This window comes from Lactuca serriola, chromosome 7, assembly GCF_051521515.1.
Source record: "Lactuca serriola cultivar US96UC23 chromosome 7, Lser_US96UC23_V15, whole genome shotgun sequence".
In the NCBI taxonomy this organism is placed as follows: Eukaryota; Viridiplantae; Streptophyta; class Magnoliopsida; order Asterales; family Asteraceae; genus Lactuca; species Lactuca serriola.
In genome coordinates, this window is record NC_136414.1 from 167898598 (window position 1) to 167970686 (window position 72089).

Here is a 72089-nt window from a genome sequence, read left to right on the forward strand (position 1 = left end):
ACGAAAGTTGTAGAGCGTAGTCTCACCTTCGCGTGGATATAAAGAATGTCGAAAACGGAGTTCGTATGAAGAAGATATGAATTTCCGAAGTTTATTAAATATTTTGTATTTAATTTTAATTGAAAAATCCGGTATTATCCGAAGGGGAGTCAGCGATCCGATCTGAAGTACGCCTCGTGTACTCGTGTACGCCCCGCGTACACCGAAGATGTCGACACTCGCAGCAAGTGGCTTCGGATGACGAACGCAGTGACGAATTCGGACCAGTACGCCCCGCGTACTCCGAGGCTCCAGCCTCCTATAAATAGGATGCGAGGGCAGCTGGTTCTTTTGTTCATTTTCTCTCTTCTCTCTCCCGTTTTGCATCGTTTTGCGTGCCAGAAATACCCCGAAGCCCCGGTATTATTCTCGAGCCCCGAGGCAAGTCCCGAGATCCCGAGAAGTGTGGTTCCCGAGCCGAAGCTCTGTCTGCGAGAAGTTCGATTTTTGTGAAGATCTTCCAAATCTGCTGAGGATTACTACTTCTACAAGTCGTAGTGCTGTCTGATCATCTTCTGATCAAGTGAGTGTATACTACCTTTCATAAACACGATAATAATACAAGTATGGTTTGAGTGTATTAAGTATATTGTTGTTTATATGTGTGAATGTGTATTCACTTTCTTCTATCTCATAGATATGATTTATTCTCTATGAAATACGTGTTATGTGTGTGTGTGCCTCATCTGTTATGTGGAATATGTATTGATTAAAGCATGCTATACAGGTTTTTAAACTATGTATAAAAATGTATATTTTTATCTACTAATATGTTGGGTAGAACATGGGTAGATGGTTGGTGTGTAATAAACAGATGAGAGGCCTCGTTGTTGTTTGATTTAGTCATCTAGCGGAGTTTAGATGACGACCATAGACTTTTCTAGACAGTCTTGTGGAAACATTAGCAGGTTCGCCACCTGTAGGTGTTAATGAACTTGGGTGTTCATTTGTTGTATTCCATCCCCCTCATGGTTGCCTTATTTGACTTATATTGTTGAGGAACCCCCGAAGCATGTGTTGTCGCCCCGATGAAATATTCTTAGACTAGGTCCCTTATGTTAGTTGTTTTAGGGACATAAAGTGAGAATAACGGGAATGGGTAATTGGGTTATTGTTGGTTGGTGAAAATTAAATATGATTATTTATTGTGGGTTGAAAACCCTATATGCTCACCAGGCTCCCAAGCCTGACCCACTCAGTTTTATTTGTATTACAGGAAGTGGCGCGAGGGCATAAGATGGATGAACCATCAAGTTGTTTTGTTTACAAGTCTGTATATGTATATATTTGTTGAATGACTTGTAATGTTATCGTTTATGCTTATTGGTCTGTATCGGAACATGACACCCCGAGTTTTGATTATATAATGAAAAATACATTTCTTTTATGAAATGCTTTGGTAAACATTGTTTTATCATGTTTTGTTTTTGGGAACAAATTCCGCAACTCTTTCAAATCAAAAGGATTTACTCTGAAAATATTTTAAAAGCATAAATGAAAATCGGTCTTTTCTGGCCGAGATTTTGGGGATGTCACAAGTTGTATTTATGAGAGTATTTGCTTTATGTGATTAGGCGGAGGCTAGATCACATTTCTACCGAGTCAGATATTTACCGAGACACCGAGGTGAGTCTTCTCACTATACGTTACCTAGAGTGGTATATTGTGTGGACCAGAGGGTCTTATGTGTTATGTATGAGATTATGTGCTATGTGTTATATGTATGTTGTATGATGTTATAGACCGGACCGAAGGGTCCAAAGATACAGACCGGGCCGTAGGGCCCAACGAGGTATGACCGGACCAGAGGGTCCAACGAGCTACGGGACTGGAGGGTCCCGTTGAGACACATCGACCGGAAGGTCGTATTATAGCTTCGAGTGGCGTATTTGTTGTATGCGGTATTTTGGGGAACTCACTAAGCATTTATACTTACAGTTGTTGTGTTATGTGTTTCAAGTACTAGTGATGAGCGCAGGAAGGCGCCGACATGATTCGTACACACACACGCATTGGAGTTTATGTTTGAGATTCTGGGGATATGTTTTGTGATGATAACATTTGATAAAATATGTTTTGACATGATTTTATGAGTAAATGAATGTTTTAAAAATGAAAAATTGTTTTAAAATTTACGTTGTTACAAGTTGGTATCAGAGCCTTGGTTTGAGGGATTCGGATGCATCTTCGGGCGTATCTGAACTCAAACTGAGGATTTGAGGAAAATTTTGATGATGAAGTAAAATTTTTGAAAAGAGTAAAAAGATTTGTGAGACAAAAAGAGCAGAGCCGTGTGTACGATCAGCCAGCGCTCGAACGGTGAATCCCCAAAAGTACCCTTACATTATGTGTTATGAGATATGTTATGTTACATTATGCATGCTAGAGTAGGCTAGGTATACATATTAGGACTAGAGTCGCCTGATTTGTGATGCCTTAGCCTAGGAGATTTCTGCTGCTGAGATGCTTTAAGAGCGAGTAGATAGCAGATAGGAGCTCATGAGAATAGAGTACTTGTAATCCAAGATCCAAGGAGGAGGACTTGGAGTGAATGTTGATACGGTGTGGTCAGTAGTATTGGGCCCGTACTACTGAAGACACTGGATCAGTGGGCATTCCATGTAAGAATATTTTGGACAACGGAGGACAAGTAGGGTTGCGTCATCGAGCATGAGTATGCTCGATCGAGTCTCTGATAATTTTTGTTGTATTTCAGAGGCATCATGGTTGGGACTCGACACACACCTGAGAGTAGTGGTGTCAGCGACGAGGAGATCCGTCGATTGATTCACGAGGAGGTGGATTCTGCCATCCGGGCTGAGATTCCTGAGATGTTTAGGGACATCAAGACAACTTTGATTGGGACTTTTGATGAGCGGTATGCAGCGCTGACTGAGGCTGCTGCAACTGCAGCTACTGCTGCTGTTGCTGCTGCCAGACCTCAGGGAGGTGACTCGTTGTTCTTCCGGGAGTTCAGCAACACGAAGCCACCAGAGTTCGACGATATGCAGGACCCGATTGCCGCTATGAGATGGATCTCTGACATCAAGCAAGGTTTCTATACATGTTCTTGTCCAGAGCACTTGAGGGTTCGGTTCGCCCTGAACCAGCTCCGCCTGGGAGCGAAGGATTGGTGGAAGTTCATGACAGCGAACTTCACCTTGGTTGAGATTTCCGAGGTGACCTGGGAGAGGTTCACCGCTATGTTCAAAGAGGAGTATGTTCCCCCGGTGGAGAGGGAACGGTTGATTCAGGAGTTCTTGACCCTCAAGCAGGGTACTGATTCTGTGGCAGTGATCACCAAGAAGTTTCATGAGAGGGCGATGTTTTGCCTTGAGCAGGTGTCTTCTGAGCAGGCTCGTATGAGCCGTTATCTAAGTGTGCTGAGGAGAGATATTCGGGAGTTCGTAGCAAACTCGACTTACCGGACATTTTCTGAGCTCCAGGAAAATGCCCAGAATAGGGAGATTGAGTTGGAAACTCAGGCCAGGGAGGAGGCCGAGTCACAGAGGGTGGATCGGCGGCCGGCTCAGTCTCAGCCGGCGGCCAAGCAAGCTAGACCCGCTGATTCGAGATCTGGGGGTGCGAAGGGCCGCACTTGTGGGAAGTGCGGTAAGAGTCACGAGGGCTCGTGCAGGGTTAGGGTATGCTACAAGTGTGGGAAGGAGGGGCATATCGCGAGGGATTTCCCCAAGCGATTTTCGGTTTGCTTTCAATGCAACCAGACCGGCCATCGGAAGGCCGAGTGCCCTCAAGTTCTTCAGGGGTCAGTGCAGGGGTCTGCGCCTGCTTCTAAGGCTACCGAGGTTCGGCCGGTGAAGGCCAAGGCCCCGAAGGCTCGTGGGAGAGCATTTCAGTTGACTGCAGAGGAGTTCCGCGCGGCGCCCGATGTTGTGGCTGGTATGTATTCTCTATTCATCTTTTATTTGAGATGAATTTTTATGCTTATATGATGACATCCGTGTTGGATAAGGTGTCTAAGTCCATAACTTATTTGGTATATACTTGACCCGACCCGGCATGGTCCATTTGGGTTGCATTTCACCCGAACAAGTTATGGATAATTTATGAGAGTTATACACATATGTTTATTAATATATTATAAGTTATAATATATTAATATGAGGTTATGTTATTTAATTAGTCTTAGTCTTAAATTAATTATGAATTAATTTAGAGATTAAAAGGAAGACTAATTAGATTATGGGCTATTGGTTTTATATGGTGTGGGCTAACACTCATTTGTTAATGGGCTAGGCTTGGATGGAAGTCCATGGATGATCCATGGATCTTTTAACCCATGGGTCCTTGGAAAAGGAAAGGTCATGGGTTATTAGGGTTTCACCCTAACCATGTACACTATATAAGCATGCTTATGGTGCATGAAATGGAACTAGTGAACTAGTGTGTGTGCTTGTGTGTGGCCGAAATTAGTGTGTGTATACACTTTCTCAAAGTTTTCCAAGTGTTTGTGGTGATTTGTGATTCCATTTGAGGCATTCACACTATTGGTTCTTGGCCCTCAAACTCCTTAAGAATCAAACTCATCAAAAAGGTATGTAATCTCTTCTAACTCTTTTATGTTGAAATGCTCCCCATGCCATGTTAGATAGGTTATGAACCTTGGAAAATTATTATTTTGCATGTATTTAGACAAACATAGATCCAAGGTTTATTAGGGTTGCATGCACACTTAGGAAGTGTTAGATTGCTTAAAACCCAACAGTGGTATGAGAGCCTAGGCTTGCTTGTTTGATACTTGATGCAAAATAGTTGAAAAAGTCGAAAAACTTGCTGTCTGCCTGATGAACTCGCCGAGTCCATGGGGGGACTCACCGAGTTCATGTGTATCTTCAACCTACTTGCCGAGTAGGTTCATGCACTCAACGAGTATGAGCCACAGAGTGCAGATTTTCGACTTTTGCTGCTGGAAATGGACTAGAAACATTACCCTAAACTGTTTTGGTGTTTTAAAACTTGTTTTAGTTGGTGTAATGGTTGTTCTAATCCATTTACAATAGCATATATCAAAATTCCATGATTTTTATGTGTTCATATAATTCTTGAAATTTTGATGATCATGTTCATGTTCTTATGAATTTAGAAGATGATAGGAATTATTTGCTGACTTGTTTAGAATTAATTCTTGATCATTTATGTGTTTTAATGGAGTCCATAATTTGTCCTCAAGTTATGGATATCCAAAGGTCACTTTCTTTAACACAAACATTTAAACACATAAGTTACATGAAAATGAAGAGTCTTCATTTTTATGAACCTTTAATTCATAAGTTATGAAATGAAAAGTTTTGGATAGTTACAAAACTTGCCCTCAAGTTTTGGAATTTGTAAAGTTTCACACACTTTAATAAACTTTAATTCCAACCCTTAGAATTTTAATAGTTAAACTTCAACCCTTATACTATTTATAACATTAATGGTTAATTAGTATATATATGTATAAGAATAATTCGTTCTACCGTTAGTAGGCCTCATTCACGAAGCCGGTCTATAAGGTGGGTATAAGGTTGTTGCCTATAAAATGGCGACTTAATGGGAGTCCACTCTCACCCACCGCTTGCTTGACTGGTGGAGGGTCGTTAGCCGAACGGGTAGGACAATGACTTTAAATCCTCATTAAAAGTATAATGATTATTATAAAGTAACTAAAACTTTTAATTCCCAATCTTAGTTATTTTAGGAAAAATGTGAACATGGTGCTAGTCCATGGAATTCACACTTTGTACCTTACCAAGTCGTTGGTGGAGCATGTGTGGTTAACCGGCACACTAACTTGGACTAGTAAGGATCACGAAGGGTGACTTAATGTTTGTCATGGATCAATGGAGTGTGTGTGGTTAACCGGCACATTGGTTAGGTGATAATATTAAGGGTACCAAGTGAATTAGCATGGTTATTCACACCTTGTTTTGTGATCCTCGGCATCCCAGTCACAAAACTTGAAGGGCACAATCGAGATTGAAACATGCCATTGAAAAGTTCAATGAATCTCAAAAGAATCTAGGAATTTCAAATCCAATTAAAACCTAATAATTCATTTTGTTTTTCATGGTGGAAATTGGTGAATCGTCATTCACCTACCTTTCAAATATATTATTACTTAGATTACGGCATCCCTCTTCTAAGTATAATATATTGTGATTGGTTCCTACCCTTAATATTACATTTGGGTGTCTTATTAAGGATTCTATATATCTAATCTAAACTTGCCTTCTTCTTTCAGATGTCTTCCAACACTAATGCTTCGGGCTCTAACCCAACTGGTTCTTTCTCTCTCATGAATCTTTGTGGGAGGGTCATCTTTGATGGTTCCAACTTCATGGATTGGATTAGGAACATCAGGATGGTTACTCGTTATGAGGACAAGGAATATGTTCTCGATAAGGAGTTAAAAGAGCTTGATGAGTCTACTGCTACTCCTGAGGAGATCGCTGAATTCAGGACACATGAGAGAGATGCTACTAAGGTGGCATGTATCATGATGGCCACGATGACAGCCGAGCTCCAAAAGTCATATGAATATTTCTACCCTTTTGAGATGCACCAAGACCTAATGGAAAGGTACCATCAGAGTGCTCGTCAGGAGCGGTATGAAATAATCTCCTCCATAATAACTACACGCATGAAGGACGGTGATTCCGTCACGGCTCACATGCAAAAGATGCAAAGGTATGTGGACCGTTTGCTGAAGCTGAATGTGAACATCCCTGAGGAGTTGGCAATTGACATCATTTTGCACTCCTTACCTTCTTGTTATGACCAATTTCGTATGACATATCATATGAACAAGGAAGAAGTTACCCTCAGCAAGCTTCAAGGACTCTTGAAGACCGCGGAAACCGGTCTTAAGGGCAAGGCGGTTGTTACCTCTACTACTCCTACTCCAACATCTACCCCTGGTTTGGCTATCGGGCAAGGCAAAGGGAAAAAGAGGAAGCACCCTTCGAAGGGTACCAAGGGAAAGTCTCTTGAAGGCTCCTCATCGAAGACCAAGAGCGGTTCTGTCACTCCTTCTGCCATTCCCAAGGATGCTGAATGCTTTTATTGCCATGAAAAGGCACACTGGAAGCGAAACTGCCCTAAGTACTTGCAGGATCTAAAGGATGGGAAAGTGAAACCCACCCATGCAGGTATTTACACTATATTGTCTAATTACTCAACATATTCTAACTCTTGGGTGCTTGATACAGGATGTGTGTTGGAATAGTGTCTAAGCCCGTAACTATATTTGGTATGTACTTGACCCGGTTGTGCATGGTCCTTTTGGGTTGCCTTCTCCATAGCAACTTGACAAGGTAATTTAAGGAGAAAGAGAGAGTATTATGATTTATTAATATATTATAAGAATAATATATTAAAGGAGAAATCATATTTATTTAATTAGTATTGGTCATAAATTAATTAAGAATTAATTTAGTGGTCAAAAGAGATTAATTGAATAAAGGGGTATAAACTGTCAAATGTGTGATAGTTGAGTTTTAGGTTAAGGAAACCTAATGGGCTTAAGGGGGAACGAAATTATGATGGGTAACCATCATATTTTCGTCCAAGGGCCTTATTCCAGAAGGTTCCATGGGAAGCTTTGTGGTTAAGCTGTCCATTAGGGTTTAGAGTGAAACCCTAGTAGTCTGTAACTATAAATATGACCCCTAGGGCATGAATTCGGCTACCACTTGATTCCAAGAGTACCCTAGGCCGAATTCTAGCCTCCCTCTCCCTCTCTCATATTTCCTTCTTGCTTGTGGGGTTTGTGAACCATTAGAGGAGTTGCATTTGTGACTCTAGGCTCAAAAGAAGAAGATATACAAGATCTAAGCCAACAATCGAAGAGGTAAACATCTAGATCTGATTCTATATGTTAGTTATGTTGTTTATATGCTAGATTAGGGTTTGTAAGTCTTGGAATCAAAGCATGTTCAATAGTGAAACCTAGATCCAAGCATTAGGGTTTGTATGAGCACATAGGAATGTTTCTTATGCATAAAACCCATCAGTGGTATCAGAGCTTTGATTGGTTTCAGTTGTATGTGATGCTTAACTGCTTTATTTGCTGAGAAAATGATTTTTGGTCCCTGCCCAACTCAAACTCGGCGACTCACTACCTGGACTCGGCGAGTTGGCCCCTACTCGGCGAGTCCAGTCCTGACTCGGCGAGTCAGTTCGTCAGAATTAGGGTTTTTCGGGTTTTTGGCTGCTGTTTTGACTTGGACTTGATGCTTAATTGTTTTATGAAGTTAAAATCCGAATTTTATCTATATTAAGTGTTTATCCTTGCCAAAAGAATAGATAATTTCAAATCTTTTTAAATATTAGTTATTCATATGATAAATATGGATTATTTAAAAAATTATTTGGTAATTATCTATTGACTAAAATTAAGATTAGGTCAAATATATATAATTATGAAATTAATTGGTTAATTTGAATTATTTGTTATTTGATCCCTTATGTTTTGAAAAGTTCAAAACTTGCCCTCAAGTTTTGAAATTTAAATTTTGTAATTAAAAGTTTAATTTTGAATAATTTGAATTTCAAACCCTTAGAATTTTACAAGTTTAAAATTCAACCCTATACTATTATATATTACAAGCTTAATTAATATATATTTATAACTTAAATGCTAGTCTTACCGTTAGTAGGCCTCATTCACGAAGCCGGTCTATAAGGTGGGTATAAGGTTGCTGCCTATAAAATGGCGCTTAATGGGTGTATACTCACACCTACCGCTTGCTTGACTGGTGGAGGGTCATTAGCCGAACGGGTAGGATAGGGCAACCCTCTACTCATTAAAAGTATAATGTTGAATACAAAGTAACTACATGCTTTTTGCAAATTCCCATTCCTAGTTACTTTAGGGTAAAATGTGAAAATGATGCTAATCCATGGAATTACACTTCGTACCCTTGTCAAACGTTGATGGAGCGCGTGTGGTTAACCGGCACATCAATTTGGGGATGACATAGGTAGCGAAGGGTGACTCATTGTTTGTCATAGATCAATGGAGCGTGTGTGGTTTACCGGCACATTGATTGGGTGATAGTGACATTGGGTGCACCACGTTAATTCGCATGGTTATTCACAAATTTGTTTGCGATCCTCGGCATCCCAGTCGCAAATTTGAAATGCATATCGAGATTTAAACATGCCATTGAAAAGTTCAATGAATCTCAAAGATCTAGGAATTTTCAATACATTTAAAACCTAAATTGCTTTTTCGTTTTTCATGGTGAGAATTAGTGAATCGTCATTCACTTACCTTCAAATTATTTACTTTTAGAGTACGGCATCCCTTTCTAAGTTGTAAATAATGTTGTTGGATCCTAGCCCTAATTTCTCATTTGGGTGTTTAATTAGGGATTCAATTCTAATCAAACTTTGTTCCTTTCTTTTTCAGATGTCTGCTAACAACAACAACAACAACGCTTCTGGGTCATTCTCGTTGATGAACTTGTGTCAGAAAGTGACATTTGATGGTTCAAACTTCAACGAGTGGATGAGGTACATTCGCATGATCACACGCTACGAGGACAAAGAATATGTCCTCGATGAGAAGCTTGAGAAGATCATCCCAGATGTTGCTACTCCTGAGGAATTGGCTGCCTTTGAGGCCCACGAGCGTGATGCCACGAAAGTTCACTGCATCATGCTGGCCACCATGAACCTCGAACTCCAAAAGTCCTATGAGGACATGTATCCATATGAAATGCATCAGGATTTGCTGGACAGGTATCACCAGAGCGCGAGGCAAGAGCGCTATGAGATCATCACTAACATGATCACCGCTAAGATGGGGAGTGGAGAATCCCTAACCTCTTATTTGCAGAAAATGCAGAGGTATGTTGATCGTCTTCTCAAACTTAATGTTAAGTTTGATGAGGATTTGGCTATCGACATAATCCTCCACTCCTTGCCCTCCTGCTACAATCAGTTTAGGATGACCTACCATATGAACAAAGAGGAGGTCTCCTTGAGCAAGCTCCAAGGACTTTTGAGGACTGCTGAGAGCAACCTCAAAGACAAATCTGTTGCACCGTCCCCTGATGTGGCCGCTCATGTGATGGCAATAGGTCAAGGAAAGGGCAAAAAGAGGAAGGCTCCATGTAAGAGCCACCATAAAGGGAAACCCCGTGATGGTTCGTCCTCAAGTGGGACCAAATCTGGCTCCGTTAAACCCTCTTCCGATCCTAAAGAAGCAGAGTGCTTCTATTGCCACCAAAAGGGCCACTGGAAGCGAAGCTGCCCCCAATATCTGCAGGACATAAGAGATGGGAAGATCAAGCCCACATTTGCAGGTATGTATTCTATTAAATCTAATAACTCATCATTTGCTACTTCATGGGTTCTTGATACAGGATGTGGTTACCACATTTGTTCTGATTTGCAGGGCCTAAAAAGAAGTAGGGAGATGGAGCATGGGAAGATGAACCTGATTATGGGAAACAGAAGATCTTCGCCTGTGACCAAAGTCGGTGTTTATTTTTTAGTGTTGAGTAATGGGTTAGGAATAGATTTAGAGAATTGCTGTTATTCGCCAGATATAGCAAGAAACATTATTTCTTTTCACGGGTTGTTTAGACAAGGTTTCAGATATTCGTTTGATAATAATAATGGTTCTATTAATGTTTATTTGAATGGTGTCTTTTATTTCAATGCATTACCTTGTAATGGGATTTATGAATCTGTGATGATTGTTGATAATTTTGGAAATAATGTTTTGAATATTGATTCGTCTACTAGTCTAGACAAAGCATGCTTGTGGCATTGTCGCCTTGGCCATGTCAACAAGAAACGCATAGCCCAACTCCAAAAGGATGGGGTGTTGGAGTCATTCGACCTTAGGGACGATGACACGTGTGAGTCTTGTTTACTTGGGAAGATGACCAAGTCACCCTTTACTGGCACTTGTGAAAGGGGTGAGGGTTTATTGGATCTCATACACACCGATGTGTGTGGACCCTTTAGATCCACCACAAGGGATGCTTGCCGCTTCTACGTGACTTTTACGGATGATTATAGTAGATATGGATATATCTACTTGATCAAGCAAAAGTCGGAAACCTTTGAAAAGTTCAAAGAGTTTAAGAATGAAGTGGAGAATCAGCTGGGCAGGAAAATCAAGATGCTTCGGTCAGACCGAGGAGGAGAGTACCTAAGTCTTGAGTTTCACGACTATCTAAAGGAATGCGGAATCGTTTCGCAATTGACGCCTCCAAGAACGCCACAATTGAATGGTGTGGCTGAGAGACGTAATCGGACCTTGTTGGACATGGTTCGTTCTATGATGAGTCGGACTTCATTACCAATAGCTTTCTGGGGGTATGCCTTAGAGACTGCCGCCCACATACTTAACTTAGTTCCCACCAAGAAGGTTTCCAAGACTCCTCACGAGATGTGGACAGGGAAGGCTCCCTCGTTGGCACATATCAAGGTTTGGGGTTGCGAGGCTTTCGTAAGACGAGAGACTCACGACAAACTAGAACCTCGTAGTGAGAAGTGTTATTTCATTGGCTATCCGCAGAAGTCTTTTGGCTACCTTTTCTATAGACCGAGTGACAATGTTGTCTTCGTTGCTAGAAGAGGGGTTTTCCGAGAAAGGGAATTAATAAGCCAAGAAGACAGTGGGAGGCAAATTGAACTTGAAGAGATTCAAGATCAAAGCGATGAAGGAACCTCGGACACTGGCACTCAACTTGAGGAGGAAACTCCTGTTGAACCTATTGACGAGTCCCTACCTCTTCGACGTTCCACTAGGGCTAGTTTTCCACCCCAGTTTTATGGTTTTCATATTACTACTGAAGAGGATACATTTATTAGTGATAGTACACTAGTAAATTTGGATGAACCTAGCAGCTATAAGGAAGCCATGGCAGGCCCAGAGTCTGCAAAATGGAAAGAGGCTATGGACAGCGAGATTCAGTCCATGTACGACAACCAAGTTTGGAATTTGGTTGATAATGTACCGGGTCGTAAGACAGTCGGGTGCAAGTGGATCTTCAAGAAGAAGACGTACATGGATGGGAAAGTGCATACTTATAAAGCGCGATTGGTTGCGAAGGGCTTTACTCAAACTCCCGGAGTTGACTATGATGAGACATTCTCGCCAGTTGCGAAGATAAAGTCTATTAGGGTGATGCTTGCCATAGCTGCGTTTCATGATTATGAAATATGGCAGATGGACGTGAAAACCGCTTTCCTTAATGGAAAGTTGGCTGAGGATGTCTACATGAATCAGCCAGAGGGTTTTGTCGATGGGAAACATCCAAATAGAGTATGCAAGCTTGAGAAATCCATTTATGAATTGAAACAAGCATCTCGCAGGTGGAATCTTTGTTTTGACGAGAAGGTTAAAGAGTTTGGCTTTCTGCGAAGCGAAGATGAATCTTGTGTGTATGTCAAAGCCAGTGGGAGTATAGTAAGCTTCCTCGTATTGTATGTCGACGACATACTACTCATAGGAAACGATATCCCAACCTTGCAGGAGGTCAAGTCCTGGCTTGGGAAATGTTTCGCTATGAAGGACCTCGGAGAGGCTACTTATATTCTGGGAATAAGAATAGTTAGAAACAGGGAAAAGAGACTGATAGGACTCAGTCAAGATACATACTTGGAAAAGGTACTAAAGCGTTTTAGTATGGAAAATTCCAAGAAAGGGGAGTTGCCAATCCAAAGCAATACCAAGCTGAGTAAGACTCAGAGCCCGAGTACAGAGACAGAGATAGCTGATATGAGTCGAGTACCTTACGCTTCCGCAGTAGGCTCTATCATGTACGCTATGACTTGTACTCGCCCTGATGTGGCCTTCGCCTTGAGCATGGTCAGCAGATATCAAGGGAACCCTGGTAGAGCACATTGGATTGCAGTTAAGAATATTCTTAAGTACCTTCGGAGGACCAAGGAAAGGTTTCTAGTCCTCGGTGGGAGTGATGACTTAAGGGTACGAGGGTACAGTGACGCTAGTTTTCAGATGGATCGGGATAACTTCCGATCACAGTCGGGCTGGGTCTTTACCCTAAATGGAGGAGCAGTGACTTGGAAAAGTTCCAAGCAAGAGACCGTAGCTGATTCAACGTGCGAATCAGAGTATATTGCGGCGAGCGAAGCGTCAAAGGAGGCTATATGGTTGAAGAACTTCATTGGAGACCTTGGAGTTGTGCCATCCATAAAAGAGCCGATGGAAATTTTCTGTGATAATGAAGGTGCAGTTGCCTTGACCAAGGAACCGAGAGATCATGGAAGATCTCGACATATTGATAGAAAATACCATTTTATCAGACATCGGGTAGAAGAGGGACTCCTCGTTGTGAAGAGGGTATCATCAGAAGAGAACCCAGCAGATCCCCTTACGAAGGGACTGAGTAGGGTCAAACACTTGCAACACGCTAAGAGCATTGGGCTGAAGGATGATATAAGTTTGGATTAGATAGGAAATGTGTAATAGATAGTTTGTACTTGACATTTGATGAATAAATGAAATTGTATTATTTATGAGTAAAGTTACTATCTTATGTTGGTTATTTATCTATTGTTTCCATTTTGCATGTTTTGACTTCATGAATGATATGATTGTTCAAAAGGTCCATAGTCGGTCATATTTTTTGAAGTAGATATGAATTAAGACTGTCATGAATTGTTTGTAGATTTTCTGAAAGGTTTTAGACATAGCAAAGGTTTTCTGCAAAGTTCATGAGTGCTTGTGAATATGAGTTGAGCATTGGATTAAACCCGAGTTTGTTGTATCACTTAATGGTGTCTTATCTTAAGTGATCGCAAAGTGATAACATCGTATAGTCTTAAAACTTAGAGATATGGTTGTTGTTTGCTGGTTGGTTATACATTGATAATGTGTAAACGCATCAGTAACTTGATGTTATAAAACACATTATTGTGTGTGATCCATTAGCAAATGATAGATGCATATGAGTCGAAGTTGATCTGTTCCTTTTATTCTATGAGGATAAAAGTGATATATTGGCCACTTGATGATTTGGTTTGACTTATGTGCCGGGCCCGGTCAGAATGAAGTTGATGTGTTCAACTAAATTCTATGTCAAACAAATCGGAAATCAAGGAACTACTGCTGGACAATAACCATTGTCAGCATAATATCCAGAACAGAGGATTATACGATCCCTTATCTAAAGGACAAGTTGATCAGAGTTGACAGCGAAGTATAAGAGCTACGATTGCTAATCGGATTCTGAAGTCATATGTGAGATATAGTTACTAGACTTATCCAAGTGGGAGACTGTTGGAATAGTGTCTAAGCCCATAACTATATTTGGTATGTACTTGACCCGGTTGTGCATGGTCCTTTTGGGTTGCCTTCTCCATAGCAACTTGACAAGGTAATTTAAGGAGAAAGAGAGAGTATTATGATTTATTAATATATTATAAGAATAATATATTAAAGGAGAAATCATATTTATTTAATTAGTATTGGTCATAAATTAATTAAGAATTAATTTAGTGGTCAAAAGAGATTAATTGAATAAAGGGGTATAAACTGTCAAATGTGTGATAGTTGAGTTTTAGCTTAAGGAAACCTAATGGGCTTAAGGGGGAACGAAATTATGATGGGTAACCATCATATTTTCGTCCAAGGGCCTTATTCCAGAAGGTTCCATGGGAAGCTTTGTGGTTAAGCTGTCTGTTAGGGTTTAGAGTGAAACCCTAGTAATCTGTAACTATAAATATGACCCCTAGGGCATGAATTCGGCTACCACTTGATTCCAAGAGTACCCTAGGCCGAATTCTAGCCTCCCTCTCCCTCTCTCATATTGCCTTCTTGCTTGTGGGGTTTGTGAACCATTAGAGGAGTTGCATTTGTGACTCTAGGCTCAAAAGAAGAAGATATACAAGATCTAAGCCAACAATCGAAGAGGTAAACATCTAGATCTGATTCTATATGTTAGTTATGTTGTTTATATGCTAGATTAGAGTTTGTAAGTCTTGGAATCAAAGCATGTTCAATAGTGAAACCTAGATCCAAGCATTAGGGTTTGTATGAGCACATAGGAATGTTTCTTATGCATAAAACCCATCAGTATTCACATATGTTCTGATTTGCAGGGCCTAAGAAGAAGTGAGGATGTGGAGCACGGGAAGATAAACTTGATCATGGGGAATAGGAAGGCTTCACCTGTTTCCAAGATTGGAGTTTATACTTTGTTGCTTAATAATGGGTTAAAATTAGATTTGAATCAATGTGTGTACTCGTCTGAAATGGCGAGGAATATTATTTCTTTTCATGCTTTGTACAAACAAGGTTTTACCTTTTCGTTTGATAATGAATGTGGTGGTATTAATGCTTTCTTTTAAAATGTGTTTTATTTTAAAGCGTTACCTTGTGATGGTGTGTATGAAACTGTGTCGATTGTAGACAACTTAGGAAATAATGTGTTGTATATTGATTCTTCTACTAGCCTAGATAAAGCATCATTGTGGCATTGTCGTCTTGGACATGTAAACAAGAAACGCATAGGCCAACTCCAAAAGAGTGGAGTCTTGGAGTCATTCGACCATAAATCGGATGATAGTTGTGAATCTTGTCTACTTGGAAAGATGACAAAATCACCCTTCACTGGAACTTGTGAAAGGGGTGAGGGTTTTTTGGACCTAATACATACTGATGTATGTGGGCCATTCAAAACCGCCACAAGGGATGCTAATCGGTACTATGTGACTTTTATTGATCATTTTAGTAGATATGGGTATGTCTACTTAATCAAACATAAGTCAGAAACCTTTGAGAGGTTTAAGGAATTCAAACAGGAAGTAGAAAATCAATTGGGCAGGAACATTAAGATGCTTCGATCCGATCGAGGTGGTGAGTATCTTAGTACCGAGTTCCTTAACTATCTTAAGGAGTGTGGGATTGTCTCACAATTGACTCCTCCCAGGACACCATAGCTGAATGGTGTAGCTGAGAGGCATAATCGAACCTTGTTGGACATGGTTCACTCTATGATGAGTCGAGTTTCGCTACCAATCTCTTTTTGGGGGTATGCCTTAGAGACTGTCGCCCATATCCTTAATCTAGTCCCTACAAAGAAGGTTACCAAAACACCTCATGAGATGTGGACTGGGAAGGTTCCCAACTTCAACCACATCAAGATTTGGGGTTGCGAGGCTTTCGTGAGGCGTGAGACTCATGATAAGCTCGAACCCCGAAGTGAAAGGTGTATTTTCATCGGCTACCCACAGAAATCCTTCGGTTACCTCTTCTACAGACCCAGTGAGAATGTGGTCTTTGTAGCGAGAAGAGGGGTCTTTCGTGAGAGAGAATTTATAAGCCAAGGAGACAATGGGAGGCAAATTGCTCTTGAAGAAATTCAAGAAGCAATTGGTGAAGGAACCTCAGACACTAGCAATCAACCTGAGGAGGAAACTCCTGTTGAGCAAGTTGACAAGTCTGTACCTCCGAGGCGTTCCACACGGGTTAGGAACACACCTTCGTTTTATTATGGCTTTCATATTACTACGGAAGGTGATACGTTTATCAGCGATAGTACACTGGTAAATTTGGATGAACCTAGCAGTGTTAAGGAAGCCATGGCAGGCCCGGAGTCTGCTAAATGGAAGGAGGCTATGGACAGCGAGATACAGTCCATGTATGAAAATCGAGTTTGGAACTTGGTTGACAGTGTACCAGGCCGTAAAACAGTCGGGTGCAAATGGATCTTCAAGAAGAAGACCGACATGGAAGGAAAAGTGCATACTTATAAGGCTCGATGGTTGCGAAGGGTTTTACTCCGACTCAGGGTATTGATTATGATGAAACCTTCTCGCCGGTAGCAAAGATTAAGTCTATTAGGGTTATGCTAGCCATTGCAGCATTTCATGATTATGAAATATGGCAAATGGATGTCAAAACCGCTTTCCTTAATGGAAAGTTGGCTGAGGATGTGTACATGAATCAGCCAGAGGGTTTTGTCAGTGCAGAGTACCCTAACAGAGTATGCAAGCTTGAGAAATCCATTTATGGATTAAAACAAGCATCTCGTAGCTGGAATCTTTGTTTTGATGAGAAGGTCAAAGAGTTTGGTTTCTCGAGAAGTGAAGATGAGTCTTGCGTGTATGTCAGAACTAGTGGGAGTATAGTTAGCTTCTTGGTACTATATGTGGATGACATACTACTTATAGGAAATGACATCCCAACCTTGCAGGAGGTTAAGTCCTGGCTTGGGAAGTGCTTTGCTATGAAGGACCTAGGGGAGGCTGCCTATATCCTAGGGATAAGGATATTAAGAGAAAGGAGTAAGAGACTAATTGGACTTAGTTAGAGTACCTACTTGGATAAGGTGTTGAAAAGGTTCAACATGCAGAATTCCAAGAAAGGAGATTTACCGATCCAAAGCAATGGCAAACTGAGTAAGACTCAGAGTCCGAGTACAGAGGCAGAGATAGCTGAGATGAGCCAATTACCGTATGCTTCTGCTGTTGGCTCGATCATGTATGCAATGACTTGTACCCGCCCTGATGTGGCATTTGCTTTGAGCATGGTCAGCAGGTATCAGGGGAACCCTGGCAAGGCTCATTGGACCGCGGTAAAGAACATTCTCAACTACCTGCGGAGGACTAAGGACTGGATCCTTACCCTTGGTGGGAGTGATGACTTGAGAGTATTAGGGTATAGTGATGTTGGTTTTCAGACTGATAAGGATAACTTCCGCTCTCAGTCGAGCTGGATCTTTACCTTAAATGGAGGGGAAATTTCTTGGAAGAGTTCCAAGCAGGAGACGGTGGCTGATTCGACTTGTGAATCAGAGTATATAGCAGCGAGTAAAGCAGCGAAGGAGGTGATATGGCTAAAGAACTTCATCGGAGAACTTGGAGTTGTACCAACTATTAAGGAACCTATGGAGATTTTCTGTGACAACAATAGTGCGGTTGCCTTAGCCAAGGAACCAAGAGATCATGGCAGATCCCGACACATTGACAGAAAATATCACTTCATAAGACACAAGATTGAAGAAGGACTCCTCGTGACAAGGAGAATATCGTCGGATGAGAATCCTGCAGATCCCCTTACGAAGGGACTGACGAGGGTTAAGCATTTTCAGCATGCGAGGCGCATCGGGCTGAGGGACGATATTAGTTTTTCAGATTAGATAGTTTTCCTGAAACTTGTAAAATGTAATTGACGTTTGATGATGAATAAAATTTGTGATTTATTTATGAGTAAAGTGTTACTATCATTGTCAATTATTTACTATTGTTTCAGTTTTGCATGTTTTGACTTCCAGAATAATTAATTTATTCAAACCTCCACAATCGGTCATACGTCGGAAGTAGGTATGAATCAAGATTGTCATGAATTGGGTTTGTAGATGGCAAAAGGTGTTCAGACATGGCAATGGTTGCTGCAACATTCATGAGTACTCATAAGTTATGAGTATTGGTATAAACCCACGCTCACTTGTATCACTTCATGGAATTTATCTCGAGTGATCGTGAGACGATAATATCATATAAGTCTTCAAACCTAGAGATATGAGTTGTTACCTATGAGTTGGTTGTGCATTGATTGCACGTAAACGCATCAGTAACTTGATGTTATAAAACGTGCCTTTGTGTACAATTCAACAAGTAGTAGAACAAGCATAGGAGTCGAAGTTTATCTGTTCCTTCTAGAAATAGAAGCGATATATGGGCCCCTCGATGATTTTGTGTTGACCCATGTACCGGGCCCGGTCAGGACTAAACTGATGTGTTTAGTAAATTTCTTTGTCAAACAAATCGGAAATCGAGAAACAACTGCCAGACAATAAGCAAGACATAGTTCCATGTGTTTGTCCGGCTGATATCATGAGAACAGAGGATTAAATGATCACTTGTCTTAAAATGGTGCTTCATAGTTCAACAGAGTTTTCGAGAGCTACGATTGCTGGTTGGTTCCTGAAGTTATATAGGCAAATAGAGTTATTAGACTTATCCAAGTGGGAGTCTATTGGATAAGGTGTCTAAGTCCATTACTTATTTGGTATATACTTGACCCGACCCGGCATGGTCCATTTGGGTTGCATTTCACCCGAACAAGTTATGGATAATTTATGAGAGTTATACACATATGTTTATTAATATATTATAAGTTATAATATATTAATATGAGGTTATGTTATTTAATTAGTCTTAGTCTTAAATTAATTATGAATTAATTTAGAGATTAAAAGGAAGACTAATTAGATTATGGGCTATTGGTTTTATATGGTGTGGGCTAACACTCATTTGTTAATGGGCTAGGCTTGGATGGAAGTCCATGGATGATCCATGGATCTTTTAACCCATGGGTCCTTGGAAAAGGAAAGGTCATGGGTTATTAGGGTTTCACCCTAACCATGTACACTATATAAGCATGCTTATGGTGCATGAAATGGAACTAGTGAACTAGTGTGTGTGCTTGTGTGTGGCCGAAATTAGTGTGTGTATACACTCTCTCAAAGTTTTCCAAGTGCTTGTGGTGATTTGTGATTCCATTTGAGGCATTCACACTATTGGTGCTTGGCCCTCAAACTCCTTAAGAATCAAACTCATCAAAAAGGTATGTAATCTCTTCTAACTCTTTTATGTTGAAATGCTCCCCATGCCATGTTAGATAGGTTATGAACCTTGGAAAATTATTATTTTGCATGTATTTAGACAAACATAGATCCAAGGTTTATTAGGGTTGCATGCACACTTAGGAAGTGTTAGATTGCTCAAAACCCAACAATCCGTAGGTACTTTTCTTGTGAGTTCTGTGCCTACTTTGGTATTATTTGACTCGGGTGCGAGTCGGTCGTTTGTTTCCGTAGCATTTAGTCAGCACATTAGTACCCGTCGAGAGGCATTGGATCAGCCTCTACAAGTTTCCATAGCTGATGAGCGAGCAGTGTATGCTTCGGATGTGATTCGAGGATGTGTCCTTAAGATCTTCGGTGTGGAGTTTCCGATTGATCTGGTTCCGATCGTGATGGGGGACGTGTGTGTTATAGTGGGTATGGATCGGTTGAGCCGATATGGAGCTGTGATAGACTGCGAGTGTCAATTGGTGACGATTTGAGACCCTAGTGTGGGAGTTCTTACGGTGTACGGTGAGGGTACACATACGGGGTCAGCATTTTGTTCGGCCGCCAGAGCGAGATAGGGTCTACAGCAGGGTTGTAGGGGATTTGTGGCATATGTGATGGATGTGAGGGTTGATTCAGAGAGACCGAAGTCAGTTGATGAAGTTCCGATAATGCATGAGTTTCCAGATGTGTTTCCAGAGGAGTTGTCGGGTGTGCCTCCGGAGAGGCAGGTAGAGTTCGGTATTGAATTGGTTCTGGGAGCTGCGCCTATCGCCAAGGCGCCTTATCGCCTTGCGCCTCCGGAGATGCAGGAGTTATCCTCGTAGCTCTAGGAGCTGCTGGGGAAGGGGTTTATAAGGCCGAGGAGTTTGCCATGGGGGGCACCTATTCTTTTTGTCAAGAAGAAGGATGGTTTGCACCGGATGTGCATTGATTATCGTGAGTTGAATAAGCTAACGGTCAAGAACCGTTACCCATTGCCGAGGATCGATGATTTGTTCGATCAGTTGCAGGGAGCATCTTGGTCCTCCAAGATCGATTTGAGGTTTGGTTATCATCAGGTGAGGGTGCGGGAGGAGGACATCCAGAAGACAGCATTCCAGACTTGTTATGGGCATTACGAGTTTGTGGTGATGCCTTTCGGACTCACCAACGCACCGGCGGTGTTTAGGGATCTCGAGAACAGGGTGTACAGGCCGATGTTGGATCGCTCAGTGATCATGTTCATCGACGACATTTTGGTATATTCGAGATCCAGAGAGCAGCATGAGGAGCATTTGAGGGAGATCCTTAGAGTTCTGAGATCGGAGAGGCTTTATGCCAAGTTCTCCAAATGTGAGTTCTGGCTACGAGGGGTTCAGTTTTTGGGGCATCTCATTAACCAGAATGGGATATTGGTCGATCTGACCAAGATTGAGGCGGTCATGAGGTGGGAGGTGTCGAGATCACCCACCGAGATCAGGAGTTTTCTGGGTTTGGCCGGCTATTATCGGAGATTTATTAAGGATTTCTCCAAGATCGCCGTGCCACTCACCAAGTTGACCCGGAATGGTGTTGCGTTTTCTTGGGGTCCGGAGCACCAGACCTCGTTCAAGACACTTCGCCAGAAATTATGCAAAGCCCCAGTGTTAGCCCTTCCGGAAGGGATGGAGGATTTTGTGGTATATTGTGATGCATCGATATCCGGATTAGGAGCGGTGCTTATGTAGAGGGGGCATGTGATAGCATATGCATCGAGGCAGCTTAAGCCTCATGAGTCGAGATATCTCACTCATGATTTGGAGCTGGGAGCGGTAGTGTTCGCTCTCAAGATCTGGCGACATTATCTGTATGGGGTTCGGTGTACGATATACACGGACCACAAGAGCTTGAAGTATTTTATGGACCAGCCCAACCTGAATATGCGCCAGAGGAGGTGGTTGGATGTGGTCAATGATTATGATTGTGAGATCCTGTACCACCTGGGCAAGGCTAATGTTGTAGCCGATGCACTGAGCCATAGGGCGGAGGGCGCCCCAATGCGAGATGTTTGTTTGAGATTAACAGTGATGACCCCGATGTTGGATGCTATTCGTGGGGCACAGGCTGAGGCTGTGAAACCAGAAAGCCAGAAGAGAGAACGAGTTGTCGGGCTGGTATCGGAATTCGTTACCGATAGCCGGGGGCTTATGACATTTCAGGTTCGGATATGGGTACTGTCCGTGGGCGGAACACGTACCATTTTGATGGAGGAGGCTCATCGATCAAAATTCTCGATCCATACCGGGGCCACTAATATGTATTTGGACTTGAAAAAGGAATATTGGTGGCCCTGTATGAAGAGGGATGTCGCATGGTTTGTAAAGAGATGCTTGACCTGTCACAGGGTGAAGGCCGAGCACCAGCGTCCACATGGTAAGCTGCAGCCATTAGATTTTCCCGAGTGGAAATGGGAACAGATTACCATGGATTTCATCACCAAATTGCCAAGGACCATGAGGGGTGTCGATGCAATTTGGGTGATTGTGGACAGGTTGACGAAGAGTGCTCACTTTCTGGCCATCAGTGAGAGCTCTTCTACGGAGAGGTTGGCAGAGATATACGTGAGAGAGGTGGTATTGCGGCACGGAGTGCCGATCTCAATTGTCTCAGATCGAGATGTTCGTTTCACTTCCAGATTCTGGAAGAAGTTTCATGAGGAATTGGGTACGAAACTGCATTTTAGTACCGCATACCACCCACAGACTGATGGGCAGAGTGAGCGGACGATTCAGACGCTCGAGGACATGCTCCATGCATGTGTGTTGGATTTTGGCGGGATTTGGGACATGTATTTGCCCTTGGCGTAGTTTTCTTATAACAACAGCCATCATTCGAGCATTGGCATGCCGCCCTTTGAGTTGTTGTATGGGAGGAGGTGTCGGACCCCTATTTGCTGGGGAGAGGTAGGGCATCGTGTGATGGGTAGTACCAAGATTGTGCTTCAGAAGACAGAGCAGATCCAACAGGTCAGACAGAGGTTATTGACCGCTCAGAGTCGTCAGAAGAGTTATGCAGACAGACGTCGGTCCGAGCTCGAGTTTCAGGTCGGCGACTTCGTGCTCCCGAAGGTCTCTCCTTGGAAAGGAGTGATCCGATTCAGGAAGAGGGGCAAGTTGGGGCCTCGATATATTGGTCCTTTCAGGGTGATCGCGAGGGTAGGCAGGGTAGCCTATCGTTTGGAGTTGCCGGCGGAGTTGGGTTAGATTCATGACATTTTCCACGTGTCGCAGCTGCGAAAGTGTATAGCCGACGAGTCGGCGGTGGTGCCATTAGAAGATATTCAGGTGGATGCGAGCCTGAATTATGTTGAGAGACCGGTGGCGATTAGGGATCGGAAGATCAAGGTTTTGAGGAACAAGGAGGTTCCTCTGGTGCAGGTCCAGTGGTAGCATTGGAAAGGGTCAGAGTTAACTTGGGAACCGGAGTGTGAGATGCGGGAGCAGCATCCAGAGTTGTTTGCAGAGTGAGACTTCGAGGGCGAAGTCTAATTCTAGTGGGGGAGAATTGTAACATTCGGATTCCTAGGTATTATAATCTGTTCTTTTATTTTTGGGTGTTGTTGGGAGACTCGGCGAGTTGGCGTCTAAACTTGCCGAGTATTGTCGCGGATTCGTATGCGAGTTCACAGCTGGACTCGGTGAGTTCATGAGTGGACTCGGCGAGTCCATGCTGTTTAATGACACCCTAATTTCCAGGGTTTGAGACCAATTTAAAGGGTCTTAGGGACGTCATTTGCAGCCACCAACCCCCAGAGAGAAATCCTAAGAGATCTAGAGCGCTTGTGAGGAAGGAGAGGCCATTTCTTGATCCTTTGTTGGTGTTTTTGCAAGAAGGTGGTGACCAAGGCAAGAGGCGGCTGAAGGAGGTGCGATTTTGGCGATTCCTGAGCTCATAGAGACCATATTGAGGTATTTTGCTCGGACCTTCTTCAGTTTTGGTGTTGATTCTTAGTGTTAGGGTTTTCTAACCCTTTTTGTGGTTGAATAAGTGGAGCATTGGTCCTTTATCGAGTCTATGTTTGGGATCTGGACCCAAAGAGGTCCAGAGACCTTAACCCTTGGAGCTTTATGAGTCATTTTGGGATCCATGAGCTTGGGATGTCATTTTTGGGGCTAAATCACCAATTTGGACCATTTAGATGTTATATGACTGTCAAGGTCTGAACTTTATGTGATTATCATGCTTGGGAAGGCCAGATCTATGAATGTATGGAATAGATCTGACCTCAGGAGTTGTATGGAGTTTGTGCATGACATGAACTCGCTGAGTCCGAAGAACAGACTCGACGAGTAGTATGAAGGTTTCCCGTAAATCACTCAGTGAATGGACTTGCCGAGTTGGGGAATAACTCGGTGAGTCAGGGTGAGTCAGGGGGACTAGAGTTCAAGGCGGAACTCGCCGATTTGTTCTTGAGACTCGGCGAGTTGAGTCGGGGTGGCCCCGCGATTCATGCCAGGTGGAACTCGTCGAGTTAGGGGAAGTACTCGACGTGCCAAGAGAGGGACTAAGAGAGTCAGTGGACACGTGTGGACTCACCGAGTCGCCCTAGTGCACTCGACGAGTCGGGTCAAAGTTTGACCGTTGACCTTGTTGACTTTTAGGGTTGAGTACAGTTGTATTTATGAGAGTATTTGCTTTATGTGATTAGGCGGAGGCTAGATCACATTTCTACCGAGTCAGATATTTACCGAGACACCGAGGTGAGTCTTCTCACTATACGTTACCTAGAGTGGTATATTGTGTGGACCAGAGGGTCTTATGTGTTATGTATGAGATTATGTGCTATGTGTTATATGTATGTTGTATGATGTTATAGACCGGACCGAAGGGTCCAAAGATACAGACCGGGCCGTAGGGCCCAACGAGGTATGACCGGACCAAAGGGTCCAACGAGCTACGGGACTGGAGGGTCCCGCTGAGACACATCGACCGGAAGGTCGTAAAAAAAATATTATAGCCTCGAGTGGCATATTTGTTGTATGCGGTATTTTGGGGAACTCACTAAGCATTTATACTTACAGTTGTTGTGTTATGTGTTTCAGGTACTAGTGATGAGCGCAGGAAGGCGCTGGCATGATTCGTACACACACACGCATTGGAGTTTATGTTTGAGATTCTGGGGAGATGTTTTGTGATGATAACATTTGATACAATATGTTTTGACATGATTTTATGAGTAAATGAATGTTTTAAAAATGAAAAATTGTTTTAAAAATTTACGTTGTTACACACACCCTAAAATTTAGGGTTTAGGAACTGGGCGGGTACGCCTGGCATACTCATATGTACGCCTAATGTACTCCCTCCTCCACCTTGACTCATTCGATGACTTATGTCTGGTGTACAAGGCTAGTACGCCCAACGTAAGTGGCTAAAATGCAAATTTTCTTTTAAATAAAAATATCACAAAGTGCTTAAATACCATACCTGGAAATGGGGTGTTACAAATCTCCCCCACTAGAATCAGACTTCTCCCTCGAAGTCAGCCTCTGCGAATAGATCCCGGTTAATGCTCTCGCGTCTCATCCTCGGGCTCCCAAGTCCACTTAGAGACTCTTCGATGTTTCCACTGAACTTTAACCAAGTTCACCACCTTATTCCTCAAGGTTTTCACTTTCTGATCCAGAACTGCCACCGGCCTCTCAATGTAATTCTGGTGACCATCGACCTGAATGTCCTCCAAAGGAACGATAGTTGTCTCATCAGCTATACACTTCCTCAACTGGGAAACATGGAAGGTATCATGAATCTATCTCAACTCTTTGGGTAGCTCCAAGCGGTAAGCCACCTTGCCCACACGAGCTAACACTTTGAAAGGGCCAATAAACCTAGACCCCAGCTTGCCCCGCTTCCTGAAGCGGATAACACCCTTCCAGGGTGATACTTTCAGAAGCACCAAATCTCCAACCTGAAACTCTAATTCATAGCGTCGCCGATCTGTATAACTATTCTGGAGGCTCTGGGTCATCAATAAACTCTATCTGACTTGTTGGATAAGCTTGGTCGTCTTGAGCATTATCTCAGTGCTCCCCATGATCCTCTGTCCAACCTCGCCCCAACAAATAGAAGTCTGACACCTATTCCCATATAGAAGCTCAAAGGGAGGCATGTCAATGTTGGCATGATGGTTGTTGTTGTAAGAAAACTCAGCCAAAGGAAGGTAGGAGTCCCAGCTCCCACCAAAATCAATGATCCAAGCATGCAACATATCCTCTAGTATCTGAATAGTCCGTTCACTCTGCCCGTCAGTCTGCAGATGATAGGCAATACTAAAATGCAACCGGGTGCCCAATTCTTCGGGAAACCTCTTCTAAAATCTAGAAGTAAGACGAACATCTAGATCCGACACAATAGAAGTAGGCACCCCATGCTGAGCTACCACATCTAGAACATAAATCTCAACTAGTTCTCTGCAAAAGAGCCCTCACTCATGGTTAATAAGTGAGCACTCTTCATCAAACAATCCACTATAACCTAGATAACATCAAAACCCTTTGCAGTCTTGGGCAATTTAGTAATGAAATTTATCGTGATATGCTCCAAGTTCCACAGTGGAACCTCCAAACGCTGCAACTTTTTGTGAGGGTGCTGGTGCTCGGACTTGACCTTCCGGCAGGTCAAGCACCGCTCTACAAACCAGGCCACATCCCTCTTCATACACGACCACTAATAATTATGCTTCAGGTCAAGATATTTTTGGATTAGTGTCTAAGTCCATAACTATTTTGGTATGTACTTGACCCGATGGTGCATGGTCCTTTTGGGTTGCCTTCACCAAAGCAACTTGATAGGATGAATTATGGAGAGAAAGGATTAAATATGATTTATTAATATATTATGAGAATAATATATTAAAGGAGAAATCATATTGTTTAATTAATATTAGTCAAGAATTAATAAGAATTAAGTTTGTGGCTAAAAGAGATTAATTAAACTTAAGGGACTGGAATTGTAATTATAAGATAATTGCAATTTGGGCTATGGATTGCCTTATATTAAGGAGTGGATGAATTCTATGGGGAAACCCATTAGAAATCGTCCAAGGCCTTTAAGGAAAGGAGTCCATGGGTTGCTTAGGGCTTAAGCATCCAAATTAGGGTTTCCTTGTTAGATAACCCTAATAGTCTCACTATATATAGAGCCCTTATGCCCCAAAAACGTGGACAAGCTTCCTTCTAGGGTTTCCACATGTTTTGGGCAGCCTCCTTCTCTTCTCCTCTTCATCCTCTTGCTCTTGGTGTTTGTGAACCATTAGAGGAGTGACATTTGTGACTCTAAGCTTTCTAAAGTCAATACAAGGAGGATTTGAGATTGTTATTGCTACATAACAATCAAGGTATGATCTAAACCCTAATTATATGTTATATTGATTATCATATGCTAGATCTAGGGTTTATAGTCTTGGATAAATTGCATGTACAATAAAGAAACCTAGATCCAAGCATTAGGGTTTGTATGAGCACATAGTATGTTCTTATGACTAAAACCCATCAGCTACATCTTGGTAGCCCCCATGTGAATGGAGAATCTCAACTTATGGGCCTCCTCCATCAATACCCATCAAGCCCCACCCATATATGTCACCCAAACCCATACATGAAAAGTCAAAAGCCCCCTACTGTCAATATCAAAGGCTGAAATCTGACCGAAAACCCGCTCACTCATTCGTTTCTCTTCCTTTATGGCCTCTGACTGTGCTTCCTTAATTGCTTCCAAGGTTGGGGTCATTACAGTCATCCTCAAACACACCTCCTTAACTGGGGCACTGATTGTTCTCCGACTCAAGGCATCGACCACCACATTGGCCTTTCCTAGGCGATACAGAATCTCACAGTCATTATCTTTCACTACATCCAGCCACCTTCTCTGCTTCATGTTCAAGTTAGGCTGATCCATAAGGTATCTCATGACCTGATGGTCCATGTAGATGGTACACCGAACTCCATAAAGATAGTGGTTCCAAATCGTGAGAGTGAAGACCACCGCCCCCAATTCCAAATCACGAGTGGGATACTTCGCCTCATGATGCTTCGGCTGCCTCGAAGCGTATGCAATCACATGCCCTTTCTGTGACAACACAACACCCAACCCTAAAATGGATTCATCACAGTAAACCACAAAATCCTCAACTCCCTCAGGGAGGGAAAGCACTAGTGCCTCACAAAGTCTTTGTGAAGAGTCTCGAATGACGCCTGCTGATCAGGCCCCCAATTGAACACAACATCCTTCCTCGTCAACTTAGTTAGAGGAACTGCAATATTGGAGATATCTCGAATGAATATCCGAAAATATCCTGCCATACCGAGGAAGCTCTGAGTCTCAGGTGGAGACTTCGACACTTCCCACCGCATCACTGCCTTTTTCTTGGCTGGGTCAACCAAAATACCGTTCTGGTTGACGAGGTGTCCCAGAAACTGCACCTCGTGTAACCAGAACTCACACTTGTAGAGCTTGGCGTATATCCTCTCCATCCTCAAAACCCCAAGAATATCACGTAAATGCTTCTCATGTTGCTCTCTGGTCTTCGAATAGACCAAGATGTCATTGATGAAGACGATCATTGACCAATCCAGCATAGGCCTACAAACTCGGTTCATGAGATCCATGAACGTCATCGATATGTTGGTGAGTCCAAAAGACAACACCACGAACTCGTAATTCCCATAACGAGTTCAAAATGTCGTCTTCTGAATATCCTCTTGTCACACCCTCGTCTGATGGTAGCTAGACCTCATATCAATCTTGGAAAACCAAGATGCCCCTTACAAATGATCGAAGAGATCATGAATCCTCGGCAATGGATAACGGTTCTTCACCGTCAGTTTATTCAACTCCCGGTAATCAATGCACATCCGGGGTGAACCATCCTTCTTCTTGACAAAAAGGATCGATGCTCCCCACGGTGAACTGCTCGGTCGAATAAACTCCTTTCCTAACAGCTACTGAATCTGGGAGGATAACACCTGCATCTCAGGAGATTCAAGACGATACAGTGCCTTGGCAATTAGCGCCGCACCAGTGATCAAATGGATCCGGAACTCACTTGCCTTTTAGGAGGCACATACGACAACTCTTCCAGAAAAACGTTAGGGAAATCACGCACAATAGGAACATTAGAAATGGAAACTGGTCTCTTCTCATCAACCTGGGTATCCACAACATATGCTAGATAACCCATACATCCATGATGTAAACACTGCCTCGCCTTGGTGGCAGAACAGAAAGCTAATCATGACCTAGTACCCACGTCGTAGATGGTCAGCACTCCCCCACTAGGATCTCGAACTGTTACCAATTTCCACTCACAGTCAGTCAATCAGAGTCCCAAACTGACTCCACAAATCCATACAAACGAGAACACAGACATCTCCCACCACAATAGGGATAAGAGATATTGGATACCCAAAAAAATCTCTAATATACAACCCCGATAGATGTCAGTAGCAGAGACCGGATGTTCATAAGTTATAGAAACTCTCAGTGGCCTGATCAAGGCCTCCCATGCAATACTAAAACCATGACAAAAATACGATGACACAAAAGACTGACTTGCATCTGAGTCACACAGCACTAATGCAGGTACAAAATTTACAAGGAAAGTACTTAACATGAACAATATCATGAGCAAAGATAAATAAATCAGTAGAAGTAAATAAAGAACACATACCAGCCACGACGTTTGGAGCTGCTCTGATCTCCTCTGTTGTCAACTGAAATGCTCTCCCTTGAGCCCTCAGAGTCGAGGCCTTCCCCTTCCGGACATCAGTAATACGCAGGGTCACAGGGGCTGGAGTCTGAACAGTCCTAGATGCAAGTTGCGAACGCTCGACCTTCACATGACTCATCTGGTTGAAATCAAAGCAAACCCGAAATACCTTGGGGAAATACTTAGCCATATGCCCCTCATTGCCATACATGTAGCAAATAGTCCTCGATCGACAGGGTCCCTTGTGACCCTTGTCGCACTTGCTACAAGTGCGGCCCTTCTGGCCTCCAGCTCTCGAGTCAGTGGTTTGGGCTACTTAGTCGTCGGCTGTGACTGAACCGGTCTCCTATCGTGACCCTTGTCGCACTTGCTACAAGTCCCACCTGGGTCTCCAGCTCGATCTCTCTCCTCCTAGCATTGGTTTGCAGCTCAGCTAAGGTCCGATACGAAGTGTTCACCACAAACTCACGGATATCCATCCTTATAATACTCAGATACCAACTCACACATGCATGCTCATTTGACATGTTCTTAGGGAAAACAGAGCCCTCTCATGAAACATCTTGGTGATCTCAGTCACTTTCTCTGTCTTCTGCTTGAGAGACATGAACTCCTGGGCCAACCTCTCTCCCTCAACCACTGACACAACGTCATCTTTGAACATCTCAGTAAATCTCTCCCAGGTCACTACTGAATGCTCTGCAAGAGTATAGTCAGCTGTCACAAATTTCCACCAATCCTTCTCTGGACAGGGGCAAGTGTAAAAATAACCCTCAACATAAAAAAAATCCATCCCATCATAGTAATCGGGTCTTGGGTCCCATCAAACTTTGGTGGCTTTGTGTTGTTGAACTCCTGATACCACAATGAATCACCCCTATAGCCTCGCATTAGTAACGGTTGCGGTCGCTGCGGCAGCAGAAGCCTTAGTGACGACGGCATAGCGCTCGTCAAAAGTCTCAATCGGTGTGGTCTTAATAGACCTAAACATCTTTGGTATAGCCCTTCTGATTGTCGCAACCACTTCAGCGGCAACGATCCTATGGATCTCATCATCACTGGTACTCGGCCTCTCGGGGTCGCTGGAGCCTGAACCTCGAGTAACCACCATACTAAATCACACAAGAAAACCATCAGAATAAGGCTAAAGCACATACACAAATACTTACACACTCCTGCAAGTTCCTTAGTTCCTCAAGATTCCTTCTTGAGCCATATACGGATCCGGCGCTTTTAATAGTATGGGCCCAATACTACCTTCCACACCAACCTGTATTTGTCTCAAGTCGTCCTTTCAAGACCCTATGTTAGAAGAACTCTATTCCTCAAGAGAATCTATACACCCGACCTGTTGGTTCCTCAAACCCACTTCTAAGCATCTAGGTACTCATTCTAGATTGCTCCCCTGCACCGTTCTGCCTCACAATATCTCTACTATCCTCACCATTCGCTTCGCGCATGCCAATCTTACACAATATGGGACTCGATAAACGGTCGAATAAATGATTCTACCTCAAGTCCACAACCAAATAAGGAACATGAAGAAAGGCTAAGTAAGGCAATATAATACTATAAAATCCTCAATGTGTATAATTATGCAGCATACACCACGCAAATAACAACGACAGGTTCAATCTTATGAAAGAAACTTCCTAGGCTAAAGGCCTCATAAATCAGGCAACCCTGTCACACTTTTACTATAGGATCCTGAGCCTATCACTAGCATGCAGTTCTACCAGTTTATAAGTTATCAGCACTACACTACTCATAGAAATAATAAATATATTTTGGGAAACTACTGCTCGATCTTTGGTTGATTGTACACACTGCTTCACCGAGTTTTCTTCTTGGAAGTCTTCGTTTCTTTTGAAAAGTTTTTATAAAATCCGCAAATCCTTAGCTTGATTTTGGAATTCCCTTAGGATTCATCCAAATCCCTCAAACCATGACTCTGATACCAATTTGTAACAAGCAAGAATACAAATCCACATTAAAAATATCAGAGTGTCCCAAAAATATCCAATAACGAAATCTCTAATCGAATGTGTACAATCAAGCCTTCGCTTTCCCGCAATTCTCAAAAGTACCTGAAACAAATTTAATCCACAACTGTAAGCACAAATCTTAATAAGTTCCCTAAAATATCACATACATCACAACACATAAAACAACTATGGGTTATCAGCAACCCTAGAGACTACCCGAAGTCTCAGCACATATAAACAACACAAACACAATAATAGCATTTAGACCGAGTCGGTCATCATATATATATATATATATATATATATATATATATATATATATATTCTACCACACAAGTAAGAATAAATGAGGAAACTCACCAGGTACTGATAACTGATAGAACCAACACCCGAACTATCGGAACTAGACTCTGCCTAATTAAATACATTATTTAACCTTAAGTAATAATTAAGGTATCTCCACACATGCTACTAAGCCCAAGACAATTCTATTCCATACTTAAAGTAAAAGATCATTTTACCCCTCACCATTCACTTATTACTCAAATGGTAAAATTCCAAAAAAGTCAACAAAATTCAACATTGGTAACTACGCTCGGCATACTCAACTCTACGTTGGGTGTATAGTGCAACACCAGAAAAAGGGCTCGCATCTGGCTATGCGGGGCATAGCCAGGTGTACGCTCAACGTACGTAAGTTGTTCTCAAAACATTCATGCAAAACGTCTTAATCCTTAAGATATCCATTCCAAACACATATATGGCCCTTAAAGAATGTCTTAATCCATAAAGTCTTTGACTTTAATCCTTTGCATGGCTACAAGGAGCTAAAACCCAAAACCCTAACTTTTTTACTTCATTAAAACCCCATAACTCTTGCATGGGAGAAAAGGGGTGGCCAAGATAGCCTTTTTATGACTCAAGACATCTTAGAATGTGTGAAAGGATGACTTAATAACTCTGGAGTACTCCATACTCACAAAGATCCAAGCTTTGGGACAAAAAGGACCAAAATGCAAGATTAAATAAGATCTACTTAAACAAGCTCCGAGATTTGAACTTTACACCTTGAAAAGGTGCACAAGAAGATAAAGTTTTTGGATCTACAAGCTAAAGTGCACCACCACCTCTTGAATGATCTTCTTTCTAGTACCAAACACTCAAGATTCACTTTCCAAGCTTCAAATCTCTCATACACAAGCTAGGGTTTCATTCTAGGGTTTAGGTGGAGACATGGAGTGGAGTTTGGATGAGAGAATGTCCAAAGGAGGGTGTAACAGCCCGGATTTCCAGGTATCTTTATTGTTTATGATTTTGGTGTTTTGAGAGGGGACTCGGCGAGTTGGAGCTCAGACTCGCCGAGTAGGGTCGCGATTCTGGACGCGGGATTCGCCTGGACTCGGCGAGTCCAGGATATGGACTCGGCGAGTCCGCGCTGTTTAATGAAACCCTAATTTCTCGGGTTTGGGACCTATTTAAAGGGCCTTATGGCCGTCATTTGTGCTCACCAGTCCCTTGAGTGAAACCCTAATCGAGTGTGAGCTTTTGGAGCAAAGTAGGAGGCCATTATTGATCTTGGAGGTGTCATCTTGCAAGGAAATGGAAAATCAGCTAAGGGGGAAAGCAAGAGGAGCCATCTTCTGAGGGTTTGGAGTCCAGAGCATCACTATTGTGGTAATACCTTCGAGCTATCCTCTTCTATGTTGATGTTTACATTGATTTAGGGTTTATTGAACCCTTTTGTGGCTAGATCTTGTGCTCCCTTGGTCCCTTAAGCGATTTAGACCATAGATCTGGACCCTTGGAGGTCCAGAGTGTCCCTTTGCCCAAGCTTTTTGGGAATCAATGGAGGTTTTGGATTGGGATCCTTATGCCTTAGGTCAAAATGCTACTTATGAGCCATGGGGTGTGTTATGGACACCAAGTTAGGGGCTTTACGTGATGAATCAGTCTAGGAAGGCCAGATCTATGAATTGTTGGAGCAGATCTAACCTTAGAAGCGAGTTTGAGTGATTGCATGGTATGGACTCGCCGAGTCCGATGAGCAGACTCGGCGAGTAGCTTGAAGATTGCCTTGAGTTCGCTCAGTGAGTGGTCCATTCGGGTCATAGGTTGACTCAATGAGTCAGGGTGAGTTAGAGAGGGTTGACAGGTGCTGGGACTCGCCGAGTTGTTCTTGAGACTCGGCGAGTTGAGTCGGGGTGGCCCCGCGATTCTTCCAGGTGGAACTCGTCGAGTCAGGGGGATTGCTCGACGTGTAAGAAGGGAATCCTAGAGAGTTGGTGAAAACGTCTAGACTCGCCGAGTTGCCCTTGTGTACTCGCCGAGTCCGGTCAAAGTTGACCGTTGACCGTTGACCAGAGTTGACCTGTGTTGACTTCTTAGGGATAGTCAACCTTAGAGATAAAAAGTGTTAATAAGAGATGTATGATGTTATAGGGAGATTGTAGCTCGAAGGATCGAGCACGAGTGATTTCGGGATTTGCTAGCTATCGATATTCACGAGGTGAGTCTTCTCACTATACTGTACCCGGAAGGGTTTGATTGTGTGACCGGAAGGTCGGATATGATATGAGACATATGTGTTATATGTGATAAGTTAATTGTTATATGTGCTATGTATGATATGTTTAATGCGGGCCGGAAGGCATTATGTTATGGGCCGGAAGGCATTGTAGTGTGGACCGAAGGGTTGGCGTGGGTAGGACCGGAAGGTTTACCCAGCAGGGACGGAAGTCCCCTGAGACACATGGACCGGAAGGTCAAGGCTTGGAAAGGCGTATGTGCGTAAGTTGTATTTTGGGGAACTCACTAAGCGATTATGCTTACAGTTGTTGTGTATGTGTTTCAGGTACTAGCGAGTACCGTGGGAAGGCGCCGGCGTGATCTGTACACACTGATAGATGATTTATTATCTTGGGATTCATATGATTTGTATTATGATATGACACGTTGAATGTTTATGCCTTGTTTTGGATGAAAATACTTTCTTTTGAAATAAAAAAAAATTTGTTTAAAAATTTCCGTTGTTACAAATTGGTATCAGAGCCTTGGTTTGAGGGATTCGGGTACACCTTCGGGCGTAACTGAACTCAAACCGAGGACTTGAGGAAAACTTTTAAAATAAAGGCATAAAATCTTTATAAAGTATTTGTGGTAAACAAGAATGAAGCAGTGTGTACGATCAGCCAGCGCCCGAACGGTAAAGATCCCCAAAATACCCTTACAATGTTGTGTTAAGAGATATGATATGATATGAATTGTTATGCATGCTAAAAGACTAGGTATTCATGATAGGACTAGAGTGGCCTAATTTGTGATGCCTTAGTCTAGGGAAGTCTGTTGCTATGAGATGTTGTGATAGCGAGCGGGTAGTTAGTGCATAACAAGAGTAGAGTACTCACGATCCGGGGTTTGGGGAGGAGAACTTGGGATGAATGCTGATGCGGTGTGGTCGGTAGTATTGGGCCCGTACTACCGAAGACACCGGGTCAGTGGGCAACCCAAGTAGGAATCCCTAGGTATCGGAGACTGAGTAGGGTTGCGTTATCGAGTACGATTATGCTCGATAGAGTCTCTGATAAGTTCTATGTTGTATTTCAGAGGCATCATGGTTGGACCACGCCACAGACCGAGTACGAGCAGTGTGAGTGACGAGGAGATTCGTCAGATGATTCATGAGGAGGTGGCTGCGGCGATCCGGGCCGAGATTCCGGAGATGTTTGGGTCTATTAAGACCACTTTGATGGAGACCTTTGATGAGCGGTACGCCGCGTTGACTGAGGCTGCAGCCGCTGCAGCTACCGCAGTTGTGGCCGCTGCCAGGCCACAGGGAGGTGACTCGTTGCTGTTTCGGGAGTTTAGCAACACGAAGCCACCTGAGTTTGACGGGACGCAGGATCCAATCGCTGCGATGAGGTGGATTGCTGATATCGAGGGATGCTTCTACACTTGTTCATGTCCGGAGCATCTGAGGGTACGGTTCGCCTTGAACCAGCTCCGTCTGGGAGCGAAGGATTGGTGGAAGTTCGTGACGGCGAACTTCACTTTAGCAGAGATTTCAGCTGTGACGTGGGAGAGGTTTACCTCTATGTTCAGAGACGAGTACGTTCCGCCGGTGGAGAGGGAACGGTTGGTTCAGGAGTTCTTGACCCTCAAGCAGGGTACTGATTCGGTTACGGTGATCACGCGGAAGTTTCATGAGAGGGCGATGTTCTGCCCCGAGCAGGTGTCCACAGAGCAGGCTCGGATGAGCCGGTATTTGGGTGTGTTGAGGAGGGATATTCGGGAGTTCGTGTCGAACTCCACATATCATACCTTTGCTAAGCTTCAGGCGAATGCCAGGAAGCGCGAGATCGAGTTGGAGACCCAGGCCAGGGAGGAGGCCGAGTCTCAACGGGTGGATCGGCGGCCAGCTCAGTCTCAGCCGGCAGCCAAGCGGACTAAGTCCGCCGATTCGAGGACGGGAGGTCCGAAGGGGCGCACTTGCGGAAAGTGCGGCAAGGGTCACGAGGGGACATGTCGGTCTGGTGCTTGCTACAAGTGTGGCAAGGAGGGGCACATCGCTAGGGATTGCCCCAAGGGGTTTATGGTTTGCTTTCATTGCAACCAGACCGGCCATCGGAAGGCCGAGTGCCCTCAGCTTCTTCAGGGATCTGCACCTGCTGCCAGGGCTACTGAGACTCGACCAGTGAAGGCCGAGGCCCCGAGGGCTCGTGGGAGAGCCTTTCAGCTGACTGCGGAGGAGGTCCGCGCTGCGCCCGATGTTGTGGCAGGTATGCTTTATTTCATTTATTTATTTTGATGTTGAGATATTATGCTTATGCTATGATATGCGTAGGTACTTTCCTTGTGAACTCTGTACCTGCTTTAGTGTTATTTGACTCGGGTGCGAGTCGGTCTTTCGTATCTTTGGCCTTTAGTCAGCAGATCGGTGTTAGTCGTGAGCCGTTGAGTCGGCCTCTGAGAGTTTCTATAGCAGATGAGAGAGTGATTTGTGCCACGGAGGTTCTCCAGAGATGTGTGTTAGAGATTTTCGGGGTTGAGTTTCCGATTGATCTGATTCCTATTGCGATGGGTGATGTCTGTGTCATTGTGGGCATGGACTGGTTGAGCCGATTTGGTGCAGTCATCGACTGTGAGCGTCAGTTGGTGACCATACGAGACCCTAGTGGGGGAGTTCTTTCAGTGTACGGCGAGGGTACACGTTCTGGATCAGCTTTTTGTTCGGCCGCTAGGGCGAGGCAGTGTCTACAACAGGGCTGTAAGGGTTTTGTGGCGTATGTGATGGATACGCGGGTGGCTTCCGAGAGACCAAGTTCAGTTGAGGAGGTTCCGGTGGTGCGTGAATTTCCAGATGTTTTTCCCGAGGAGTTGTCGGGTGTACCTCCTGTGAGGCAAGTGGAGTTTGGTATTGATTTGGTTCCGGGGGCCGCGCCTATCGCTAAGGTGCCTTATCGTCTTGCACCTCCAGAGATGCAAGAGTTATCCTCGCAGCTTCAGGAGTTGCTGGGGAAGGGATTCATTCGGCCGAGCAGCTCGCCGTGGGGAGCACCTATTCTGTTCGTCAAAAAGAAGGATGGTTCACACCGGATGTGCATTGATTACCGGGAGTTGAACAAGCTGACGGTCAAGAACCGTTACCCGTTACCGAGGATCGACGATTTATTTGATCAGTTGCAGGGAGCATCTTGGTTTTCCAAGATCGATTTGAGGTCGGGATATCATCAGGTGAGAGTGCGGGATGAGGACGTCCAAAAGACAGCGTTCAGGACGCGATATGGGCATTATGAGTTTGTGGTGATGCCTTTTGGGCTCACCAATGCCCCGGCTGTGTTCATGGACCTCATGAACAGGGTATGCAGGCCGATGTTGGATCGGTCGGTGATTGTATTTATCGATGATATTCTGGTGTATTCGAGATCTAGAGAGCAGCATGAGGAGCATTTGAGGGAGGTCCTTGGGGTTTTGAGATCGGAGAAGCTTTATGCAAAGTTCTCCAAGTGTGATTTCTGGTTGCGGGAGGTTCAGTTCCTAGGACATCTCGTTAACCAGGAAGGGATTCTGGTTGATCCGACCAAGGTTGAGGCAGTGATGAGTTGGGAGGTGCCGAAGTCACCATCTGAGATCAGGAGCTTCCTTGGGTTGGCAGGGTATTATCGGAGATTTATCACGGATTTCTCCAAGATCGCAGTGCCGCTCACCAGATTGACCCGGAAGGGTGTTGCCTTCTCATGGGGTCCCGAGCAGCAGACCTCCCTTGAGACACTTCGCCAAAGGTTGTGCGAAGCCCCGGTATTAGCTCTCCCGGAAGGGATGGATGATTTTGTAGTATATTGTGATGCATCGATTTTGGGGCTGGGTGCGGTGTTGATGCAGAGGGGACATGTGATAGCATATGCATCGAGGCAGCTGAAGCCTCATGAGACGAGATATCCCACGCATGGTCTAGAGTTGGGGGCAGTAGTGTTCGCCCTCAAGATTTGGCGTCACTACTTGTATGGGGTTCGGTGTACGATATACACGGACCATAAGAGTTTGAAGTACTTGATGGATCAGCCCAACCTAAATATGCGTCAGAGGAGGTGGTTGGATGTGGTCAAGGATTATGATTGTGAGATCCTGTACCACCCAGGCAAGGCTAATGTGGTAGCCGATGCGTTGAGCCGCAGGGCGGAGAGCACTCCACTGCGAGATGTATGTTTGAGATTGACCGTGATAGCACCGGTACTGGATGCCATTCGTGGGGCACAGGCCGAGGCTATGCAATCGGAGATGCAGAAGAGGGAACGGGTCGTTGGTTTGGTTTCAGAGTTCGTTACGGATGGTCGAGGGCTTATGACTTTTCAGGGTCGGATTTGGGTACCGTTTGTGGGCGGTACGCGTACTACTTTGATGGAAGAGGCTCATCGGTCGAAATTTTCGATCCATCCAGGGGCCACGAAGATGTATTTGGATTTGAGGAAAGAGTATTGGTGGCCCTGTATGAAGAGGGAAGTCGCCTGGTTTGTTGAGAGGTGCTTGACCTGCCGTAGGGTCAAGGCCGAGCACCAGAGACCGCATGGCAAGTTGCAGCCATTGGAGGTTCCCGAGTGGAAGTGGGAACAGATCACCATGGATTTCATCACCAAATTGCCGAGGACTGCCAGAGGAGTTGATGCAATTTGGGTGATTGTGGATAGGTTGACGAAGAGCGCTCACTTCCTTGCCATCAGTGAGAGTTCTTCAGCGGAGAAGTTGGCGGAGATATATGTGAGGGAAGTGGTATCTCGGCATGGGGTGCCGGCCTCAATTGTTTCGGAACGTGATGTGCGTTTCATTTCCAGATTCTGGAAGAAATTTCATGAGGAGTTGGGTACTAGATTGCATTTTAGTACCGCGTATCATCCCCAGACAGACGGCCAGAGCGAGCGGACGATTCAGACGCTTGAGGACATGCTTCGAGCGTGTGTATTAGATTTCGGGGGTAGCTGGGATGCGTATTTACCCTTGGCAGAGTTTTCCTACAACAACAACCATCATTCGAGCATTGGTATGCCACCCTTTGAGCTGTTGTATGGTAGGAGGTGTCGGACCCCCATTTGTTGGGGAGAGGTTGGGCAGAGAGTGATGGGCAGTACAGAGATCGTGCTTCAGACGACAGAGCAGATTCAGCAGGTCAGACAGAGGTTATTGACCGCCCAGAGCCGACATAAGAGTTATGCAGACAGACGCCGGTCCGAGCTTGAGTTTCAGGTCGGCGACTTCGTTCTCCTGAAGGTCTCTCCTTGGAAAGGAGTGATTCGATTCAGGAAGAAGGGCAAGTTGGGGCCCCGGTATATTGGGCCATTTCGTGTGATTGCGAGGGTAGGCCGGGTAGCCTATCATTTGGAGTTGCCAGCAGAGTTGGGGCAGATCCACGACACTTTTCATGTGTCGCAATTGAGGAAGTGTATAGCCGATGAGTCGGCAGTGGTTCCATTAGAGGATATTCAGGTGGATGCGAGCCTGAATTATGCCGAGAGACCAGTGGCCATCAGAGATCGGAAGATCAAGGTTCTGAGGAACAAGGAGGTACCTCTGGTGTTGGTTCAGTGGCAACACTGGAAGGGATCGGAGATGACCTGGGAGCCGGAGCGCGAGATGCGGGAGCAGCATCCGGAGCTATTTTCAGAGCGAGACTTCGAGGGCGAAGTCTAGTTCTAGTGGGGGAGAATTGTAACAGCCTGGATTTCCAGGTATCTTTATTGTTTATGATTTTGGTGTTTTGAGAGGGGACTCGGCGAGTTGGAGCTCAGACTCGCCGAGTAGGGTCGCGATTCTGGACGCGGGATTCGCCTGGACTCGGCGAGTCCAGGATATGGACTCGGCGAGTCCGCGTTGTTTAATGAAACCCTAATTTCTCGGGTTTGGGACCTATTTAAAGGGCCTTATGGCCGTCATTTGTGCTCACCAGTCCCTTGAGTGAAACCCTAATCGAGTGTGAGCTTTTGGAGCAAAGTAGGAGGCCATTATTGATCTTGGAGGTGTCATCTTGCAAGGAAAGGGAAAATCAGCTAAGGGGGAAAAGCAAGAGGAGCCATCTTCTGAGGGTTTGGAGTCCAGAGCATCACTATTGTGGTAATACCTTCGAGCTATCCTCTTCTATGTTGATGTTTACATTGATTTAGGGTTTATTGAACCCTTTTGTGGCTAGATCTTGTGCTCCCTTGGTCCCTTAAGCGATTTAGACCATAGATCTAGACCCTTGGAGGTCCAGAGTGTCCCTTTGCCCAAGCTTTTTGGGAATCAATGGAGGTTTTGGATTGGAATCCTTATGCCTTAGGTTAAAATGCTACTTATGAGCCATGGGGTGTGTTATGGACACCAAGTTAGGGGCTTTACGTGATGAATCAGTCTAGGAAGGCCAGATCTATGAATTGTTGGAGCAGATCTGACCTTAGAAGCGAGTTTGAGTGATTGCATGGTATGGACTCGCCGAGTCCGATGAGCAGACTCGGCGAGTAGCTTGAAGATTGCCTTGAGTTCGCTCAGTGAGTGGTCCAGTCGGGTCATAGGTTGACTCAGTGAGTCAGGGTGAGTTAGAGAGGGTTGACAGGTGGACTGAGTCGAGCTGGGACTCGTCGAGTTGTTCTTGAGACTCGGCGAGTTGAGTCGGGGTGGCCCTGCGATTCTTCCAGGTGGAACTCGTCGAGTCAGGGGGAGTACTCGACGTGTAAGAAGGGAATCCTAGAGAGTTGGTGAAAACGTCTAGACTCGCCGAGTTGCCCTTGTGCACTCGCCGAGTCCGGTCAAAGTTGACCGTTGACCGTTGACCAGAGTTGACCTGTGTTGACTTCTTAGGGATAGTCAACCTTAGATATAAAAAGTGTTAATAAGAGATGTATGATGTTATAGGGAGATTGTAGCTCGGAGGATCGAGCACGAGTGATTTCGGGATTTGCTAGCTATCAATATTCACGAGGTGAGTCTTCTCACTATACTGTACCCGGAAGGGTTTGATTGTGTGACCGGAAGGTCGGATATGATATGAGACATATGTGTTATATGTGATAAGTTAATTGTTATATGTGCTATGTATGATATGTTTAATGCGGGCCGGAATGCATTATGTTATGGGCCGGAAGGCATTGTAGTGTGGACCGAAGGGTTGGTGTGGGTAGGACCGGAAGGTTTACCCAGCAGGGACGGAAGTCCCCTGAGACACATGGACCGGAAGGTCAGGGCCTGGAAAGGCGTATGTGCGTAAGTTGTATTTTGGGGAACTCACTAAGCGATTATGCTTACAGTTGTTGTGTATGTGTTTCAGGTACTAGCGAGGACCGTGGGAAGGCGCCGGCGTGATCTGTACACACTGATAGATGATTTATGATCTTGGGATTCATATGATTTGTATTATGATATGACACATTGAATGTTTATGCCTTGTTTTGGATGAAAATACTTTCTTTTGAAATTAAAAATAAAAAATAAAAAATAAAAAAAAAATTGTTTAAAAATTTCCGTTGTTACAGAGGGATAAGGTGATTAAATATGGGTCACACCCTAAATTTAGGGTTTAGGAACTGGGCGGGTACGCCTGGCGTACTCATATGTATGCCTAACATACTCCCTCCTCCGCCTTGACTCATTCGATGACTTATGTCTGGTGTACAAGGCTAGTACGCCCAACGTAAGTGGCTAAAATGCAAGTTATCTTTTAAATAAAAATATCACAAAGGGCTAAAATACCATACCTTGCAATGGGGTGTTACACTTAGGTGTTGTTTGTTTTTTCTAAAAAATCACTTTTGACCACTTATTGTTGCGCCATGCAACACTTGGTCCTTCGCAGCTGTTTGTTTTTCAGAAGACTTATAACTTTGTTGCGCGTGTGTTGCGTGGTGCAACACTTGACCCTTTGCTTCAAACCTCTTCACACCTTACTTTAACTTATTGCAACAATTTGCAGAGGTTAAAAAACAAACAAACTTTTTTTAAATGTTGCAGCCGTTTGGTCCCTCTCTTCTGTTACAGAGGGTTGTAGAGGTGGTCCGCAGACTTCAGACATTTTAGCTTCAAAAAAACAAACGGCACCTTAGTGTCATTTGTGAAAAAAAACAATTTTGACACGTCATCATGCCATGTCACTATGCCACGTCATCATGTCACATCAGCAAGCAACTGGTTTGACCGGTCGAGTGGTCAGAATTGTAACAATTGGAAAACACGGCGTCAAATTTGAAACAAAAAAACACAGTGTCAAATTAGAATTTTGATGTAAACATAGTGACTTTTGTGCTATTTACCCTAATTATATTCAACCATTTTTCAAAGACTTTTAACAATGGATCCAACTGTAACACACCTCGTTCCAACACAACACCTATCGATCTTTTCCGTTTAGATATTCCACCCTAGTACATGCAATGTCATCACCCCAACAATACCAACTTATTGTATGGAACCAACATTACTTTATGTCTCCTTAAAACCTTTTCCAACACGAAGTCCTACCCCAAACCAAAACACACGATGGAGATTTTGAAGTGATCCCCTAAACACAATTTAAAAACTAACTTGATTCCCAACCAAAGGGATCCCGACAAAAACAAAAGGGCAACCTAATAGAAGAGGCAGCGTTGGCAACCGCCTACATTGACATCACACTGGATTCCGTTAAAGGAAGTGCTTAAAAGTCTGAATGTTATTGGAACGACATTATAGAAACATTCTACAAAGTAACGGGCATAGAAAAACCGTATCGGTCCAAGTAACTATCATATGGAATGATTTACATGAAATTTTTTCCAAATTCAGCAGCGTCTACAACAATTTGGTTGTGAATTGAAAAGGTGGTGAAAGCGAGGATACTATTTTCACGAAGGATCTCAAGGAATATTGTTTGACAAGCAACGACTTCGATGATGAGGTTGAAGAATCACATCACTCTATCGGGAGAGATAAAGTAAGGAAGTTGGTTTATCGTAAAAAAATTAGGTCCTACCAGACGGAATGGTGCTAGAATTAGTTGGTAACATAAACAAATTTGCTAGCATTTACGATGAACATTTACAATTCGAAAAAAAAAAAAAGACATCCTTAGAGGAAAGAAGAGTGCGAGAAAGAACGTGAATTGTGAATTTTTACGTTGAACAAAGACACAGAAGAAGCCCAAACTGTGATTCGAGCAATGCAAACGTAAATGCTAAAACTTATCAAAATAATAGGATGTTATATTTTTCTTATTTCATTAATAATTTTGTTAAATTTTATTTAAAAGCAAATTTTTATGTTTTATTTTTTACATTTATGATTTTTTTTATAATTTTAAATGCTCTAAAATGGTGAATTATGCAAAAGAAATTAAAAAAAATTATGAAAAAACGTGGTTGTATGCCCTCTAAACTGAAAGAGTGTGAAAGATTAAGATTTGTCAAACTTATAAAAGTAGAGAGAGACATGATAGATAAGTGCGTGGTGGAGGGTGGTACCACAGGAAACACCATCCCTTCCTTATGGCACCGCATGATTTCATGGGTTCATCGGGTTTCCCAACCCACTCCTCCCGCTCTCCTGATTCTTCTTTCACATGTACCGTATGAATATAAATTGTACCAAAGTGTACGGGTTGAGATAGATGTATTGTAGGATAGGAGATATAGGAATGAAAGATTTTTTTATGCAACGCTTAAATGGCATGTGAGTTATGAGGGAATGACTCCCTCCACTATGGGGTGTGGCCTCGTCATTGTTGAGGTGGCCCAACAAACACCGCCCCACGTTTGAACCATGCCAACCTTGACATCTCCCAACGACATTAGCGTAACATGGAGAGAGAAAAATACTTCATTTTTTGTACTCGTTTTTTTACCAAAAAATTCTAATTTTTTACACTTTTAACCAATATAAATACTAACATCAACCTTCATTTCTTACATCACTATAACCAATACTAGCATCAACCTTCATTTCTTACATCACTATAACCTTCACAATTATGATTACTTCTCTAAAACCCTCCATACTCAAGCTTCAAAATGTCTTCTCCAAACAACCAAAAAACTCCAAGAAAAAAACTACAAACCCTTCATCACCCTTGTGGTACCAACCTCAAATGGAGCCTCCCCTCTCTTCACCAACAATGTTCCATTATGTCAAAATTGATCCATTTTATAATCCATGTGGACCAAATAAGTTCCAATCCCAATCTCAATCCCAAATATGCCCATACCCAATCCAATTTTGAACCATTTGAGACAATTCAAGAACCTAAATTTCAATCTCAACCTTGACTCCAAATTGATTCTTCAACCAATTCTAATGGTGTACCCAATCCTCAACTCGACGCAAACAAAAAAGGGAAGGCTTCTAGTAAATTGTGGATCACAAAAGAAGTGTGGACTTGACCGAGAATGAACATCGAATTACAGAGAAGATGAAGGCAAAACTTACGAAGAAATATAATCTCAAAGACATAGCCTTTAGTCATGTATTAAGAATTTCATCATGTTTTTCCTACGTTTTAAGTCACGTTCTAGGTTATGTTTCAAATGTTGTCCATTTAATTAATGATATGTTTATTTTTAAAAATTTTAGTTGTTTAAATAAAAAATAAATAAACAAAAATAGGGTAACCAGCCCCACTTAAACAAGTTGAACATGTGTGAGAAAACCAATATGAAAGTTATGTGATATACGATGAGGTGACAATACAATAAGTGTGGCGCCACAAAGTTTAAGCAACATGAAAAATGTGATGCAAAAAACTCTTATAAGAGTTTGTTTGACTTTCACAAACTTAATTGCTTGTAAAACAACTAATAAACTTATGTTCGCATGCTCTTAGACATGACAAAATATTATATTGCATTTCGAATTCACTTAACTTAAACTAAAATTGATATCAATACTATAGAAATTTTTTGGCCAATCCAAAAAGATGAAACAAAGAATTGTAAAGTAGTCACAGTCTCAATCTTTTGTCTATGCAAAAGACGTAAATACCCTCCCACAACAAACACAATCACAAGTTAAACCAACAGAAAATAAGGATGCATTGTGACTCCGTTTCATAACTCTTGTTCTTCTACTCTAATTGTACCAAAATAACACAACTCAACTACACAAGAAAGACTAGTCTAAGAAAACATCACAAAAAAAAAAAAAAAAGATAAATACATTTCACACACAACTTTAAACAAAAACCTTCTTAATTCTGCAATCATCCTCTGTACACATCCCCACAACACCAACCCTGGAGAGTCGATACCACTCAACAAAATCATTACCTCCTTTTCATCTCTGCTTTCTGCGTTTTGCCTCCATCTACAAATCACAAATAACACACTTTCAAAAACCACAAAAGTTTCCTTTTTTTTTGTAGATTTAAACCCAAAATTACAATTAACTTTTACCTTAGCCTCAGTGGATGGTGAAATTGGGAACGAGTTTAATGACCCTTTTGCATCATCATCAGAAGAGCAATCAGAACACAAAAACTGATCCAGTTTCTTTGCTTCTTCAATTGTCATTCCCATACAAGATGGATGAAACCTATAAAACAATGGAAAAGATCGTTTCTTTATATCAAGATTCAATTTGAAAATCACGTATTACTCATATGGTAAGTTTTCTTTCTTAATATGGCATATAAACTTTATGACCTATATATATATGATATATCATGTAATTCTTGAAAACTAGGGCATATTTCAAGAAACTTTTTATATTTTATATTTTATATATTGTATATACCAGTCCTTGCATCCTTCACATTGTACCATCAAATCATCCGGGTTGTATGGCATTTCACATTTGCAGTACCTTTTCATATATCGGAAGAAGAAGATGATTAGTTCATGAAAGATCAGAAGAAAACTGAAAGATTTTGTAAAAGAGGAGTAGAGGACTCAGTGACTCACACAGCAACACGATCAGGGGTGAAACCACCAGTAGCGGCCTTGTATTCAAAGCGACAGAAATAGTCTTCAGTGCCAACATTGTCGAGCTTTGTGTAGTTTTTGAATGAATGAACTATGCATTTCCCTTCGATTGTATGAGCACTTTGCATGTCGTAATGATCTGATAAAAACAGCTCCTTCACGCCATGAAACTGTCTCCTTCCTCCGATTGACTCTTCTGGCCGGTAATACCACCGAACCCTTACCTTCACATTGTTCCGGTGATCAGCCTCCAGCTTCTCCACACGCGCTACGTACGGAGGCTTATCTGAATCAGCAGGCCTCATCAATACACAGTCTCCAGCTGCCAAAAACAAGTAGAAGCTCGAAAAATCAAATATTTTAACCATATACGACACACAAACACGATCTGTATCAATTAAAAAGAAATTACAGTCGCAACATCAAATTTTGCCCTAGCATACGATACAATAACATATAGATAAATAACGAGGAAGATGAAGAGAGAGAGATAACGTACGTCTAACGAGTTTGTTGGTTCCCTTGATAGTGTAAGTATCTAAATCTTTCTTTCCAGGCTTTGTCTTCGCCATTGAAATATATATCGAGCTAGGTCTAGGCTTGTCGATGCTAAATCAAGACGAAATTTGTGAGAGAATTAATGAAATCTGAGCTTGAAAGGATGATAAAAATGGCGGAAAGATGCACAATGTGCGGAATTGTATAGGAATAGAGGTGGATTGAGGGAAGAAAAGCAGAAACCCTAGGTTTTAGCTAGTGGTCGGAAGAAAGCGTCTGAATGAAGAGTGGAGTTTTTGATCGGGGTAGGGAGTGCGCACTGCGCATCATATTTGATTTTTTTTGGGAAACTGGAGTTTAATAAAATTTATTTTTCTTCTGTAAATTCCTTAATTCACGTAGATTGGTCAATTTTATATAAACCAACAAATTTAATTGCTTTATGTTATATCTCTTCATTAGTATTGTTTATATTAAAAAGCTTTTCAGTTGTTAGTTGATAATTTGTTATGAAACAGAGCTTAATGATACTTTTAACTTTTGTCAATAAACTATACATTGTTTAAAGTATTATTATTTAAAACATGCTCCAAAAAATCTTGTAGGGTTACTCTAATCCAATAGGTGTTAGGAAGCCTTTCAATGGGATTACTTCTTATTTAAATCCCCTTTACAAGTCATTGAAGCATTAGAGCGAATTAGGGAGAATTGTTTTTGGAGGTGCAAGAATATGAACTCAAATATTTGTTGGATGGCTTGACACAAAGTTTTATCCCCAAATGACCATGATGGTCTTGGTGTCGGTAGTTTAAAAGTCTCAAACTTAGCTCTCGTAATTAAATGATGGTGGAGGTACAAACCATCGGCTTTTTGGTCCATTACTTTCGTGTGAATACATTGAGGAAAGTCATTGGTCTAATAATTTGCATTTTGGATAATTTAAACATTGTTGGAACAACCGGTTACCCATAAAAATCAAATGTTTCGGATGGAGGGCTACATTGGACAAGATTCCAACCTTGGCAACACTAGCTAAGCGAGGTGTGAAGTTAACCTCCTCAAATTGTCATTTTTATGGGATTTTAGAGGAATCAATGGATTACATCTTTGTCGATTGTAGCTTTGACAATAGTGTTTGGGATCTTATTTGCACCTAGTGCTCGGTGAAATAAATTTCCCAATCCCTTAAAATGTCCGGTTGACCTCTCATGCAAGTTAAACTTCGCTAGAAAATCTTCCCCGCCTCTAGTCGGTACATTTGCATGTTAAAGAACAAAAGGGAATTCAACAATAAACCACATCCCCCTTTAGTTATTAAAGAAATTAAGGTTAAATTCCTAGGTTTAGGCAAAAAAAAAAAAAAAGGCTAGGAAATCTTGTTTAAACCGAAATCTTTGTGTAATTCTTCTTTACTTGGATGTTGTTTGGTTTTTCTAAATAAACACTTATGACCATTTATTGTTGTGCTGCGCATCATAGGGGCAACACTTGGCCCTTCACAGTTGTTTGTTTTTTAGAAAACTTCTGACTTAAAAACTGTTGTGCGTGTGTTGCGTCGCGCAATACTTGACCATCTGCTTCAAACATCTTTACATCTTACTTTAATTTATTGCAGCAATCTGTAGAGGTTAAAAAACAAACAAACTTTTTATTACATGTTGCAGTCGTTTAGTCCCCCTTTTCCACTACAGAGTGTTCCACAGACTTCATGTATTTTTGTTTCGAAAAAAACAAACGACACCTTACATTTCTTGTGTAATGACATTGTATTGATGATCTTTTGGAGCATTTATTTATCACCTTGCTAAAATTTTAATAAAAACATCTTTGGTCATTTAAAAAAATATATATCATGTACTTTGTCCTTGATAAATGCATTTTGTTTACTTCTTTTAATAGTGTATTTTAGCATATTTTGTTTTATTTTTAGTTAATTATCATGTATATTTTCTTTTTTTATTATTTTTTATCTATATTTTCCTTTTTTTATTATTTTTATCTATATCTGCTATGTTCTAGTTTTTTGCTTAATTGGAGATTTTTTAAAGACTAGTGCAAAGTGGAGATGATTCAAAATTACGAGAATTAAATGGACTTAAAGATTGAAGAGTAATGGGCCTGTGACATTTGAAGACGGTGCAAAAAATAGGCTAATTAATTGATGAAGAACTAAAGTATCTTGGGCTATGGAAGATTTGAAGAGGATTTGGGCTCGTTTTGGAAGTATAAATGTTTTATTTGGGCTTAAGAGGTTGATAGAAGCATAATATTTGAATCTAATTAATTGATGAAGAAGTAAAGTATCTTGGGCTATGGAAGATTTGAAGAGGATTTGGGATGATTTTGGAAGTACAAATATTTTATTTGGGCTTAATAGGTTGATGGACACACAATATTTGAATCTAGAAGCATTTTGGTGAGTAGGGTGGAGTAACGTATCTCATTGCCAAATTTGAGAAAGTAACACGGTCCACGTTGGTTTGGTTCCTGTTTGCGTTGGCCCAACATGGGCAATTTCAAGATTTCCATTATAGTAGTTATATGGAAAAGTTGGTGGGTCTTTTAGGGGATCTTTTAATCTGGTTTTGACTGGTTCCTTGGTGTTTTTGGAGAACATCTTGAGCTTGGAAGAACTTGGGAAGAACACTTGAAGATTGGAATTTCTCATATCATTTCATCTTGGATTAATGTGTGATATTTCTAAACTCTTTTCTTTTGCTTTAACTTAGCCATGTTAGGCTGAGTTAATATTTTATTGATGTTGGTATATTTCATGGATAATTAGTTGCTTTGAAGAAGTTTTTATGAACTTATGGTTGGAATTTATGGAAGTATTTTCTAGTAAAACATTTTTTTATGTTCATCTGTATGTAATCATGAGTTTAGATGTGCGAATGTTTAATTAGTTGGTTAATTTTTGATTAAATAATATATATCTTCAAATTAACAAGCAACAAATGATTTATGTGTTGGTGTTCATTTCACTTAAATCATGAAAGTATTTCCTTTACAATGGTAGTAAAATCATATTGATTTCCTTTAGGATTTTGTGACTCTTAAACCTTAATGCTAGTCGATTTTCACAAATTATATCTTTTATTAATTTGTGACTTTGACTAAGAAAATATGTTATGAGCTTATCTAGCTATTGTATTATTTAAGAAGAGTCTAGGTGAGTTAATCTTTTAAGTTTTACTATAGCTAAATTAAATTATGTCACAAGTATTACACCATGACATCTAATGATAAATTAACTAGATATCTATGCGGTGAAGTCCAATGTCAACCTCTCTCCCTGATTGATTTAAATCAAGCCTTGCTCTTGTTTAATTGTAATTTCTTAGCCCTAGTATAACTTAGATTTTTAAATAACCAAAAGAATAAAATCCTCATGTTTACTTTTATTGTGGTAAAGTACTTTTACAAAGAGATTTTTATAGAGTTTAGAAATTGAACCAATCCTTGTAGATTTGATGTCTTTATCATTATACATTATTTTAGTGTGCAAGATTTAGTGTATTGGCCTTGACAACTACCAGCCCCTCATGATTATTTATATAATAAAAATAAAAAATTGATTCACTTTAAGCTTAAGTGTGTAGTAGAATTCAAGATGGTTTAAGCATAAGAAAGTAATGACTTTAGTTTTTCTTTATGATTCCAGTGATGGAATCATTCTTAAATCTTAAGTGGTGGCTAATTGTAACATCTATATTTTGGGGTTAGATTTTTAACCATTTAAATGAAAATATTTTGTAAATATTTTATTTAAAGATAAAACAAATAAAATATATAATTAATGATGTAAATAATAAAAATATAATGTAAATGTCATAAGTTTAATGAATTTAATATTAAATGGGTCAAGTTTGGATATTAAGGGAATGGCTTGGTATTTTAGGAAAAATCACATAATTGACTTTGTTTAACCAAAAAAACCTATTAGAAACCTATCATGAGGATTAATTTGTGAGGAAATAGTTAATTAAGATTATTTAGTGATTTTATAAAGTTAGTTAAAAATTAAGGATGTGTGTCATGTTAGGTCAAATGAAGAAAAAGAAAACTAGATGGAGTAAATGTGTAAATTGCTTAAACTCTAGAGAACATAAACCTCATGTTCTTCCTTTTCTTTTATTTGAAAATAATTATGGAAGCTTGCAGATAGGGAATGAAGATTTTCAAAAGTTATTTGTAACAACGTAAATTTTCAAAACAAATTTTTTTCATTTTTAAAACCATCATTTTTCACAAAATAAACATCAACATATTGTTTCAAATGTATTTATCACAAAGACATCTCCCCAGAATCCAAAACATAAACTCCTCAAGTGTGTACGGATCATGTCGGTGCCTTCCCGCGCTCATCACTAGTACCTGAAACATATCACACAACAACTGTAAGCATAAATGCTTAGTGAGTTCCCCAAAATACCACATACAACACATACGCAACTCAAGGCTATAATACGACCCTCCGGTCGATGTGTCTCAGCGGGACCCTCCAGTCTCGTAGCTCGTTGGACCCTCTGGTCCGGTCATAGCTCGTTGGGCCCTCCGGCCCGGTCTGTATCGTTGGACCCTTCGGTCCGGTCTATAACAACATACAACATACACATAGCACATAGCACATAATCTCATACATAACACATAAGACCCTCTGGTCTACACAATATACCACTCTAGGTAAGTATAGTGAGAAGACTCACCTCGATGTCTCGGTAAATATCTGTCTCGAAATAAATGTGATCTAGCCTCCGCCTAATCACACAAAGTAATACACTCATAAATACAACTGCACTCAACCCTAAAGGTCAACAAGGTCAACGGTCAACTTTGACCGGACTCGGCGAGTGCACTAGGGCGACTCGGCGAGTCTGTATGTGTCCACTGACTCTCTTGGATCCTCTCTTGACACGCTAAGTACCTCTCTGACTCGACGAGTTCCACCTGTCATGAATCGCGGGGCCACCACGACTCAACTCGCCGAGTCTCAAGAACAACTCGGCGAGTTCCGGCTTGACTTAGTCCCCCCGACTCACCCTGACTCACTGAGTCGTTCCCTCAACTCGACAAGACCACTCGCTGAGTGGTTACGGGCAAACTTCATGCTACTCGCCGAGTCTGTTCTTCAGACTCGGCGAGTTCATGCCATGCATAAACTCAAACTCACTTCTGAGGTCAGATCTGTTCCATACAATCATAGATCTGGCCTCCCCAAGCATGATAATCACGTAAAGTCCAAACCTTGGTGCTCAAACAACATCTATTTGCTCCTATATGATGTTTTAGCCCCATATCTCATAACCCTTGGTCAAAACTCCCATGAATCCTCATAAAGCTTAAGGAATAAAGCTTCTCTGGACCTCTATGGATCCCATTTCAAGCCTCATCACAAATAGGGACTAAATGGACATCAAATCTAACCAACAAAGGGGTCAAGAAACCCTAAACCCCCATGTTCATCATAATAACAGAAAAGGGAGCCAAAATATACCTCCAAAATGATGCTCTGAGCTCCAAATTCAAAGGATGTCCACCTCCCTTGCCTCCTCTTGGCTAAAATCACCTTTGCCTTGCCAAACAAAGCTTCAAAGGTTAACAATGGCCTCCTCTCTCTCTCCCAAAACGCTCAAAATCTCTTTAGGGTTTCTCTCTGGGGTTTGTGGCCGCAAATGAAGGCCATAAGCCCCTTTAAATAGGTCTCAAACCCTGGAAACTAGGTTTTCATTAAACAGCGTGGAGTCGCCGAGTCCACTTTTGGACTCGCCGAGTCCAGACGCGTACCCGCGTGCAAAACCGCGATCCTACTCGGCGAGTTTAGACTCCAACTCGCCGAGTCTCCTCACATCACCCAAAAATAAAAGAATAAAAATAATACCTGGGAAATCCGGATGTTACATTATTGAGATTAACAAATTGCGATTTAGGTTCAATTGGAAGGATAAAAGCTTGAATGCATCTCTAAATAGAAGAAGGTACTCAATTCTCGTTTATATTCTCCACATTTCATCTCAACCTTGATGACACCTTCATAAATTCAAAGATTAAAAGAGATGTTTATATGGAAGAGAGTATTGAGGATGAATATATATGTTTAGAAACCAATTGTTATTTCAAATCCTCAATTATAATCTTGAATTTGAAGCAATCCATGAGTTGGGAACTTTAAACCCTATAAATGGAGGATTTAAAATTTGATTGTTATTAGAGAGATTTGATACTTAATTTAGCTTTTATTTTAGTTTCCTTAACTCACTTTTAGCTAATGAATCTATCATAAGGAAACATTATCATCTATTGATTTAATTGAGGATTTTCAAGTTATCAAAGAGCATCAATGGAGTTTTGAGTTTAGTTCATGAAATGATCTAGTTCTAGACTCATTAGAAATTCAAGTAATATCATAAACCTAATTTATTAAGTCAATTAGAACCATACTTGATGCTACACTAAAGTCTAATGCAGTTTATTTCTCAATTTGAAGTTTGCACTTTTTGTGAGCTTAGTCAAGTTTTTAAAGCAATAAGTAGTTAAATTATCATATTAGAACTTAGATCTTTTTGTATTGTTAATGGACTAAGAGGTTAAGGACATGTATAAGATTGTTAACATATATTTAGGATCATTAGAAGTTCTTTAAAAGTATTTACAATTGTTTTGAATGACTTTGGACAAGTTAGGAGAAAAAAATGTAATGCCCGTAGATCCGGGCTAGTCAATTTAGAGGTAATAGGGGTCGAAAAAGACTTTTCGACAAAAGATTATTTAGAATAAATATTCTTAACCAAGTTTTATAATATGTCTCAAGGGTTCCATACATATAAAGAACGCCGAAATCCGAGTTATAACGAAGAAGTTATGGCCCGTCGAAGTTTTACGGCAAAGCTGGCACAACATCGGGAGACGTAAACAGTGAATTTACGATGAAGTACTTTTTAGCCTTAGTAATCTTAACAAAATTCGTAGAATATGTTAAGTTGAGAGCGTGCATAAAAATAACGTCCAAATCTAACTTCGTATGAGGAAGTTATGATTTTTCTAAGATTTAGCATAACAGTGCACAACTCAGAATTCAAATTTTAGATCGAGCGGTTTTTGGCCAACGCGACCTAAATGAGAATTGAAGATCTCATTAATAGGAACTCAACCAAAAAAAGACAGACGAAAACGGAGTCCGTATGTAAAAGTTATGAATTTTTAAGGGACCAATCATGTCCCGGCCTGTTAAAAATATAACTTTAAAAATAAAGTCAAAATAAGCCGACGGAGTCTAAACGAAAGTTGTAGGGTACGGTACCACCTACGTGTGGATATAAAGAACATCATAAACGGAGTCTGTATGAACGAGTTATAAAATATAATAGCATATTTACGTATTAAAATAAAGTATAAATCATATATACGTATACATATATATATATATATATATATATACAAATGTATATATCATTAGAAAGGTATCGACGATGCGGTCATTATAAGACTAATGTTGAGTTCTTTCGACACTAGTTTAGTACAAATATCATTAAATCTATTTAAAATAGTATTATAAAGAGGCGTTTAGTTGTTTATATAACTAAAAGGTCATTAATTAATTATGGAGGGTAGTTTTTGAAAATTCAATTAGTATAAATAAGAGCCTTGGGCTCTCATATTTCTTGCACCATTCTCTTGATTCAAGAGTCTTTCTCTTCTTATCCCCTGAGCATTTCGGTCCCTCGTGATTGGATTTCTCTTTCTATAGTTTTAGTATAGTAAGGTGAGCGCTGAAACGCTGCACGAATCTTTCTTAGAAAGATTCAGCGACAAAGTTCTGCCCCTGCAGAGCCCGAATCCTAGCTAAAACCCCCTTGTAAGTAAGTTATGCTTACCCTATTTTAAATAGAGTTTATATTTAAAATTAGTATTGTGATTATGAACTTATAATAAATATTTGAGCTATTATTATGACTTATATAAGTGTCGTTATAATATCTTTTTAACTACTCGCGGTACGGGGAATCTGGTTTAAAGGGCCACATAGGTTGTTGGATTTCAGAAGTGCTATATGCCAAAATGGTCCTGCCCTCCGTTGTTTTATGTCTGGCCCCTGTCTGTACATAGTGGTTTGAAAGTATTGTTTAAACGCTTATATAATAATAATAATAATAATAATAATAATAATTAGTCACGGTAAATATTAGACTAAAATCTAGTGGTAATAATACTAGGTTTCGTCGAAAGAAATTATTTTAAAGTAAACGAAGCGTTGTCCGAGTACCGAGTCACCACCTTATCAAGTGAGTGCATGGTCCCTTTCATCTTACACATAGATATGAAGTATTTAATATATATATATATATATATATATATATATATATATATATATATATATTACATGTTGTGAGTGCATAGTTACTTTCATCTTACACATATATTTGAAGTATTTTATATAAATTACGTGCTATGTGTGGATATTGTCTGAATACTTGTTGTCTATGCTGGATGAACGATTTTATACATGTTTTAAATGATTTAAACTGTATATGTATTTTATATCTACGAAATATGTTGGGTAAAACATGGGTAGATGAATGATGAGGGATGAAGGCTGAAATAGAGGAACATTAGTAGTATGGACCTAGTGCCTTATAGGTGAACATTGGCAGCAATTGACATAGTACCCTATAGATGAGCACTGGCAGCTGCGCCAAAATCTGTAGATGTTTTAGATCTACGATAAACATCCTAGCAGCTGCGCTCTAAGGATAGTATCGGCAGCTGTGCCTAATAGAGAACATTATAACCATGACAGTAGCGTCTAAAGGAAAATACCGGCAGAAGCGCCTCACATAGAATGTCACAATTTTGGCAGTTGTGCCTAAGTGATAGAACTAGCAGCTGTGCTTGACAGCTGTGTCATTGACGACGATGGACTTCGTACCTATTCCTTAGGATAATCCTTAGGAATGAATGAATGAGAAATATCTGATTCTTAGGGTAGACCCTTAAGAGTAAAGAAGATAATGGGGATGCGTAATTGGGTTAACTGTTTGATGATTAAACATAATAATTATATTATTGTGGGTTGAAAACCCTATGTACTCACCAAGTTTCTCAACCTGATCCACTCAGTTTATTTATATCACATGTGTTGATATGAAGTTACATTACACTGAGAGATTAAGGAGATATAAATCACTAGTGATAATGAATGTAAGTTCTGTTTATGCTTATGTTTCTGTATTGACGATGACATCCCAAATGTTTTAAAATGAATAAAAAAACGTTTCTTCGGAAATGCCTTGATAACGTATTTATCATGTTTTACTGGGAACAAATTCCGCAACATTTTTATTAAAAGAGGTACTCTGAGCATAAACAAAATCGGTCTTTTCTGGCCGTGAAAATGGGGATGTTACAAAAATACTCAAAGTGGTGACATGAAGGCTCCACTCGATCGGGTCGTCTTCCACTGAAGGCTCCACTCAATCAAGTACCTCACTATGAGGAGTAAACTTACAATTTTTCTCAAATCACTTAAAATTGGTTACATGGCTTCCTTACTAGTTCTTATATGTAATGTAAGGTTGAAAATAATATTTTTAAGGTTAGAAGTCATGATTAATATGATATAAATGTAATTAGTCAAGTAGTCATTAATGACTTGATTTATTATTAACATCAGGTGGCTATTAAGTGCTCTTACAATATTTGAGGTGAAGTAAAGTTCTTATAAGTTCCAAGGTGAGTATTTTACCCAAGAGTGTATGTCTGTAAACTATTTTGAGTTGTGTGACATTTTATAAATTCATTTCTATGTGTATGGTTCGTTTGAACCATTATATGTATTATGTGCTCATGCATAGAAAAGAGTTTTAAAGAGCAGGGAATGTTTTTTTAAAGAGTTTTGAGCCTAATAATTACTTTCATTTAGGATATTTTATAACTTGAGTGAAGGAAATGAGGCTAAATTAAACATTCTTAGACTATAAAATCTTAGTTATGTATAATTATGATTCATACACCAAGCAACTACAGTAATGATGTCAATTTCATCTAGCATACAAGAAATTATCCTAGGCTATCAGGGATCATACACCAGGCAATTCTACCATGCAATTCCTGAAGATCCCTAGTCTACTACTAGCATGCAGTTCTATCATAATCATCATAAGCAAATAACAATGTGGGTATCTTGGGGTAAACTTTCTTTCTCCGGCTGATCGTACACATCTCATCATTCCTTGGTTACTTTTGAAATAATTTGAAAACTTTCACAGATCCTTAGTTTGAGCCTGGATTCACATGAATGTTCATCCAATTCTCTCAAAACAGGGCTCTGATACCAACTTGTAACAACTCAAAAATCATAGAAATTTAAAATTTTCAAAAACAACCCATTTCATTTGTAAAGTGTTTACAAAACCATTGTTTAAAAAGTATTATTCAAGATCAAAGTATCCCAAGATCCAATGTCATAAAAATAAGAAGATGTGCAGGATCATGCCTTCGCTTTCCTACGATCCTCTAAAGTACCTAAAACAATAAACTGAAACCGTAAGCCAAAGCTTAGTGAGTTCCCCCAAAGTACCAACACACCACATGACAAACAAGCATAAAAGTATGAGTAGCTAGCCTGACTTGACCGCCTCGCGGGGCCTACAACGTATATGGATCGCTCTACGAGCCTTCGGCATGACTGGACCGCCTCACAGGGCCTATAGCCTATCCGGACTGTCACGCCCCAAAAGCGGAACGACGGAAACATTCGGGGGTGGAGGACGTCATGTTTAGTATCACAAGACATGTATCATAGTAAGCAAGTAATGAACAACCATTTCATTAGAAAGAAAGTGTTTACAAAGTATGTGTTCACAAAACATAGAGTACATAAGCAAATAACAAAACAAGACTTGGAGCTATACTGCTCCATCTTCTGAATTCCCAGTGCGAATACCTGTCTACTAGTCTCCTGAGAATACAAGTTATTTGAAAGAGTTTATCAGCAATTAAGTTGGTGAGTTCATAAGATTTTAGTGATGCATGTAAGTTGTAGAAAGTTGTTGAAAAATGTAGTTGAAATGTAGTAAGTTATAAGTTCTGTTTTTAGAAAAGTTCATCTGTTCCTCCAGTAAATCCTATATTTCCTAATTTGATGAAAGATACGTAAAAATGGTTATACAATCCTTTCTATGAGTACTAAATGAATACAAGTTATATAAAACTCAGAGTAAACAAACAATCGACTGTGCGCATCTGCCCTAAGCCCACGACCAAACAAGGAACAGGAAGTAAGGCGGATAGCACACATCCCATTGTTTGTTAGGTCCTTGTTGTATATAACTCTGATGTATTCACTTGTTACTCATGGAGTTAATTGTAATAGTTCCTTTATATTTAATGAAAAGATCCTTTAAGAAAACCCTTATTTCTTATAATAAAATCATGACCACAGTGACTACTTGTATGATCACTTAGTTTATACTGGATATATATAATTCAATATCGAATAGATAGTTAATTGGGGAATCTGCCCTAAGCCCACAACCAAACAAGGAACAGGAAATAAGGCCGAAAGCACACATCCAACTACCTATTGGGTATTAATGATATATAACCATGATGTATAAACTAAGGTATTATAGAGTCAATCACCTAAAGTCCTTTAAGTCTACACTGGTTTAATAAAATGGATTAAACCCTTTACTGGTAAGTTTCTAGTTTTGTATGCTAAAAGTTCTGATTTGGAAAGTATGCTTTGTACTAGAAAACTGTGCATTGAATTAGTGTCCTATGACTTGACCCATACCTGGTACCCCTTATGATGACTTAATGTATACGAAACATATATATAACTAAGATCGAATAAATAATAGGTTGGTTGAATCTGCTCTAAGCCCACAACCAAACAAGGAACAGGAAATGAAGCGGAAAGCACACGTCTTATTACCTGTCAAATCCTATTAATATATATATCCCTTGATGTATACATTAAAGAATCATAAAGTTAGCATTATGGTCTTTTCTACTTAATGTACTAGAACCGACTGTTCTGTTTGTCGTTTGTAAAATGTAAGATTTCCCTAGTTTATAACTATCTTGACTCGAAAATAGTTTGTATTAACTTCCAAGTGGTACCGTCACTTTACGAAAGTAATGAGGAATGTAAGTACTGTAGTATTGTATATAGTAACTATTGTTGTACTAAATGCCTTAAATTGATTATTAAGGTATAATGTGATGGCTAGATCCCCTACTAAACGTTCTTCCTGTCAAAAGATTATGGGACCCACACGCGACCTCTGCAATCAATTGCAAGCCATGAACATCCACATTAAAATTATGTGATCATGTATACCCAATATAACTATCACCTTTTGTTTAGAACAATGTGTTAGTGATTCATTGGTATAATTAGATCCTATATTAGTGTCATGCTATAGCATCTTAGTATGTTCGTTTTGTTATAGTATCTTAGTATATTATGTTGCATAGTACGTAGTATGTATGAATAGTATGTACTAGTGTATAGTATGTTCTCTCTATTATCGTGTGTTGTATCTAATATGAACTGAACCCCTAAACTATACCCATTATATTTTACTAGTATTCTACTTGAACTGTTATTGAAACGACTCATTTTACTACCAAGTTATGCTTGTACTTTAAAAACGGAGTTTAGTTAAACTATAAAGCAACATAACTGTAAAATAGTTTTTGAAATGTTTTGACCACTTATAGAAGACATAAACAACATTTTGAAAGATGTTTATAACAAGTAATTACAGAATTATCATTGTGATCAACTTGTATCCCCCCCCCCTTAAAAGCATTTAAAACAGTTAAAAGATTCATTACTGGGTATGAACTCACCTGATGTGGGTAATTCAAACGAGTATGCGTGTAAGGATGAGAAGTTCCACGAATGAAGTCCCGAGACACAATAGGTCCTAAATGACATATAATGACATATATGGGCATGAATATAGTGTTTATAAACAACTATATGAAAGGAAACACCTTCCGGGACTAGGAAACACTTTGACCAAGTGTTGGAATCACATGTGATTCAACAAAGGAAGGTAAAATGGCACTCACATGAGTTTACTACCATGGGTTTACGGCCTAAGGGAGTTTACCGCCGTAAACTCATGTTCAAACATGGCTAAGAGTGAGTTTGAAGGCTAGGGATGCTTTAGGGACTTTTGCTCTACACTAGGATGAGAAAGACCACCTTCAATGAGGCTTTTGGTGAGTTTACGGCCCAAAGGAGTTTACGGCCATAAACTCATGGCCATTTATGTTTATGAGAGTAGTTTAAGGTCCTAATCTCATCCATGAAGGGTCCTGGGTCACTAGCTTTGCATCTAGGAGGGTTTATGGCCAAAATGGCAACCTTAAAGGGGTTTAGGGCCTTGGGAGATGGCTTGGCCATAAACTCCTTTTGTCCTTGTTTTCTTGATGTTTTCAAGTCTCTAAGCATGAGTCCTAACTAGATATGAAGTATAGGGAAGAGTACTTATGATCTAGAAGCTTGAAATGGTCGGTTTTGGCCAAGAACACTAGTGTGTGTTCTTGGTGAAACTTGAAGATCTAAACAAACATGATTTTCATGGATGAAATCAATGTATGAAGCTAGTTAATAAGATGTATCAACAAATCGAGGGATAGAACACTTACAATTTTGAAGATCTAAGGAGAAAGTTGGATGATAGTTGAGAGAGAATGAAGAAAATCGGCCAAGGAAAGGAAAGAATGAGAAAAATGGCCAAGGACCATATATACACTCTTGAGTTTACGGCTGTAAACTTATGGTTTGGTGGTCGTGAACTCATTTAGGGTTATGGTTTGATTTGCTACACTGTGGTTCTAGCAGGTACTTTCTAACACTTATTCCTTAAGTGTATTATGCTCAAAACCCCTTAGAATGACCTTTAACCGGGCTAGAACTCATTTCCAATGAGTCTGACACTTAGTTGAGTTGATTGACTAGCCTTTAAAAATAAAAAATTTCCGGGTTGTCACACGGACTACTTTACCGACCGTCGGCCTGACTAGACCGCCTCATAGAGCCTACAGCCTATCCAGACCACTCTATGGGCCGTCGGCCTGACAGGACCGCCTCATAGGGCCTACAGCCTATCCGAACCTCCCCGGGTGTCTTGGCCTACAACACAAAGCCAGACCGCCTCAACCCAAACTCAATATGTCGTCATATAACAGACAAACACAAACACATAACCAACAAAATACAGATAATCATACAGATTTACTAATCAACCACATACTAGCATAACACTATCCTAAACAGGATAAATAATCTAATGGGTCGGCCTTGGTGCCTTCGATCCATGGGTACAGTGAGGAAAACTTACCTAAAACGAAAAAAACTCGAGAACACTGTGATACACTTCCTACTACATTGCTTGATCTCGCGGATTCACTAACACCAAAACCATATAAAATCTTAATCATCAATCAAAACCCTCGAGTTTGACCGAAAGTCAAACATGGTCAAAAAGTCAACGGTCAACGGAGTCAACAAAAGTCAAAGTCCAAGGTTGGTTGAGTACGCCTTGCGTACTCAACTTATGCCTAGCGTACATAGGATGGTTTAGTACGCCCAACGTATGAAAATTACGCACAACATACACGAGTTGTTTCCATCCTTTCCATTAAGCAGTTAATCCCTTAAGGACTTTTCACCCACACTTATATCTAGCCTCAAAACATTGTATTAAGTCATAAAGTTTCCACATTTATGACTTTCCATGGCTAGGGAAGATCCAAAAGCTAAAATCCTAACTTATTAATCCATTAAGACATCACAACTCTTGCATGGAAGGGATGGAAGGACCAATATCACATTTTTATGGTTCCTAATAGCTCCATAATGGATAAAGTTTCCAACTTTATCCATTAGAATGGTCCCAACAAACAAGATCTAGTCTTTAAGTTTCAAAGGGACCAAAAGTGCATCTTTTTCAACTTAGTCCATTAAGTCCAAGTCTCTAACCTTCATATCTGAATCGCTATGATGTTTAGATGGATAAAGTTTCCATCTTTATCCATAACAAGGTCACAAACTTTCAAGATCTAAACTTTATGCAGTTAAAGTGACTAAAAGATCATAACACCCAAAACTAGCTAGATCTAACAATTTCATCATTAAGATTCAAACTTTATACCTTCAGAAGAAAGATCAAGGTGAACAAGGTCTGAATCTACAAGCTCCAATGCAACCGATGTTTTTTCAATGAGTTCCTTCTTCTCCAATGTGCACCAAGAACACTCCAAATCACTTAAAAACACCTTCTTTTTGCTCACACGACTCAAATTAAGGTTAGGGTTTCAAGAAAGCGTGTTGGAGAGGTGGAGGCTGAGAATGGAATAGATTTGGGGAAGTTAAGGAGCTTAAATATGACTCAAACCAGGAAAATAGAGAATATAAAGAAGAAAATGAGGTAATACCTTATCCATTTAGTGATTTATTTAGCCTAACATATAGACAATATACAGAGCAAATAAGGTAAAAAGAATCAATCCAACTGGGAATAAAGTGAAGAAACTATAAAGGTTAGAAGTTTGTTCTAAACTCATTCGATATGAATAGAATGGGGAAATAAAATGACTACAATGGCCAAGTTTGGATAATTTATGGTGCGTATAAGACTTGGAAATCGTTCGTAATGATTAATAAGTGATTTGGGGAGAATAGGAAGGGTTTGTGAAGCACTGATAACGAATTTCATAATTTTTGAAAAAGTTCAAAAATGCCCTAGGAAGTTACTTTGGAGCCTAATAAGTACTACTTTTTGATGTCTAAATTATGAGTGTGATATATCAATGTATATACAATTTCATGCAGAAAACAATTAAAGAGAAAATCGGATCAAACGAAGATCATATGAGGAAGATGTGAATGTTTAAAGTTGGAAGAAAATCATAACCAAACAAAGTTGAGAATTTTTCAGATGGTTACACGGTCGAGTCAGAGCTTCCACCTAGCCGAGTCAACCGTTTAGTCATCGACTCGTGGACATATATGAGTCCCGTCCTTTGGTGTGTGGCGACACGTGGCTGGGTCCCATGTGTTGAAATTTTTACACGAACTCTCTGACTCGTCCCTTTTCACATTGACATCTGGATCACACTCAACCGATGCCATTTGATCCTCCAAACATATTAATTTATATACAACTACTTACATTTCCATCCAAAAATATTCTCCAGGCATGTGTGTGTGTGTGTGTGTTCTTGGTATATTGAGTATGTGTAAGGGATCTCAAGCAAGAATTTGACGATAGGTCAAAGGGATTTTGTCGTTCAACACATAAAACAAAGGTATGAATCTTTTATCTTTAATTTGTCTAGTTTAAGTTTGAGAATTTATAAAAGCATACATGAACCCTAGTTTGTAAGGTTTGGTTATATGGTTAAATTAAGGATATATAATCATAACACAAGTTGAATAAACATGTTATCCATGAAAAATCACATGTAATAAACAAGATTATTTGGTTAGATATTTAGGAATTTAATTTGGAAGTATAAGAGCTTAAATGAATTAATTGTTGTGTGTTCCTACAAATAATTAATAAGAATATTGGTGTAAGGGGTTGATTGATAGTTATTAATTGAGTTAGATTTAGCTGAGTCAGAGGCTTTACTAGGTATGAAATCTGATTGAATCTGAAACTGTGCTATTTGATTATGTGTCTGACTGACTATGTTGAATGATGAAAATGACCATTTTATCATTTTTGTTATGTTTGCAACTCAACATACATTTGTTCAAAGATAAATCATAACACATGACCAACCAAATCGAAATGATAATTCAGTACATAGTTTGTATTTATACATCACGGTTATACTAAAAATACCCTTCACTATTGTTTCTTCTCAAATAACCGAACTTTTTTTGTGATTTTTCAACTACAACTTGCAAGCTAAAACTCATTTCAGCATCATTAAGTTTCGGTTTCATGCTACCTTTTATGATTAAAAACAATGGGAATACGATATGTCTAAAACAAGGTACTTATGTACACATATGATTAAAAACAAGGTACCTTTTATTAAGTTTTCTTATGCTATTGTGCTAAATTGCTAATTTCTAATTGAACATTAAAACACTACCTCAGTTGATCTTAAATAGTAATCGTTTGTAGAAACATAGTACCCCAATATGATCACACTATAGCTAGTAACGTGAACATAATAATACAACACGACTCTTACCTCAAACTATGTGAATATGAACTAGAAAATGATGAAAATAGCAAGCAAATTGGTCATGGAATACCACAATGTTGGTGTTAATTTTGAAAGATAAGCAACAATGAAGGTTTCGCTTTTATTCTCCAAGGAATAGTCAAATTGGTTAAAATGAACCAAATGATCAAACAAGTCATAAAGAGTATTACTTTATTACTAATTACTAAAACTCTAATAAACAAGTCATAAAGAATATTACTTTAATACTAAAACTCTAATTAGCTTATTAAGAGCCTAATGTATCAATTCTATACAAATTAAACAAGAAAAAGAGACAAAAAAAGGACGGGGAATTCTAGTTAGGCCCTGTTTGTTTGGCTCTTAATGCCTCTTAAAAAAAGGCACCTCTGAATCTTATAGATTCAGAGCGTTTGTTTAGCACTTAAGTTAGCATCTTAATTGGATAAAAATGTCGGACCGAATCAGATGGAAAATCAAGTCTGAAAAAAAAAAAGAGCACGCCATATCTTATCTTTTCCAATCCCTACCCTCTTACCCACTTCTCTATTTTCTTGCGACCATCAAAAAAACCTCCGGCCATCTCTCCCCTGCATCTCGTTGGACCTCATAGAGGACTACTGTCGTCGTCCCATGCAAAGTCGCACACACCATCGTCGTAGCAGGACATCATCGCACGCTCCATTAACACCACCGACCCTCTCCTCCCTCCCACCCCTGATCCGCCTCCCGCTGCCAGCAACGATGTCGTCGCCTGCCCTCGTCAAACTTGTCGACAACAGCATCAGGTAATTGTTGTGTATTTGAAATCGATTTTATTCTAGGGTTAATATCTGAAAACGAATTTCTTAATCAAACTGTAAGCACGAGTTATGTTTTTGAATTTCCGGTGAACCACCACCCTCATTCTTTCTCAATTACTTCGAACACTTCTTGATAAGCTAATTGAGGTTTTTATTTATGGGTGTTGTTAATTTAGGGCGATCGGTTCATACCCAACAAGAGTTTGATGGATCTTGATCAAGCCTACACCCTGTTGACCAACATAACCAATTTCCGTTCCAGTTTTTTGTTATGAATTTTCTTCAAAATATTTCATGTTTGTGTCTTCCATATTAGTTTTTGCTACAAATTTATGCTATTTAGATTGGAATTTGTCAAAGGTAATCTGGATTGATTCCTTTTTAGGATTGTGATTTATTTTTGCAAATGGGTATTTTACCAGATTTTGAAGATTGATTCCTTTCCAGAAAATGGTCTTGATTTTGGCTGATGGAAAGTTGTTTTGATCGTGAATCATTAGAATCAAGTCACAGGTTTTGAATCTTTATTGATGACATTAGACAGGGATGAAATTTGGCTTTCACATGGTGACATTAGACAAGGATAAAATTTGGCTGATTAGACTATTGTTATTGCATTATATTTCTAGTAGAGTTCTTCCAATTATAGCATTATGTGGTTATGTGTAGCTCATGTTTGCTATAGTTTTCATGTGTTGGATTTTCTAGGGTGTTTATATTTGGATTTTGTAGGGTGTTTAGATTTTATATGGTGTTTATATGTTTTTATAATTATTTAAGAAGTTGGTTAAATTATTTTATAAAATAGAATTATTGAGTTTAGCAAAAAAAAAAATAATACAAAAGGGTAAAATGGTTATTTTCATTATTCAGCACATGAATTCAGAGGTTTCAACTAAACAGCTTGTTAAAAATTCAGATCCTCTAAGAAATTCAGAACTCTTAAAGTTTCAGATCATGTCAAACAGCCCCTTAGTCTTATCCAACTATTAAGGCGAGTATATGGTGATGTTTTCCTATTATGGACACATGTCAAATTACTCGAAATGTTTATTACGCTTTATGTGATTAAATTTTATGTTTAAAGTTAAATGTCATAAAGGCTTTGTGATACTTGCCAATGTTTTTATGTGATATATATTATTAGTTTATTGTATTGAATGGTCATTTGCATTGGAATTATCTAAGACACTTTGTTCCAATGTAGGATTCATTTTGGAACAAAGGGTTGCGACTTGTGATCAAGCTTCCGACAATGTAGTAAACATTGGAAGCGAAGTACCATATATTCTACCTTGAGGTACATTATGATCTTTCGAGTGGCTCATAAAAAAAATCGATGTTGACTGGTTTTCTTGCTTTTAAGATAATTGCAAGTTTGACTTTCAATTTTTGTATGTTATGGCATTGATATTACATGTATAGTTGTTGAAAAATGTTTTTCATAAACATGTTGCCCTTATTGTGTCATAACAGAGGATGCACATCTTTTTATTAGCTTTAGCAAAAATTATATTTTAAAACATTTGAAATGCAATTAGCGGATATCCAACATGTATTAGTTTCAAAATATACACGACTTCCTTATTTTCAATAAAACGTATTTTTGTATATTTTTATTCCTACAAACACAACCCCAATATAATCAATCATGTAACAATCCAATATCAAGAGCCAAAATAACCCAATTGTTTCACTTCATGTATTATATGAAAAACAAACAAAGAACAAATCTAAAGTAGTAAGTAATTCAGCAAACAACTTGTTACCTCACACACTAGAGTTTCTGTATCACAACCGAATTCGCTAACCCAGCTCCTTCAATCGTCTGATTCAAATCATTAAGCTGCTTTGGCGGGAACCCCATTGTCAAAAGCTGATAAACCCTAGATCCTCCAGGCCTTGATGCATCAATGAAAGATCGGATATCACCAATCGTGTGGTGGAAATTGAATCTAGAAACCATACGGGTCCCATCGCCCAATCTCAGTTGAATTGAGGTTGAAGGTAGTGCGTCATCCACCACTAGCCCCGCCAGTGGGGTTGGTGCAGCGGTGGAAGGCGGCGGTGTAATGGTGGCGTCTTCTGATGAAGTGGTGGTGGTGGTGCCTAGGGTTCTACCCACACCCACAAACGCAGTGTGGCGTTGTTTCTGAACCTGTGTATGAACATGAACATGAACATACATGTATGTGAGAATGTATTCAAGAAGAGAGTTTTGTAGAAGAAATGAAGAATTAGGAAAGATTACTAACAGGGAAGTCTTCAAGCTTCCTCACAAGACTGACATGAACAGGAGCTCTTCCTTTTGCAGGCCTAAGCTCTTCTGGACATTCAGACTTCCTTATGCTCTGTTAAAGAACATTAGAGAACACATCATGTAAGGGTAAAATGGGAATTGGGAAAAAGGAAGAGAAGTTATTAACTTAATATGGTACCTCCAAGAAAGATGCATTTTGGGGATCATCGAGTCTTCTCAAAGGGCCATCGTTAACAGTGAAACCATTGGTCCAGAAAGTGATGGTGTGAGTATGAACATCAGGTTCAGAGACTTGAGGAGTGGCTGATGTTGTCTCTCCAGATAGTAATCTTCCTCTTCCTGCAAAGCTTCTGGAGCTTGAAGATGGTTGGAGTTGTTCGAGTGTTCCTTCTTCTGCTCCTGCTTGTCGAGCTTGATTGAACAATGATTCCACATCATTTACCCTTGATGGATCTTGAACAAGCATTCCACTGCAATCATTAATAAATGTCAGATTATCGGATTTGGTTGTGTTTCGATGAAGCACTTGAAACATTATTGAAGTAGAGCACAATCAAGATACTAATTGATATGAATCATCGTGAAAGAACCAATGTCAAGAAACTGATCACTCATCATGTGTTAATCTGCATGATACATCATCGTTAATATGAATCAAATGTAGATTATGATATGAAACTCCAATTGAATGTATAAAGATAAGATTAGCAAAGAGATCTTGTTCTGTTTGCACTAATTTCCTTGTCAATCAACTCATGGACGGAAACCTAATAAACGGATGAACCCTACATTATTTACCTCTTTTCACCACCGGTATAATACTCCTGGGGCTCATCGGAGTCACTTCCGGAGTCATCGCCCTGTCGATTCAGATCTGAGAAAGTCCGTATGCGTCCAGTAGACCGACTACCTGATGGTTTCTTATCCGTAGCGGTGTTCCTAGATCGTAGATTGTAAGGATTTTGTAAACCAATAGCAGGAGGTGGGGAGGCTGATCGGGAGCGAGACGGAGAAGACGACGGAGAGAATGAAGGGGAATGTGTATCAGAAGGCCGGTTAGGGTTTCGGCCAGGTAAGGCAGACACAGGAGCCTCTTCTACGGCGGCAGCGGTTTCGAAGAAGGTGGAGACGGCGGAATCGAGATCGAAGTTGTGCGATTCGAGGAAGAAGGAGGCTTCTTCTTTGGTAGCAGAAGTAATCTCTGAGAATGCTGCGATCATTTCCTGGTGAGCGTCTCCGCCGATGTTGGTTGCCGGTGTGTCTTCCATTCTTGGTTTTCTTGCGTGAGAGTTCACGTATTAGTCTCGCCGGGTATATATGATAGATCCCATTGACCCGCTCCATCACACATGGGCCGGGTATTGGATTTGAGATTCAACTTTTCCGATACAATTTTGGTTATTTGTAAGTGAGACGATCATGTTACATCATGGACTAACCTCAAATCAACATATAAGAAGATTCCAAAGATGTTCAAGGTTTGGATCAAGATGAAGTTTCATTGGGTGGGCCGATATGCCAGAATGCCTTATGTCAACATTATTCCAAGATTGTTGAGGTCCAAGAACAAAATTCAAATCATGTTCTATATTGGTTGGGTTTTCTTTCATTTTTTGTGTTCTCTTTCTTTTGAGTAATGTTTGTTGTTCATTTTTTGTATTCTCTTTCTTGTTAGTAATGTTTGTGGTGTTTTCATGTGTTTTGTGATCTAAATTAGAGGTGAGTATTTGGACATATAGACTATATCGGACCGGACTGGAAATTGGACATGGACCGGAACCAAATTTGGACTGATTTATTAGATAGAGCTGGTTCTCGGTTTTTTGTATCATGCAAAAAATAGCTTCTGTAAAAAATTGGGCCGGTCCAGCCAAGTCCGGGTGCAAAACCGGTTTGGATTGAAAATTTAAATGAAGTATTATTTATTTTAAAGTTATATAAGATTTTTAGTTTTTTGTATTTTGTATTTTGTGAAAAAATTAAAACATGCATCTCATTCATTTAAAGTCGGTTTAGCATGTAATTTTTATTGAGCGTGTAGCTTAGTGTTTGTATATGAGTTAGACTCTACTTTTGTTTTTTTGTTTTTTTTATATTCAATGACTTACAATCCTCAAAGTCAGGTTATCAAAGCTGAAATTTTTCAGTTTTTCAGATATTTTTTTTTATATTTTGTACTGTGTGAAAAATTAAAACATGCATATATCATTCGTTTCAGTTTGTTTTGAGATGCGGTTTTATCTATTGTGTAACTTAATGTTTATATATGATTTTAAACTATAATTTTATCGTTTTTAGTTTTATCTTCAATGACTTACAATCCCTTGAAATCGAGATATCAAAAACTGGAATTTTTCAGTTGTTCAACTATTTTTTTGTATTTTGTATTCTATGAAAATTTTAAAATATGTGTATCATTCATTTGAAGTCGTTTTTGTGTGTGGTTTTTTCTAACATGTAGTTTAGAGTTTGTACATGATTTTAGACTATAACTTTTTTGCTTTTTGTTTTATATTCAATAACTTACTGTCCCTTGAAGTTGGAATATCAAAGCCGAAATTTTTCAGCTTTTCAACTTTTTTCTGTATTCCTATGAAAACTTTAAAACATGCATATAACATTCGTTTGAAGTCGTTTTGGCATGCAGTTAAGTAATCATAACTTTTTTTTTCTCTAAAACGGACATTCAAACCCAAAAAATGTATTCGTCTTAACTCTTAAGTCTCGTAATAGATAAATTTAACTTTAACATCAAAAACTAACTTTTCATAGGGCTTCAACGACCTGTATCATATGCATTTAAAGTTGTACCAGTCCAACGAGTACAAAAACCGGAAAACCTGGCCCAGACTGGACCCGATAAGCCTCCTGCCTTCATAAGTCTAATCCACGGTCCACTTATTTTTGTTAAACTGGTTTTGGTCCAAATGCTCACCCTTTGAATTGTTCGAGTATAACTTTCGGGTAGTCTAGGTTTTTCAAATAAAAAACATAATCGATAACCGACCTTGCATTGAAATTCAGCTATGCGGGTTTGAGTATATCGGGTACGAATTCGAGTTCAAATATATCGGGTATTACCTGAAAAAACTTGCTATATTTTCATTTAAAAAATACATATGGCATAGTTGATATGTGTAAGCTATAATCTTTAAGTTTGATTTCTACGAATCCCAATTTTTATATTAAAGATCAGGGTTTAACTGCACATATTTATTAAAGTGGGTTTCTTATGATATAAACTAAACACTATTTTAAATCGCTTGTTTTTTTAGTTTATGAATCGGAAGTGGACCAAAGAAAAAGCTCACCAATTAAAAACCCTTTATTGACACTTCACACCCTTGGAATAGACACACATATAGAAGTCAAGGTGTTAAACCCCCTAAATTTCATTTATAAAAGATTTGTTATCGTGTTGGTGGAGATAACTTGCTGCTGATTTTGTGGTGGTGGTAACGATATGCTCTAACCGAAAAGAGAAAGATGAAGGTAGGGTTAGAGTTGGAACTTGGAATAAGGGGTTAGAGTTGGAAGAAGAAGGAATGAATTCTATTTTTCTTTCATGTGTGATGAAGTAGAAGAAAAAGGAGAGAAAAAGAGACGCATGGATAATGGGCAATACCGAATGGGTGTTTTCATTTTTGAAACTAATCGGGTATACTCGAAATAGTTTAAGTATATCCTATACCCGAACTACTATATTATCGGGTTAACCAAATACCCAAATTTACATACACCAAAACCCGTTAAAATGATGTATTCTATCCAAATTTAGAACCATGTCGGTCAATTTTTTCGGGTTTTGGTTATCTTCGATATGCGCAATCTAAGTGGTAGGGTTTTTTGGTTGCAAAACTTGAATGTTGTAATGATTTGTATTTTGTTTCTCGATAAATGAAAGCATTTTGGGTACATGAAATGGTATAAATGGTGATATCCATATAATGTGAAGGAAAATTTGCATATATTTTTGTGATGTAAATGAAAGAAATGTACTAAATATGGTTATGTGCATATAATGTGAATGAATCTCATGGAACATGAATACTCAAAGGTTAGGCATAAGAAGCACCGAAAAAAACAAAATATAGCAATTTAATGGCTGTTTAACTTGTACCGGTCAATAATGGTACTATAATACTATTATAGACACCTTTTTCGAGCATAAATGAACGAATTAGGAAAATGAAAAGGTAACAATGCTAGACAAACCAAATGATGTTATAAATTTGGTAAAATGGAAAATAGTATATATATATATATATATATATATATATATATATATTGTCATTACTTTTGGCTACATGAAATGGTCTACATATTAAGACAAAGTACGTCAACCAAAAACCTATTCCATATAAATGGTCAAACAATGTGCATGTAGTTATTTTAGGGGTGACTGTTATACAACTTTATCCATCATGCCAATTAAACAAATCACAACAATAGAAAACCAGTTAAGAACATGCCTATTTTACCAATTAAACAAGTGTGCAACAATTTTTTTTCTCATCATTGATATAAAAATTACGCCTAAAATTAGGCAATTGTTCCGGTTAGCCACTATCAGTTTGTCATAACTCATAAGAAACAACCAAACTACTGTATTGTACAAGAAAATTACCAACACATAATTCCAATACCATCAAGTAATATAACAAAACCTAAGTTTAACACCACTTCACCATTTCATATTGCAACTTCACTCCCTCACTACTCCTGATCCTCTACATTGATCATTCGATCCCCCACTTGCCCTTAACAGGTCTTGGAGTTGCGACTCTTGTTATAGAATTTACTACATGTTACAGTTATCTATATCGTTAACAGCATGTGATCACCAGCCTAGCTGGTTGTGATGTATCATGGGTTATAGGCCTCAGTGGGTGAGGTCAAGAGTTCTACTCTTGGCAGAGCACATTTGGGGGATTTTCCTTGGATTGGCGTGGGTTCGATTCTTCGGTCCCTTTGGTGGTGAGTGGTGCCTTTCTGGTGGCCCGCCAGACATTCCTGATCCATCGGGTCGGGTTACCAACCTATGATCTGCAAAGTGATCAAGATAATCACAACCATTAATTAGATCAAAATTAAATCTATTTATGTCCCCCGAGTTTCCATTTTCTAACATGGATTCACCTAATGGTCTGGTTGAATTGCTTTTCACCCTGTTTACTTCATGCTTGCATGGAATACTGGCGATGTTCACTTTTTACAAGTGTAGTTATTAGCTTCATCCTTGATTGTTTCCATGGACTTTTGGTAGTAGGTGTTAAGTTACCCTTACACTTATTAAGCACCCTTAGACAATGTAATTTTTTTCAATTAAGTATTCCATAATAAAACCTAAGGCATATATGATTGGCTTATATCTTCCTCATGTACTTCACCTTTAAAGGTCGTTGGTTTTCCTCAAGTGTAATAACATCCTCTTTCTGTTATACTCTTAATAACCACAATAATGAAATTGTTTTCTATCAATGACTTTAGTGTAATTCCTTATGGGCCCCACTACCCAAAACCTTCACACCCACTTTTTTATTTGAAGATATTTATACAATTAATAAATAATAGATAAATAAAA

At 40.2% G+C, this 72089-nt stretch overlaps 2 protein-coding genes across 2 annotated transcripts; both read right to left on the bottom strand.

Moving 5' to 3' along the window:
• Window positions 1-44809: 44809 nt before the first annotated feature.
• Window positions 44810-46545, bottom strand: LOC145061607 (chromatin remodeling protein EBS-like). Its single transcript, XM_079009141.1, has 5 exons — window positions 46221-46545; window positions 45701-46043; window positions 45534-45602; window positions 45194-45332; window positions 44810-45104 (listed from the first exon to the last, which is right to left on the bottom strand). The coding sequence occupies exons 1-5, from the start codon at window positions 46291-46293 to the stop codon at window positions 45075-45077; spliced, it is 654 nt and encodes a 217-aa protein (XP_078865267.1). The 5' UTR covers window positions 46294-46545; the 3' UTR covers window positions 44810-45074.
• Window positions 46546-65887: 19342 nt separating this feature from the next.
• Window positions 65888-67804, bottom strand: LOC145061606 (plant UBX domain-containing protein 4-like). Its single transcript, XM_079009140.1, has 4 exons — window positions 67304-67804; window positions 66684-66975; window positions 66501-66596; window positions 65888-66403 (listed from the first exon to the last, which is right to left on the bottom strand). Exons 1-4 carry the CDS (start codon window positions 67771-67773, stop codon window positions 66023-66025), a joined length of 1239 nt encoding a protein of 412 aa, XP_078865266.1. The 5' UTR covers window positions 67774-67804; the 3' UTR covers window positions 65888-66022.
• Between the last annotated feature and the right edge of the window lie 4285 nt (window positions 67805-72089).

Bases quoted from the DNA above. Each gene is read 5' to 3' on its own strand.
- LOC145061607 (XM_079009141.1), bottom strand. From the start codon at position 46,293: ATGGCGAAGACAAAGCCTGGAAAGAAAGATTTAGATACTTACACTATC. The intron at 46,044-46,220 runs GTACGTTATCTC...TGTTTTTGGCAG, and splicing joins AACCAACAAACTCGTTAGAC to CTGGAGACTGTGTATTGATG. The intron at 45,333-45,533 runs GTATATACAATA...ATTGTTTTATAG, and splicing joins TGTGAAGGATGCAAGGACTG to GTTTCATCCATCTTGTATGG.
- LOC145061606 (XM_079009140.1), bottom strand. From the start codon at position 67,773: ATGGAAGACACACCGGCAACCAACATCGGCGGAGACGCTCACCAGGAA. The intron at 66,976-67,303 runs GTAAATAATGTA...TAATGATTGCAG, and splicing joins TATACCGGTGGTGAAAAGAG to TGGAATGCTTGTTCAAGATC. The intron at 66,404-66,500 runs GTTAGTAATCTT...GTTCATACACAG, and splicing joins GGAAGCTTGAAGACTTCCCT to GTTCAGAAACAACGCCACAC.